The sequence below is a fragment of the Hyperoodon ampullatus genome (assembly GCF_949752795.1).
Source record: "Hyperoodon ampullatus genome assembly, chromosome: 12".
Taxonomy (NCBI): Eukaryota; Metazoa; Chordata; class Mammalia; order Artiodactyla; family Ziphiidae; genus Hyperoodon; species Hyperoodon ampullatus.
The window spans coordinates 42,416,329-42,488,417 of record NC_136925.1 but is presented as its reverse complement, the minus strand read 5'-3'; the positions used below and the strand labels follow the sequence as shown (position 1 = coordinate 42,488,417).

Below are 72,089 nucleotides of genomic sequence, written 5' to 3'. Positions count from 1 at the left end.
AAAGCTAATCACGTCTGGATGTTAAAAGTTCTGCTCCCCTGTGGTAAATGTAAGAAATCTCATTTTATCACAATGAGGAGAAATGAAATTAAATTCCACAATGTGCCTTGTCTTTTGCAGGTCATAGTGAAAGTCAATAATGGTATCAGAGACTTTTCCACCTTAGTGACACCCAAGCAGAGTCTCTGTGATGGCAGATGGCACAGAATTACAGGTGAGAAAAGCTTGAGTGTCCTGGGTTTCCTTAATAAAGTGAGCCTACACACCCACCTGTGGCATGATCGCTTGGCAGAACTTAGACTATAACTTATATGACAGAATAGGTAATAGATGACAGTCTAAAAGTGGCCAAGAAAAGAGAATCAAATGTAACTGTACTAAAATGTGTATATTGAATCCACATGTGATTTGAAAAAATTAATGCTGCCAGAATAGTCTTTGGGAATTGTTTAAATAATGCATACCTTATGGAGCATAAAAGTAGCAGAAAGAGGATCCTAACTATTATCCCTTTCAAAGGAAAATGTTAGTTATTTTTTGGTTAGACATTGGTGTTTTCAGTGATTAGAGGAAAGTGTATGGTTTATTCTGGAATAAATAAAAGCCATTACTGTAATGAATTATTACCTTTCATGTGAAAATTAATCACTTCAGTGTCACTTATGACCACTCTTTTCCCTGTATTTCAGTTATTAGAGATTCAAATGTGGTTCAGTTGGATGTAGACTCTGAAGTGAACCACGTGGTTGGACCCCTGAATCCAAAGCCAGTTGATCAAAGGGAGCCTGTGTTTGTTGGAGGTGTTCCAGGTAAGAGTTATTTAAAAATGACAAGTTTCCAAATCCAAAAAGACATTAAGTTCTCATAACTGTTATTATACTATTAAGAATTGAGCTATGTATTTTCATAATTCACCTAATAACTCAAAGGATTTTATATACAATATCCTTTCATAGGAAAAAGTGTACTGACAATTATGAAACCTTATCCAAGGATCAAAACAAAGTAACACATAAGAACTACACCACAGCATTCTAACCAGTAGATAACTTCTCTCCCTCTGCTGTATCTGCTTAATTTTTTTCTCTTCACTTTACATACCCTCCTCACATACACACAGTGAAACACACTCTATCTTATCTGTGACACAAAGAAAACTCATACACTATTGCTGCTCTAGGATCTGAGAAAGAACCTTGGAGGACTAAAAGTTTGCGGATAGTTGCTTCTCTTCCACACTAAGAGAGAATACACAGTTCTTCCCGACCAGGACTAGTTTGAAATGTGAAAACAGCTGCAGACCAGGAGTTCTGTTGTTCCTATGTAGTCACATTCCCTGAGAGGTTCCCAGCTGCAGTTCTGTAAACATCATCAGTGACATCACTGCTGTCATCTGCCAAGAATGGTGTATAATCCAGGATGGTGATAGGACACTTATGGACCCTCCACAATTACTTTAAACCTCTGAAGCAGGGACCATGGCCTTATGTTGAAAGTGATTGTTTCACACACTTCATTAACTTGGAAAAACTGAATGATAAAGGTAGCAAGAGGGAAAAATCAAGCTTTTACATCTGGAATTTGGTGGGGATTTTAAGGAAAAACTTAACATGGCTTTACCTTGCATCCTAACTAGACTATTTTAGACTGACCCATGTAAAGGCAAATAATGCTTTAATTAAGAGAGTGAGAAAGATTAAGCATCCAGTCTTGCGTACTCAAAAATAGTACCAACAAAGCACTCTTCCGCTTTGTAATATGAATTTTTCAAATACCAGTATAGACAATAACAGTAACTCACTGATGAAATATTTGAGACCCTCAAAAAGCAATGCTGCTTCTCCTTTGCTCCCACTGTCCACTCCCATCTCCATTCCTCAGTCCTCCCCTCCTGCTCCAGGCTTCGGTCCTGAAAGAAATACTGGCAGTGGGCTTCCCTGGTGGCGCAGTAGTTGAGAGTCTGCCTGCCGATGCAGGGGACATGGGATTGTGCCCCGGTCCGGGAAGATCCCACATGCTGCAGAGCGGCTGGGCCCGTGAGCCATGGCCACTGAGCCTGCGCGTCCGGAGCCTGTGCTCTGCAACGGGAGAGGCCACAGCAGTGAGGGGCCCGCGTACCGCAAAAAATAAAAAATAAAAAAAATATTTAAAGAAATACTGGCAGAGACCACATTGCACTTCATGCAGGTACAGTGTGGAAGATGTGTCCTATCAGTTCCTCCATTTCAGCACATTGCTTTCTTCCCGGAAATCACAGCGTAGTTTAAAATATTTCACAGGTTCCCAAGGGCCTACAGGATCAAAGTCAGCCTGGCATGCAAGGTCCTGATCATCTGCCCCCCCAACCCCCGCCTTGCCCCTGCCTCTGGGGCCTCCCCCTACCTTCTGGGACTTGCAGTCCTCTGGATGTTCAATGATGGTCTCTTTGCTCCAGGCCTTTGCACAAGTGCACAAGACATCAGTTTCTGGAAGATGTTCTTCTTTCTTGCCTTCCCTAGTACCTTTTCAAGGAACTTCTCCCACTCTTCCCCCAACTTTACTCCTATTGACCTTGAGGATCCAGCTCAGACTTTTTACACACATGCCCCCCTCCCACTAGAGTGTGCTATGCATATCACCTTTGTGGCACTTTTTGCAGAATATTGTTGAAGCTAAATTGTACACTCCTTGCTGCCAGAGAACACGACTTCAACACACAACAAATATGTATTGAGTGTCTATTAAGCACTGTGCTAGGCTCCAGGAGATGAACAAAACAAGCGTGGGCTCATGGAAGTTATGGTATTTGTTCTTTACTTTGCACCCAGAGTGCTTACTATATCAAACAAATATTTGGCTCTCATTCAAACAAATATTTGTCTCTCTGATTTGTGTTTGTTTTCAGAGTCTCATCCCAGCATTACACACTGCCGTCATCTCTCACTATAAGACTTGCTAAGCTCTACAGACTGGGTGGGAAAGATATACCTGAAGCCAAATTCTGCCTGCCTGAGACATGCAATGAATAGCAAATTTTAGCTAATGAGCCAACACACAGGAGCTAGCAGGGCATACCCACCAGCCCACTGCACCACTGCAGCCTTTAATTCCATCTATGAATCATGCCAGCAAGCCTAGAACAGAAGCAATTATAATTTAAGCGGAACATCATTAATCACATAATTTTGAGCTGTTCGAGATTAATTCCACTAAAATCACATCAGAAACTGGGGCATGAAAAAGAATAACTAAAGGAAATTAGGCATAAACAAAACCCCTATATGCACTGAAATCTCTTAGAATCCCAAGCAGTTCTCTTATACCAGGCAGAACCCTGGTAACACATTGTTTCTATCAATAAAAAGTTAATGCATTGAAATTCAATGAACTTTATACCAGAAAATTCAACTTCATTGTATGATCATTTAAAAATCAAAATTAGAAGTTAATTTTTTGAGTTAAGGACCATTCATTCCTGTACTGAAGATCCTGCATTATTCTGTATATAGTCAAGCTTTCAACCTGTGGAATGTTTGCTCTTAAAATCATGTGTTGATTTTATCAATCAATTACTTAAGGTTCTGGGGCACTTTATTGTCACTACTGCAATAAATTGTGTAGTGAATTATGCAGACCATAATTTCTACATGAACTATTTCCTCTAGAATTTGTCCCCCATGAACCAAAGAGTGGTAAGCTTGGGCAGAATCAAAATCCATGTTCTAAAACTAGTGTCCAAAATGAACAGAAGAAATAGATGTTTCTACTCCTTACATTCTTTCCTGTTCATCTTTATTCTGATGATGAAGTACACTGAACAGGCTTGAAGAATATATATAGTCATACTAATCTAGAGACAAAGGGAATTGATCTCTTAGGCCCCTTCCAAATCTAAGACTTGATAATTATCATTCTAAATATGAAATGTTATTTCCATGATTTATTTTCAATACAAAGCTTCTGCATATTCTTAATCTACATTGCTTGGAAAACTTATTACAGCTGCTTGATGGTATTTAATTTGCTGTCCTTTTTTTTTTTTTTTTTTTTTTGTGGTACACGGGCCTCTCACTGTTGTGGCCTCTCCCGTTGTGGAGAACAGGCTCCAGACGCACAGGCTCAGCGGCCATGGCTCACGGGCCCAGCCACTCCACAGCACATGGGATCTTCCCGGACCAGGGCACGAACCCGTGTCCCCTGCATCAGCAGGCAGACTCTCAACCACTGCGCCACCAGGGAAGAAGCCCTGCTGTCCTTTTTTATCTTCCCTCCTGAGTTACTGATTTCTAAGTGTTTCCCATCTTTTATCTGCTACTGCTCACATAGCTGTTTTGTACATAATAATAAGCTTTCACTAAATGGATTTTAATTTCATGATATTTCTAAGCTCTCTAAATTGCTTTAAATTATATTGCTTCTATCATCTCAACACACTTAATTGTGTCTGTACAATTAATAAGCATCAAGGCTTCTTCTAGATCTCTAATTAAGATAATGGGAGAAAATTCCCCTGGCATACCCCAGGGCACCTGTATCCACACAAAGACTAGGCTAGTTATCCTATTTATAGTTCTTAAGCCCTGAGCTCAGAAAAATTAAAATTTAGTTTATTTGAATTCATTATTTTCTCATTATATTTTATGAGCTTGGCAAAAATGTGGAGGATTAAGGATGAAGGGTAATGATACAAATTAAACAGAAACATTAACCAATTCCAAGAAGAGTTTGGAAGCTAAATTTTCTTTCCTCTGTCTCAGTAAAGCACACAAAATAAGTGAGGCCCAGGTGAAATTAACTCTGAAAAGCATATGTAGATCCCGAAAATTCACTGCTGAGGCTTTACTTGTAAGTGGTAAATTTCAATGGTAAATACACAGCTGAATTGTACTCTGAAATTTGGTCATGGAAAACATGGCAAAACTTTAAAATTACTACATGTTCATATTACTTCAAAAGCAGATAATGTTTCTGAGAAAATGTGTAAATTATTACTATATTCCGTCTTTGACATGTAAATCATCTTGATAATGTGAGCGGTTATGATGTATATTTTTGCCACAAAGTAATATTTGGGCTTGGAACGCCTCAACTGCAGTCTTTGTGTTCATTTCTTTCTTTTTCCAGAGTCTCTACTGACACCACGCTTGGCCCCTGGCAGACCCTTCACAGGCTGCATCCGTCACTTTGTGATTGACGGGCGCCCAGTGAGTTTCAGTAAAGCAGCCCTGGTCAGCGGTGCCGTGAGCATCAACTCCTGTCCAGCAGCCTGACACAGCAGAGCTACTCAAGTACAAAGTTCTTTAGAGCACTGAAAGAAACACAAAGCCAGCCAAGAGGAGTGGCAGTTCTTCCTCTTGGTAGAAGCTTTCATCTAGTTGAGCAGGACTTAAATGAATCATCAGGGACTGGATGTTTATTATTTCTTATTTGGATTCTTACACCTTGGATCCAAAATGTCTGCCATGGATAACAATCAAAGGAGCGTTAAACTTACCTGTATTGTATTACTTCCTGCTGGCGAAATTACTGTTCCTGTGTCTAATAAAATAGAAGGGATTCTAAATAAACACTGGCACACATTTTTAAAGCGTGGCTAGATTCTCAGATTCATCTTTCATTTAGGTAAGATAACATTCAGCCTATACCAAAATATCTTTGGTATACTTTCTTTATTTGAAAAGATTTACTAATTAACATAAAATCTAAAATTAGATTATAGATTTGCTTTTAGCACTTTTGTTTGGTCTATCAGTATAGCAAGAATATTTTAGTTTTATCAAGGTTTAATAAAGTAAATTTCTAACAAATTATCAGAAAATGGTAATATAATGTGTTTCCAGGAGAGAAAAAAAAGAAAGCCTCAATCGAATAAATGCCTACTTTTTTTCCTTTCTTCCTTAAAAGAAAAATAAAATTGTGCATGAGGGGAGGTTCTTGTAGGATATTGTTACTGTGTGTTCTGTAGGAATCATGAAGGACATTATAGCAAAGAGAATAAGACAAAGTCATACAATTCCACTTAAAAGTATAAAAGTCCTTTTATTAAAAGTTTTTTCCCCCACATACCTGCAAAACAACTAGTCTTATTTCTAAAATTTTATAATCATTTTTAGGTAATATATATTAATAAAGTCTAGAAAAGGAAAAAATAGGCTTGACTAGCTGGCAGAATATTAAAATATAGAGACTGAAATAAAAGAATTATACATGAAAAGATAATCAACAATGAAGACAAAATGAGAAAATAGACCCTCATATCAACAGGATTGAAGATACGTAAGAGGAGTGACTTTTGGGGTATGGGGAGGGAGTATAAAGTATTTTGAGGAATTACTAAGGGAATAAAATAATCTCTTACATATATATGTAATTATTTACATTCCCCTACTACCCTCATGTCTCAGGTACATTAATAATAATGATGAAGATCAACAAAAATAGCTAATAGCTATTCATAGAGGACTTACTAAGTGACAGCCTCCACAATAAGCTAAATTAAAGCAGATTTCACTTGATCATCACACTAATCCTATGAGGTAGCATTTGCAGATGAGAAGCCTGAGATTTAGAACGGTTAAATACCTCGCCTGCTGTCATTCAGCTAGACTGAGGAGCCAGAATTGGAAATAGGACTGCTGCCCGCCTCCAGGGGCAGTATGACTGTCCCCTTGCTTCCTGCCCCCAGGGGACTGTCTGCCTTCAGGCCAACTCTCAACTGGTCTCTAAAGCTGGAGTCACAGACTCAACCACCTATACAGCCAGAGAGGTATCATAAAGGAGTGAAGCTGGTGGGGTCTGACTGAGAAAATCAAAAGGGCCAGAATTTCCAAAAGAAGCTGGAAATGTGAAATTTGAGGGGCTTGAAATGGCCTGATTTTTCAGTTAGTAACTAATTAAAATTAAAACAACAGCAATCACAAGAGCAAAATACTGGGCTGACCAAACAACCTTCTGAGAGCTATGGCCTCTCTCAGCCTATGTGGCTTCTGAGCTAAAGACTCTGGATCCAATAGTCTAGGGCCTTAACCAGTACAAATTGGACCAATGCTTAAAACACACTAAGCCTTCACAGTCCTCCCTACAATAGACCCAAGATGGAGGCAGTAGCTCTGAAACAGCCTGCCATTTTCTTTTCCAAGAGATTTTCCTGAGACATCCTAGAGGGCCATTCTATGCCCTTCATTCTCAGCAGTGGCCCAGACCCTGGCTGGACCTCCAGTAGCTACAGCAAGTGTGTACGCAGACTCACGTATATGCAGACTAAAGCCACAAAAATTCTTCTACCTTCTCTGCAATTTACAGGGCCACTTCTTTGCAGTTATTATTTCACATTCTTATGCTCAGCAAGTAAGAATCTACTGACCCATATCTGCTGACCCTCTTAACCACACAATGACCTTCTGAAACCTTGAATTTACCATTTATAAGAGCTTGATTCAGTTCTTAGATGGGACCCCATCTTCTCTCAACTTCTGTCTAGGCAGAAAGAAGTATGATTTCCTTTCTTTTAGTTAATCATAGTATATTGGAACTTCATACATAGAAATATAGATTGGATGTTCAGAGTAATTTTGACTAGTTGTCATTCATGGCCCCTGCCAGTTCAGAGCACCTTGGAAATCAAGAGGCCTCCCATAGCCCCAGTTTGAAGAAGCAGCCCTATTTGGGCCTGTATCCCACTTCCTCCTCTCATGGCCACAGCTGATTGGGTGAGGGCACCATCCTATTGCATTCCAGTGAAGCAACATCCCACTATCTGGTGGTATGAAAAGATGAGTTCCAAAAACTGAAAATTTTCTCTTGAAATGGTGAATTGGGAAACACAGAATCAAGCCCATAGCAATAATAGCTGAAGCCAAAATGATCTTACCTAGAAGAATGGTTTTAAGTGTTTACCATACACATTTATAGACACATACTTCCCATTCTGTAAACATAGAATAATATATGTCCACCTACCCTCTGTCCAGTAAGAACCACCTCAGTTCTCAGTGCACAGTTTGTAAGGGGGCATCTCAGAAGACACTGGGCTATTTCTGTTCCCTGGGCTTCCACTTCCTTGTACATAGCATGGTAGTAGAGGGTGTTAAGTAGGGTCTTTGCTTACCTTAATTGGTGACTACAGCCTATAACTAGGACCATAAAGCAGTAAATACACATTTTAGGTTCACCAAACTTTGAGGTGTGAAGCCAATCCCTTCTCTTCAGGACTGGCTCAAGTCATTTCAGTATAACCAGCAATGTAAAACCACAATGCCCCCAACACACTACATACACATCACACACACACACACACACACACACACACAGTCTGTATAAAGGCAACAGAAGAGGCACTGTCCAGAATGTAAGTTCCACGAATTTTTGTCTGTCATCCAATGATGTGTTGTAAGAGCCTAGAACAATGCCTGGCATGTAGGTATATGCTCAATAAATATTCTTTGAGTAAATTTCAGGAAAGCCAAGTTTCCATAAAAGTTACCCCCTCATCTCACCTCCCAAGGCAATCACTTACAAAGTGCCTGGCAATCTTCAGAAAGGAAAAAGTGAAACTGACTTCTCCACTTGGGATCCCCTGAGCCCCAGGGATCTCTGATTTGCCTGAAGATATGGAGAGAAGACTAGGGGAAAAAATGGCATAGCTGATCAGAGAGACAAGAAGCATTCCCTCAAGTCTTTGGTAACCTTTCAAGTCCTGAAAAGTAGAGGAAAAGATTAGCTACCATGGATAAGGCCACTCAATTTATAAACTTCACAACACCAGAGGACACCATTTGCAGAGGATACTGCTAGGGGGCAGGATGGGGTGGGCAGAGCATAGATGAGTTTTAGGGGTGAAAGCCTGCTAATCTGCCAAATCATGTGACAGATGATTCCCCTTAGGTTAAGTTTTACAGGCCATGTACTTCATTCATCTTTTACATGCTATTTTCCTTCCATCCTTCCTTCCTTTTACAGGAGTAGTCTGCATAATTTTCAATGATGTTTTTCTCTTGCTCACATTTAACATATAAAATTTTGCCCAATCTATTTGCTTGCTCCAATACTATTGCACCCCCAAATCTCACAGCTTTAGCCAAAAACCTTTTTCTTGTTAACACTGTGGAGAGCCTGCTGTTCAGCTGGTCCCCACTTGCCTCTCCCGGGTTTGGCTAGGATTAGCAGTACTCCACATTTCAACTGAGATGCAGATTCAGATCTGATCCACATGTCTTCATCATTTTGGAAACAGCAGCCACCTGAGGTAGTTTTTCTTACGAAAAATAGCAAAGACCAAGAGGCAAAAGCATGCAAGCACACCTAAAACCTTTGATACCTGATATCATTCCACTGGCCAAAGCAAGCCGCCTGACCAATAGGACAAAGACGTATATACTCTGCCTACCCCGCTATTCCAGGAGGTACTGCACAGTCATGTGCAAAGGGAGAGAGTAATGAATTCAAAACAATACTCCAATCTACCATACTCTGCTATTCTGTGGGTAAATTCTCCTTGACTTCTTTCCTACTTATCTGAAATCTGCTCTTCCACTCACAGCTAGAGTTTGAAAGGTACATCATATTTTCTTTTTCATTGTGTTTTTATCAGAGGAGGTGTATCAGAGAGAATTCCACGAGAGCTGTGTGGAGCCTTCTGGGTGGCCTGCGTTCTGCTTGTTCTTCTGAAAGTTTGTTGAATATTTTAAATGAGGTTTCAGTCCATCTAATTAGGAGTGCATTCAACTTTAGGAAATGTTCAGATATATGACTTCAAGGTGGACTCCTGGAAAGTATAAACTCTAAAATGTTTTTTCTGCTTCTACTGAAGTCCTAAAGTGGCTGGTAGGTAAGGTTCTACCTTGACTCTCAAGCAGAATTTCCTCTCAGTCTGATTCTCCCCAGACTGAAGTTTTTAATGAGACTTGTTAGAACTTTCTTAATTTAATTCTGTTCCCATGTATGACCTCTAGGGAGTCATGACTAGGACCTAACCACTGCATGAAGGGTAGAGCTCTGCAGAGGCCAGAATACCAGATGAGCTGGCACCATAGCTCACAGATATAGATCTACTCACAAACTGGACCAAGCTTTGCAAATTTTAGAAGCCCCAGACTTTAGGACTTTAATGTTAAGACCTAAGTGAAGTGTTAGGGGAACCTGACTGCACCTCTAACACTGACTCCATGCTCACTAATAAGCAGTTAAGAGTAAAATCCAGCAAATGCAAAAAATTCTTGACTAAAAGTTACCTATTAATCATAAGATATGTGAGTAATAAGGTGAAAAATATCTAAATGGAAATGTGGGAAAGCCTCAGCCTCATAAACCACCCATTGCAACTTCAAACTTACCAGATATCAGAGATATAGTTACAACTATTATTTGTATTGGTAAGGGAATAAGGTGTTCCAAACAATCGAATATTACAATTCCTATTACCACACATTAGTTGCACATGTAATTTTAACTTTTTTTGGTGGGGGGAGGCTTCCTAGTATTTTGTAGTTCCTCAGAATTTTTGTGGAAAATATTAATTTGGGGCTTCCCTGGTGGCGCAGTGGTTAAGAGTCTGCCTGCCGATGCAGGGGACACGGGTTCGTGCCCCGGTCCGGGAAGATCCCACATGCCGCGGTGAGGCTGGGCCCGTGAGCCATGGCCGCTGAGCCTGCGCGTCCGGAGCCTGTGCTCCACAACGGGAGAGGCCACAACAGTGAGAGGCCCGCATACCGCAAAAAAAAAAAAAAAAAAAAATTAATTTTACAAAAGAAGTGCTTGAGTTTTTAATTGAAATCTGGTCTAAATTAATCAATAAGAGTTTACAGTATTTTTCAATGTTTGAAAATTTTAGGAGTTGGTCGTTTTCAGGAATACCTGATTTTTCCATCTCCTCCTCCTTTGTCCCACCTGAACACTGTACATAAATAAAATGCCTAGTTTTAATTTCATCTCTTCCATCAGACTTCTATTTACTTGTCCACGTTCTCATCCATTGAATCCTATTACACTTAGCGCCACAAAATCGTCACAATTTTTTGAGTATTTCGTGTGTATCGTCTTCAATCAGATTGTAAGCCTTCTGAAGCTGGATCTATGTCTTAATTTCTTTTGAATCCTGCAGAGGGCCTAGAAGTTAATGTTGGGAGCATACAGCTTCAACATACACTGGTTGGGCCTCTGAAGCGCCATTTTTGTCAATCTGTATAACCACCTAGTTTCGGTTGTACCCTGACACGTCTATTTGTCTGGGGTTTCTTTGTGCTCATCGACACTGTTTTCTATTAGAACAAAGGTCTTGTTGAATAGATTGACGCAGCGTCCGGAGGAATCGGAATGAACGGAATTTGACCCGCCGCCCCAGGTATTGAGACTGTAAACGAAGACTGAACCTCTGATACATCATGAACAGCTTTAAAGACACACGTTTTAAAATCCCACGCCAAAGCCTAGTTTCCCGCCAGTGGCCCCGGCCTCCGGAGCTGCAGTTGCTCAGATGTTTACAGGGCAGCGAAGATCTGCAGTCGGGAGGACCAGTCGCTATGGTAACGGTGAGACGCAAGCGCACTTGCGCGGCCTTCGGACGTAAAATCTTAGCCTGAAACTAGAGCAGAGAGGAGCTACGGCAGCGACTTGCGGCAGCAGCGTTACTTACGGCCGCCCCGCCGCTTCGGAGAGAACCGTTGGTGGGCAGGAAATACGCAGGTCGGCGCGGGCTCCTGGATGGAGCGGGACGGCCGCGCTGCAGCATGACCCAGTCGGTGGTCATACAGGGTAAGTCGCCCCGGGAGGGTGGGGACCCGGTCGCCGCCGAGGCGAGTGGCCCTGTTGCCGCCTAATGTCTATTCTCTTACCTTCCTGGGCGCAGTCGGCCAGTGCGGAAACCAGATTGGCTGCTGCTTCTGGGACCTGGCGCTGAGGGAGCACGCCGCGGTCAACCAGGTACCGTCCCCGCCGCGCGGGAGACCCCATGCCCGCCTGTCCCCGAGGCTCTTCCAAAAAAATAAGAATTAATACTCTGGGAGCTTTTATCTGGCCGATGTAAGTTGTATGGGATCTTCTCGGTAAAGGGCAAACTGGTTTTTAAACTTCTGTTGGCGTTAGACACAAGAGTCCGAACGAACACTCGCCGGAGACCTTAGTCTTAAGGTTCCTTAATTCTCAGGGTTGCATCTTTATCAGGGTTCTTGTGAGGAGCAATGAGATAGCATATGTGAAAGTACTTTGTAAAATAGGTACCATGTGTGGCATTATATTTCTTAATTTAACCAGTCAGCTTTTTAAATGATCACCAAGAATGCAGGGAAAGCTTTCATTTGATGCACCTGCTCTACAGTCCTGTGGGGACGCCTTTTCTCAGTACCTTCAGCTGCACTTAATCCATAGATCTCGCGGTATTTGCTCTTCTCTAGATTGGAAGAATCAGTAGAAGCATTTTATGATTGTTTGCTTTTTCTTATTGTAGCCGTATGCCGGCCTTTAAAGTATTGTGGGATTATTAAATTAAAAGGACTTCGTTTGGGAAAGAGGCAAAATGTAATCAAGCGCTAATAAATGTATTTTTTTTTTTAGAAAGCGATTTATGATGAGGCAATAAGCAGCTTCTTTAGAAATGTGGATACCAGGTAAGATGGGGTTAAAGTCTGTCACATAGCTTAATTATTTTCATGTCAGCAGTTTGGGAGAAAATTCTTCAGAGGACAGTAAAAGCAGTTGATAACTGTAAAGAAGTTGTTTGGCTTTTTTGTTTTTCTCATTATTGAAAGCATATTGTCATTCTCTTGTCATTAATATTCTCATGTCATTAGGCAGAGCAGGACAACAGGTTTCTTTTTAAAGCCATATGAAGGAATAAAAAAAAACTTTAGTGTGCTTAATTTTAACTTGACCTTGAAATAAAGTTTCACTAAAAGGAATGCTGAATATTTCCCTGAGAATGTCTTGTTAGTGCATTCAATAATGGCTAACGTTTGAAAGAAAAATATAGTGTTTACATTTCTGTGATATTATTTGTGGTCAGGAGTATTTGCTCTACAAATAGAATGTGCTAAAAAGGAGCAAAGCAGTTGTTGTCAGATTAGTTTTGTTTATTTAATAAAGGGTGTATGTAAGTATATATCTTTTACCTGAAAGAGTAATTTGACATTCAGGGTGTGTTTCTAAGCTTGTCATGTTAAATCATGAAGTTCATGCGTTTTCAAAATGCTTAATAAAACTAAACCTGCCGGGCTTGAACTGAAAAATACATACTTTATATCCAGTTTTAATCTAATAAAGATTTCAGTTCTAGTTTGAATTAGTTGGTTGGGTGTTTGAGACAGTTATCTCCCTGGGAAGGCTAATTAGGCCCGACTTCCTTAGTGAATTTCAGAGTCTGACCCTCAGGCTTGCAAACTCAGAAACTTCAATGACATCTTGAGAATGGGTCCAGTGCTCTCTAGTACAGGCAGATAAACCAAACTCAGATGGGAAATTACAAAGCAGAAAGTCAATGTAGTCACGGACAGTAGGAGCTATAACTCAAAAAGACTAGACACCCATTTTCTTTCAAAAGCACATTCTCTTCTGTAGGAAATCTATCAGGAAAGCTAAGTAATAAAAGGTTACGTAGTGACCATGGAATCAGACCAAGGTAAGTTAGGTGTATTACCTTAATGACTGGTGTTATTTATCTTTATTAATATGGAGATATCTGTCACATAGACTAGATTACCTCTTGTTTATAAACTAGAACATCTTCTCCCCTACATACTATTAAGAGACTCAAATTTGCCTTTGTAATACTTCCTTGTAGGTAGCATTCTAACTAAATCTGTACTTCCATTCCCTCTGTAATACTCCTTTCATTGAATATTACATAGTTGAGACTCAGCGTGGAAGCCATTCTCTCTTAATCAGGTGACTTTACGTAACTCTATTCTCATCTACTCGGTTCGTTTTATAATTTAACCTGAGAGCATACTTATTTCTCCAGTATCAAGTTTGAGGAGAAGAGCCTTGGCATCTTGCTCTTCTTTCCAACGTAGTATCAACACATGCAGCATCTATTCCACAAGTTAGTACAAAAATTCTTTTTCAAAAATAAGACCACACCTTTGTATATACTTCTTTATTTGAGGAAATATCATACCTTTTTAATAGCATGATAGGAATTTACCTATACCAGGGGTTGGCAAACCTTTCCTGTAAAGGACCAGATGGTAGATATTTCAGGTTTTGCAGACCATAAAGTCCATATCACATCTCCTTGAGTCCACCATTGTAGTGTGAATGCAGGTGTAGATAGTACATAAATAAATGAGTGTGGCTTTGTTCCAATAAAACTTGTTTTCACAAGTAGCTGGTCAGACTTGGCCTGAGGATTATAGATTATCAGCCCCCGACCTATAGCATCGTCTATGCTCAATTCAGCTTCCCTTCATATATTGTCTTGTAAACTATATTGACTTGTACACTTTGTAGTCATAGATTTAGTTACTTTGGTGACTTATCTTCAACCTGAAATTCTAGGAACAGCCTTAGATACTCAACTGTATATAACTGGTTTGTTAGTTGATGTGTGTCTGGCTACAACAGAAAGCCTCACTAATGGTGGCTTAAACAATAGATATATCCAGTTATGTCACATACAAAGAAATCTGTGTTTAGAGACATGCCCTAAAGACCAAGATACTGTCATATTGTTCCATGTGTTGGTTTTTTGTCCTCATGGTTTTTTTACTTCATAACCATAAAATGACAGCCTCCACTGCCAGGAATCCCATCCAGATTCGTGTTCAAGGTAGGAAAAAGGACCAACTGCATCTGGTCTTTTTTATCAGAAAGCTTCCCAGAATATCTCCTTTTTATTTCATTACCCAGAACTGGATTACATGACCAGCCCAAACTACAAAGAAAGCCAGGGAAATAAGTACCTCACTTTTTCAGCCTATTGGGAGGAGATTACGAATGGCTCCTTTGTTGCCTTTTGTGTCTGCCTCACTTGGCCTATAAGTAGCTTTACTATGTGAATGGAAGTTAACTTTATTACCTGATAGCACTATTAGCGTGGAAGATCTTATGACCTTTTCTCATCTTTTATCTTTCAGAGTGGTTGGTGATGGTGGCAGTATTTCCAAGGGGAAGATTTGTTCTTTAAAAGCACGAGTAAGTCTTATACACTTGGATTCTTATATTGCATGTTTTTAAAATAACTCTACTTCTGTAACTATCAAAAGAATAAAATTTTAGTTTAACTTCTCAAAATAAAAAGTATTTGCTAAGCCACATTTAATATAAATATAATTAAGCAGACATTTGTGTCTCCATGAAACTTTAGGGGGAAAATTTTGTGCTTAAAGTGAAAATACTGCATATTTGGCATTTTTTCTAAATGTTTTAGGGGAAATATATGTCTATATAAATGATAACAAAAGCTTTCTTAACTCTAAGCCTAAAATACATTCTAATGAAGGTTAATTTTCACATAAAAATGATGAAAGGTTTATTTGCACCAGAGTTACTATTCCCAGTACAAAGCATAGATTCAACCACATTCTAGTGAATATATAACATAACCATGTAAGACTTCCTGAACAAAAATACTTCTAGTCATAGCCCATATTTGGTCTTAATCTCATTGCAGTTAACACTTCTCTTCTTTGATTGTGTCTCTGCAACAAACTGCTTTTTCCAACTGTTGATCAGTAATGTTTGACTGTGACAGAAAATAAAGGCAGTTTTGGTGCTGTGGAAGTAATTGAGATGATAAGGATCAGACCTGTAGTAGTGGCTGAAAGAGTAGAGAGCAGTAGTGTTGTAGTACCTGGGAACCATCTCCTTGTATCTGTGATCTCCAATGTCCTTGGGAAACAGATTTAGGGCAGAGACTATGTGCTTGTAGTCTGTTAGGATAATTGATTAACATTTGGTATAGTTCATGCCTTGGAGAGTGCTAACATCCCAATCCAAATCTTACTCAGAGATAAAGAAACGTTGACATTTCCTAGACCACTCCCAATTTGAGCTCTTTCTCACCAGCCTACCAGTGAGCAAGTTGGGAAATGGAGGAAACACTGCTGGAAGAGAATAAATCAGCATGTTTCTATAGCCTTTGGCTTTTTTCCTAGAAGGTGTTCTTCCATTTCTTCTTAGTAGTCTTGGTATCATGTGGCTCTGATCACTGAAGAGTCTAGGCTTCAAAAGATAATTTGGTGGCTGGGTTCCTCCACTGTGTTAATAGGCAAACACTCAGAATTTTGTAAATCCTGTATTACAATTAAGGGGAAGCTCAAGGACCTAAAAGCTATCACCAGGTAGCTCTGGAAGAAAATAATGAACATCGAATCTTGGAAGTTGTGACTCCAGATCTTGGATGGCTAAGTGAGGAATCCAGAATAATCCCTTGTAATTGTAATTAATTTCCTATGGAAAAACAAATCAGAGGTCTTATGTGACTAAGGAAAGATTGAAAGAGTTACAGACTGTCAGGGTTTAATGCTAAGTGACTATGACAGTGATGATTCTCTCAAAACTGACTTCAGGAGGTGCTTGAATGTCAGTTTGTATTCTGTATTGCCCTTCCTTTGCCTGATTGCAAAGTAATTGAAAGCATGGCTTAATTATGTTTAATCTTCCACAAATCATCTCAATAAATCTGTTTTGGAACAAGGACAGTAGAAGCTAATTTTGTTCTTTTTTGTAATATTACACAACAGTGAAATCCCTCTTACATGGTTGATTTGGTGTTAAAGTCAGCATTTAAGATAAAAATTGCATATTATCAAAAATATCCTTGAAAATCCCTAAAATTGCCAAGAAATGACCCTGTATAGTCCTGTGTATGTATATTGATGCTGTATTTAAAGGTGCATATTTATAAAAACAGAATTTTACAGTCTTTCTAATATACCACTGTAATATGATGATATAACATGTGATATTACTCAGCCATAAAAAGAAACAAAATTGAGTTATTTGTAGTGAGGTGGATGGACCTAGAGTCTGTCATACAGAGTGAAGTAAGTCAGAAAGAGAAAAACAAATACCGTATGCTAACATATATATGGAATCTAAAAAAAAAAAAAAAAAAAGGTCATGAAGAACCTAGGGGCAGGACAGGAATAAAGATGCAGACCTACTAGAGAATGGACTTGAGGACACGGGGAGGGGAAGGGTAAGCTGGGACGAAGTGAGAGAGTGGCATGGACATATATACACTACCAAATGTAAAATAGATAGCTAGTGGGAAGCAGCCGCATAGCACAGGGAGATCAGCTCGGTGCTTTGTGACCATCTAGAGGGATGGGATGGGATAGGGAGGGTAGGAGGGAGATGCAAGAGGGAGGGGATATGGGGATATATGTATAGCTGATTCACTTTGTCATAAAGCAGAAACAAACACACCATTGTAAAGCAATTATACTCCAATAAAGATGTTTTTTAAAAAAAAGTGGTATACTATCATACAATTAGAAATATATTTCTAAAGTACTGTGTAATAATATTTTAATTGCCAGCTTACAGTAGCATACTTAATTACACAAATAATTGAATTCACAGAATTTAAATGGGCATAAATTGTGACTCCACTGTAGTCAGTACTCGGTAAGTGTCAAACTTGACTGTCTCCCATTGATAAGATAATAGAGCATAGAGTTCGGTGGTTAAGAGTGAAGATTCTGCAGCCAGGCTAGCCAGGTTTGAATCAGCTCTACCACTTCCTAGCTGGGTGATCACAGCCAAGTTATTTAACTTTTCTAGGCCTCAGTTTCCTCATGTGTAAATTGGGAGTAATTACAGTACCTATGCATAGGGTTGTGAGGATTAAATGGGGTGATACATGTACAGTGGCATGTAGTAAGTGCTTAATGTTACATGCTCACCAGCACTGAAAAAGCCCATAAATCAAGCACTTTCTCTGTGACACTGAATCAAAGGCTTAGGTTAAAGGGTACCCTAACATCATTTCAGATTACTTTTTTCAGCTTTGCTTTTTTATTTATTTAACTCTATTTTACTCTTTCATTCTTCTTCCTCAGTGTAGAAAATATAGAAAGTAAAGTACAAAACAGTGGGGACAGAGGGTATATAATTCTACTTGCCAAGCTATCTCTGCTTACATTTTGCTGTATTTCCATCCAGTCTTTTCTATTTTTCTTTCCATAGCTAATTTTATGTTTTATTTTCTTCTTAGTAATAGAGGTTATCTCCCATGTCAATAAAGTTTGTGATATTTAGTGAGTTTGTGAATTTAGATTGCAAGTTACTTAGGGGAAGGGACCCTGTTGTCATCTTTCACATCTATCCAGTGCCTTGGCTTTGCACGTAATAGTAGTTTACTGATTTGATTTGGACAGTTTTCAGCTGTGATTCATAAAGAGCAGCATGGTTATTCCTAGTGACCAAATACATTAATGAACCCTACATTTATTGAGAATTGTTTCTGGTTAAGGTTGCCTTCTAAACTTCTGAGACTCGTTCTCAAGAAATTTATAGTCACATAAGTACATAAATAAAAGAATTGTTAGAAAATCGGAGAGAATTATTCAGTTCCTTTTTTTCCTTATTCTTAGGGTAAGAATTTAGAATCCATCTTTTCATTGGATTCCACCTTTGGAGCAGAGTGAAATTACTTTTTAATTTTTATAACAGACTCACAAAGAGAGTCAAAGATTTGATCAAACTTAAACTATAAAAAGAACGATGCGGGGCTTCCCTGGTGGCGCAGTGGTTGAGAGTCCGCCTGCCGATGCAGGGGACACGGGTTCGTGCCCCGGTCTGGGAAGATCCCACATGCTGCGGAGCGGCTGGGCCCGTGAGCCATGGCCGCTGAGCCTGCGCGTCCGTAGCCTGTGCTTCACAACGGGAGAGGCCACAACAGTGAGAGGCCCGCATACAGCAAGGAAAAAAAAAAAAAAAAAAAAAGAACGATGCAACTTCTAGCTCAAAAATTCTTTTTATTTACAGAGTGACTGAAGAAAAATATGCTAATTACATTTTATTTGTCTTTCTCAGGCCGTCTTGATTGACATGGAGGAAGGGGTAGTAAATGAACTTCTTCAGGGACCCCTGAGAGATGTATTTGATAGTAAGCAGCTCATCACTGATATTTCTGGCTCAGGGAATAATTGGTGAGAATATTCTGGATGTAAAAATTAAATGCCATCTGAAAAAAATGAGGAATCTTTCCTTTATTCTGATAGGTCCTGCTGACATGAAAGCAAGATATAACTTGCCATACTTAACTCTAGGCCTTTCAGCCCATCATCTTTTCCTTGATAGATGATGGTGTTCACAATGCTTGGAAGCCATCTGTATCCTAGTTGTTTCTCTTTTTTTTTTTTTTTAAGAAAAAGATGAATCATGAAAAATTGATTTACTAAATTTCTCGTAATTTGATTCTTGCATAACTGCTAAGTAGTGACAAAAGTTGTAATTTTTTTTGATATGTAGTTCCACATTTATATATTCTATAGAACTCTTCACTTGTCCATAAAGATACAAATGAAAGATTGTTCACTGAAACATTGTTTTTAACATGAGATAATACTCAACAGGAGATTGTTTAAATCAATTATAGTATATCCATACAATGGAAAATCATGCAACTCTTATAAAATGTAACATATCTGTATGGAAACTTTCTAACATTTTAAAAATCAGAAGTATTGAGGCACGGAACAATGTGGCTAGCATACTAATTTGTATATGAAAACCCTTACCTTTTTCTTTTTAACATCTTTATTGGAGTATAATTGCTTTACATTGTTGTGTTAGTTTCTGCTGTATAACAGAGTTAATCAGTTATACATATATCCCCATATCTCCTCCCTCTTGCGTCTCCCTCCCACCCTCCCTATCCCACCCCTCCAGGCGGTCACAAAGCACCGAGCTGATCTCCCTGTGCTATGCGGCTGCTTCCCACTAGCTATCTATTTTATATTTGGTAGTGTGTGTGTGTCAGTGCCACTCTCTCACTTTGTCCCAGCTTACCCTTCCCCCTCCCCGTGTCCTCAAGTCCATCCTCTATGTCTGCGTCTTTATTCCTGTCCTGCCCCTAGGTTCCTCAGAACCTTTTTTTTTTTTTGATTCCATATATATGTGTTAGCATACGGTATTTGTTTTTCTCTTTCTGACTTACTTCACTCTGTATGACAGACTCTCGGTCCATCCACCTCACTACAAATAACTCAATTTTGTTTCTTTTTATGGTTGAGTAATATTCCATTGTATATGTGCCACATCTTCTTTATCCATTCATCTGTTGATGGACACTTAGGTTGCTTCCATGTCCTAGCTATTGTAAATAGTGCTGCAGTGAACATTGTGGTACATGACTCTTTTTGAATTATGGTTTTCTCAGGGTATATGCCCAGTAGTGGGATTGCTGGGTCATATGGTAGTTCTATTCTTAGTTTTTTAAGGAACCTCCATACTGTTCTCCATAGTGGCTGTATCAATTTAAAAGTTGTAAGTATTGTTATAAACTGTTCTCTTACCTATAGTATTCAACTCTGTTAAAGTTTTCCCATCAGTCAGATATAATAGAATTGATAGAAATGCAAGCCAGACCAGTGTCCCAGCATTCAAGGTCAGTCTGAGGCTATATTTGGCCCTTAAATATATAATGGTCTCTTCTCCTTAATGGGAAAAAAGCTCCAACAGTGATCATTTTAAAATTTACATTGACACTGGTTTTGCTGTTTTTGAAAAAGTAAGTAGGTTCTTGTTTGCCAATCTAATATTTGTTATTTAAATTATTTGTAGTTAGTCCCTCAGGTTTATAATGTGTAATATTGTGTAATTTTACTAAAGCATGGATTTGAGTCTTGTGTTCTGGGAGACTTATTTGGGGAGAACCAGTCACTAAATAAGTGAGTCCACCTAACCGTCCAACCAGCTTTCTCTAATTGTCGTATAACTTATTCTGTAACTTTTGAGTTACACCTGACTACATGTTGTGTGGAAATCGTTCTTACATTTCAGTTCATCATAATAATACTTGCAAATTTGGGCAACCAAAAAGGCTTGCAGAGCCTCATGAATATCAGTTTTCTACTGTGTGGCATTTCATCTAGTAATAACATGATATGACCAATATTTTTTTCATGTTTTAAACCAAAGTAGGTCAGTTTAAATTTTTTTATTTTTATGTCTTTCTAGTTGACCACATTCTGCTTTTTAATACATAAAAGACAGTGCAATCAGTTTACTTTCAATGAAGATGAGAAAAAACTAACTGAAAACTTGTTTTGTTGTAATTATACCTTAAGAGCAGATAAATTTTAAAAACCATAGTTTAATATCCATTGATAATGAACTATTTTATCAGGATATTTGAGGATTATAGGTATATATATTTGTTAAATTATCTTTCTTTATCCTTGAGATATCATAATATGATTTATTGATGTTAAACAGGAATAGAATTTACTTACTACAGTCAAAATACTTTTTCAAGCTTATCTATAGTCTTTTCACTTAGTTCAGAAATAATAAAATCTTGAAATAATAAATGCAAGGATTTTTTTTTAATCTATATTCTTTTTTCCAGGGCTGTGGGTCACAAAGTGTTTGGCAGTCTTTATCAGGAACAGATTTTAGAGAAACTCAGGAAGTCAGCAGAGCACTGTGATTGTTTGCAGTGTTTTTTTATAATACATTCCATGGGAGGAGGTAAAGTTATTTATTCATTTGTCTATAACAATGTGAAAATGCAAGTGAGAATTCATTTTGCCAACATAAGTCTTGTTTTCAGACCTTTGCTTAATAAATATAGAACTCTTAAGAATTAAGAGTATGTTTATGAATGTATGTACATAATAACTTTTTATCTTAAATTTTTGTCAAATTGTGTCACTATGACCATTTTTTAAAATTTAAACCCTTTTAAAGAGTCAGTAGGGGGCTTCCCTGGTGGCGCAGTGGTTCGTGCCCCGGTCCGGGAAGATCCCACATGCCGTGGAGCGGCTGGGCCCGTGGGCCATGGCCGCTGAGCCTGAGCATTCAGAGCCTGTGCTCCGCAATGGGAGAGGCCACAGCAGTGAGAGGCCCGCGTACCGCAAAAAAAAAAAAAAAGAGTCAGTAGAACTGAATCTGAAGAAATTTTTTCTTTTATCTTTAGTAGAAGGTAGATTTCAATATAAGCTTTTTGGGAATGCTGCCCTTCTCCTAAGAGCTTGCTTGTGCAGTTTCATATGCTGACTAGAACTAAGTATTTGTGGCATATCCATAGATACGTTTGCAAAAGAATATCAGTACCCTTGCTTTAACCACCTTCAATCCTTTCTTGTGTCCAATAAGAGAAATAAGTAAAAGAAATGCTCTTAGTCAACTCGTTTAAATCATTCCTTACATGGTAATTAATCACCTTGACCTAGAATAAATGATCTGCATTGCTTTCTTTCCCAGGGGAGCCTGTACCTTGCAAGTGAAGTATTTTGCTCCCCTGTTCCATGAAGTAGAAACAGATCATAATTTGATAATTTCAAAAGAGAATTAGCCTATTTTAAAAGAAAACTTTGCCATGCTTTTTTCCTCCAAGCTGAGATTAAGATTTTTATATTCAGGTTATGTACAGTTGACTTTCTTATACATATCTGTTATTCAGTATGATAGCATTTGAAAATTAAAGTTAAAATTGCTATGTAACCATGCCTTTAGAAGACCATCATAATCATTAAATTAAGAAACTAAGTTTCAGGGCTTCCCTGGTGGCGCAGTGGTTGAGAGTCCGCCTGCCAATGCAGGGGACGTGGGTTCGTGCCCCGGTCCGGGAAGATCCCACATGCCGCGGAGCGGCTAGGCCCGTGAGCCATGGCCGCTGAGCCTGCGCGTCCGGAACCTGTGCTCCGCAACTGGAGAGGCCCGCATACTGCTAAAAAAGAAAAAAAAAGAAAAAAAAAAAACCTAATTTTCTTTATACTGGTATAATTAACCTGCAGATTTTGAGTAAGTTTTCGAAAAAAACCAATTTGATTTATAGTTCATTATGGTGCTTTATTTTATATCCCTCTATTACTCAGAATCTCAGTAGACGGTACTTTATTCATAATTCACTGAAAATGGCAAAAATACTTTAAATAATATTGAAGGCTAAAAATGAAGTCTTTTCCCACATCTAATCCCTAATCTCTCTCCTCACAGATAATCAAGTTTGCCAGTGTCTGTCCTTCCAGATATTTCCTGTGCCCATTGTGTGTGTTTTTACATAAACAAGATCATGAAATATATACTATCCTGTAATGTTTTCACTTTAAATCTTTCCTGAACATCTTTCATCAGCTCTGTCCACTTGTGAGAATATGTAATAATTTTTAAAGTCAGTTCCTCATTGATGGATGTCAAGTTATTTATGGTTTTTAGCTACTACATAAAATCCCCAGTGAACATCTGGTACCTACATCTTTGTTCATTTGTGCCACAATAGCTGTAGGCAATATTCCTAGAAAGGAAAGTGGAACCAAAGAATATGTACATTTTAAGTTTTGGTTGATATTACTAAATAACCTTCCTACATTATTGCATCAATCTGTATGATTAGCAGCAATTTATAAGAGTTTATTTCCCCACACTGTCACCAACACTGAGTATTATGAGACAAAATCTGTCTAATACAATATGCTCAAAATTATATTGTTTTAATTTGCATTTTTTAATTAGAGAAAAGGTTGAGCATCTTTACATCCATTTGCCATTTGATTTATTTTGAGTTACAATTTATATCCTTTGCTCATTTTTCCATTGCATTATTCATATTTTTTTGTTGATTTGTGACCCTCTTAAAGAAATTTAGTCCTCCATCATGTTTGAAGATTTTTTCTTAGTTTGCCTTTTTATTTTGTTTGTTTTTATATATACATATATATAGAGAGAGGGGAGTTTTGTTTATTTTTAATGGAATCAAAACTATCTTCTATAATGGCTCTGGTTTTTTATAATGCTTAGAAAGTCCTCATTAAAGATTAACCCAAAAAATCTCCCTCGCTTTCATCTAATATTTTTAACATCATAGCCTTTTAATATTTATCCAAATGGGGTTAGAGCATTATGGCTTATAAACTTTTTCTCATCAAGACAGCAAGAAATACGTTTTACATTACAAACCAACACACACACAAACATACACAAACTAAAACAAAAGATTATTTACCCACACTATATGTGACATTACTAATATTTCTGCGTTTCATTTAAGAAAAGAAAATACTGGTCCTAACCTTATAAATTAGTTTCATAGCCCACTGATGGTTCACAAGCCATAGTTTGAAAAGCACCAGGGTAAAGGATTCCAGTTATCTCTCTTAGTTCTTAAAAATATCTGAATTTATATATATGTAACTCTGTGTGTCAGAAAATTACCTTAATGAAATTCTTAGAGTTTCTGCTTTTAGATAGATAGTAAAAAAGTTTCCTCTTTGAAACTTTTATAAATTCAAGTTGGTCATGCTTAACTTTAAATTTTAACTCGGCATTTAAGTTGCTTAATGTCATGATAGTGTTCATCATTAAGATTATATAGGTGCTACACTAAGGATGTCAAGATAGTTTGTTTTTTCTTAAGTTGCTTAACATCAAGTGTAGACTACTGTCTTAGTTGCATTTTTCACTCTTCATTCAGCTCTTTTGACATCATAGAGATATAACTTAAATGTAAAATAGTGTAAAATATAGAAAAGCCTCTCATCATCACAGTCAGACCCAGAGGTTGAATTCATGACTTTTAAGTCTCACTACCTATAGTCTTCATTTCTTTATCTGAAATTAATTAGTTAATGTATAATCACAGGAATAGTTGAAAATTGTATGTCTCTAATACATAGGTTTTTACCACAAAAACACAGAATTCCGTTATATTCTGAACCATTTATGCTGTTTTCTTTTTGAAATCTTAATCTTCAGGAACAGGATCTGGACTTGGCACATTTCTTTTAAAGGTGCTTGAGGATGAATTCCCAGAAGTATACAGATTCGTGACTTCAATTTATCCTTCTGGTGAAGATGATGTCATAACCTCGCCTTATAATAGCATCTTGGCAATGAAGGAACTTAATGAGCATGCAGACTGTGTGTTGCCCATTGACAACCAAGTAAGAAATGGCATTGTAATTTATGGACATTATGTATACATTCAGTCCTGTGTTATGCTTATGTGTGTATGTGAAACAGTCTCTTCACTTTTCAGCCTTCCCATCTAAGAGAAAAAATAAGTTTAAATTGCTTTTTTTTTTGTCTTTTTCTTCCTGGTAGAATGTCACCTATGTCCTCTCTTCTTAATAGCTTCTCTCCCAATATTTTTCCCTTAAAAGTCTTTATTTGACATCATTAGCAAAATTGACCTCATGGTGAATTCTGGAAAGTTGGGTACAGCTATAAAGCCAAAGAGCCTGGTTACTTCAAGTGCTGGAGCTTTTAAAAAGCGGCAGGAGAAACCATTTGATGCAATGAACAACATTGTGGCAAATTTGCTGCTCAACCTAACAAGGTAATCCTGTTGACAATGTACTTAAGGGCAGTTTAAAAATTTCACTTGCTTTTGATAACATTTTGCAGTAGCATTTTTTAGTTATTCTGAGTTGTAGAAGCTTTTTTAAAAACTCTATTTAAAATAAAAATTTTAGTTTGTCTAGTGTTTTCAGATCTTGGAGTGATAGACCAGAGTTTTATTTTCTCTGACTCCAGAACAGCATTTTATTTTCCCCAGGTACGTTCCATGGAATATTAACAGATGTTAAATGGTAAAGGGTTTTGAAGGAGATACACTTGAGAAACACTTGGTTAGGCAAAAACAAACTTGGGTTTTTTTTTGTTTTTGCTACGAAATGTCTTAACCTTTTAAACCAGCTAATCTATACCTCTTTATTAGCTGGTCCAAAATATTTCTTCGACTTTGATCTAAAAAATTGCTTTGGCATTATTATATTCCAAATTGTAGAGCATGTAAGCAAATCCTGGGGGAATTTAGTAAGGTTTATAGAATAATTAAATAACTATTGAACTGTATGTTTTTAATTCAGTCTAAAGTCTGTTTTAAGTAAGATTTTTATGTAGGTAATTAGCAACTGTAGTAGAGTGGTTACACTTCAGATAATCCTGAAATAAGAATTGCTGTAGATGTTATATTTTAATTATCTTTATACACGATGTTCATGATACTAAATTTCATTAATACAGAAAAAAAGAGCATATACTCTCTACTGAAGTACAGCATACGAAAGGATGTAGGAAAGTGCCTGCTGACTAAATCAAGCTACATTAAGTTAAATATTTTTCATGTTTTAATGTTAATTTTTTAGCTCTGCGAGGTTTGAAGGATCCCTTAATATGGACCTTAATGAAATCAGCATGAATTTAGTTCCTTTTCCTCAACTGCATTATCTTGTGTCAAGCCTAACACCTCTGTATACACTGGCAGATGTTAACATTCCTTCTCGAAGGTAAGATGTAGTAACTTTATTCCAATTACTTGAGGGCTCAAATTACTTTAAAAACAAACACATTTTTAAGAGAAAAGTTTATAATAACTAGTTATTTCTTCATACCATTTTCTTTGTGAGAATTACATAAAATACAGGTGATGACAGCCATTTTTCCATTAAATGAATGCTTCCTTGTTTAGAAGTCATTGTTTAAAAATGTCAATATTAAACTATTTGAAATTAAATCTAATAACTAAAATTTTAAGCTTATGAAAATTAATAAAGATATAATTTTTATTGAAAAAGATTTAAAGGCTTTGAAGTCTGATGTACTTAAATACGAATGCTAATTCTATCATTTACTAGCTACAGAACCTTGGGCAGGTGACGAACTTTTAGTTTTTCTCGTCTTTAAAAATGAGAGTCAGAGTACCTAACTCATAAGCTTGTTGGTATATTAAATAAGAGTATCGTTTAAAGCTCTTACCACAGTCTAGCACCATAGAGGGTTTACAGATATTACTCTATTATAGCTATTACGTATCACTTCCAGAGCACCTTGTTTTATAACTGTGTCATTTTTAAGCATAAAACTTACATCAATTTACTTAACAAAAATGTAGTTGAAACATACTCTTAGCATATACAGTGATGATGAGCTTGAAAAGGTCACACTGACATTCACAGTTGACTGAGGGAAAAGGTCTTGTCAAACTCTGCTAGAGGAAATTATGTAAATGATAAAGTAAAAACTAGATTACAGATCTTTTTTTTTTTTTTTTTTTTTTTTTTTTTTGCGGTACGCGGGCCTCTCACTGTTGTGGCCTCTCCCATTGCGGAGCACAGGCTCCGGACGCGCAGGCTCAGCAGCCATGGCTCCGCGCCATGTGGGATCCTCCCGGACCGGGGCACGAACCTATGTCCCCTGCATTGGCAGGCGGACTCTCAACCACTGCGCCACCAGGGAAGCCCTACAGATCTTTTTAATAGTTTAAATTTTGGCAACATAATTCTATACTGTGGGAATGTCACAGTAATACTGATTAACTTTTATTTGAGCAAGTAACAAATAACTGACTATGCCAACTAATAGGTGTGGTCTCTTTCTTTGTGGGATGCCGATGAGCTTAACAAGTTAAGCGACTTGCATAGTTTATTGAACATGGGAATCAATCATTAAATGTTTGCTTTTATTATCAGCCCAGCATATTAAAAATGAGTATATTTAGTAAAAGGTGCACCTTTAATGTGGACACATAGAATGTAAATTGGTGCTAAACTATTTATTGTACAGTAGTGATTATCCAGACATTTAAAGTTACTCCTTAAAAAAATAAAGACATGTAATTTCTAATTAAGTTCAGCATAATCCTGCTTGGTGTGTGTGTGTGTGTGTGCGCGTGTGTGTGTGCGCGCGTGCGTGCGTGCACATTTTTTTTCTTTTTGGTTGTGCCGGGTGTGTGTGTATACATTTTTTCTTTTTGGGTGTGCCGTGTGTGTGTGTGTGTGTGTGTGTATACACATTTTTTTTTCTTTTTGGTTGTGCCGGGTCTTAGTTGTGGCAGGTGGGCTCCTTAGTTGCAGCTTACCAGCTCCTTAGTTGTGGCATGTGAACTCTTAGTTGCAGCATGCATATGGCATTTAGTTCCCTGAGCAGGGATTGAACCCAGGCCCCCTGCATTGGAAGCATGGAGTCTTAAGCATGGTGCTGCCAGGGAAGTCCTGTGCTTGGTATATTTTGATAAAAATAATACAGTGTCAACATTTAAATTTTTTATTTATATATTTATAGCTTGTTGCAGGTTTGTTTTTAATTAAAATGTGTTAGTGGAAAATCTGTAAGGAACCTTAAGAATGTTAGACTCTTAAGGAACTTATCACAGTGTCCTTTCTAGCTTTGTGGAGGTTTTCCTTTTTTTTTTTTTCTTTTTGTTTCTACTGTACTATAGGTATTTCAAAGGCTGCCATATCCACATATGGACACGTTTATCCTTGAGCAAATAATAAATTGTTTTTAAATTTTACTATTAAAAGGCATAGTTTTAAGACTATAATTTCTTATTAGTAGTTTACAAACAACTGAGAATGGTTTTTGGATGTGCTTCATATTTTTTTTTTTTTTTTTTTTTTTTTACTTTTTTTTTTTTTTTTTTTTGCAATACGCGGGCCTCTCACTGTTGCGGCCTCTCCCGTTGCGGAGCACAGGCTCTGGACGCGCAGGCTCAGCGGCCATGGCTCACGGGCCCAGCCGCTCCGCAGCATGTGGGATCTTCCTGGACCGGGGCACGAACCCGTGTCTCCTGCATCGGCAGGCGGACTCTCAACCACTGCGCCACCAGGGAAGCCCTGGATGTGCTTCATATTAATAAACATCATCTAGTCCATTTTTATCAATGAAAATGATAAAGCACATATTAGAGTGTGTATATTAAATTCCTGTTTCTAATGTAAAGAGAAATATCCCAGTAACTATAAATAGCTCCTTGCTAGTTTTTATATTTTTTTGACAAAAGAATGAGTGTGCCTACTTGTATAGTGGTTCTTAACCTTTTCTGGGTTTCCTTGACTTCATAAAAATGCCCAAAAGCACATACACACCAAAATTTTTAGCACAGTAGAGGATTCATGAATCCCCCAAAGCTCACCATCCACTAAGAGAGTCCTCTATCCTTCTTACTGTAGAAGAATCAGGATAGAATGTAAGATCCATTCGAGTAGGAAATTTTTGTTGTTGTTCACTGCTGGGTCTCTTGCACCTAGAATAGTGTCTGGCACATAATAGGCATTTAGTAAATATCTACTGACTGAATAGGCAGCATAGTGTAATTTCTGTGGCTCTTCCTAGACATTCTGCAAATTCAGCACACAGAGTTCTGGCTAGAGTTATCTAAGGAACCTAATCATATTTGTATTGAGTTCAGTGGGATTTAAGAACCAGACTGGGGTCATATTAAAGGCCTAGGAGCTTGCATATTATTAGATATAAACTTCATCGGTCACTTTTATCTTCCTCTCTTTAGAGGAATGATAAAAGAATGAAGTTAAAAGACTTCATTCACTTAAAAGCCTCCCTTTTCAGGAATAGTAGTATAGAGTAGTGTCTTTTTTGGAGAGCCTAACATTGTCCTTTGATAGCTTCCTCATTATTCCTAACTAATTTATGATACATTTTATAGACAAAGTAATCTTAATGTAGTAGGTTTTTAATTAGTTTTGATAGTTCTGATACTACGAAGTAGATAAGCATACTGAACTAAGTAAAAATGACACAATTTTCAGAAATTATTACTACATAGAGCTCACTAATGATGTAGTCAATATTTTGTAGCTATCTGAAATCACCAATATATTGCAGAAGCTTTTTATTCCCCCTAAAAAAAATATATTGCATGATTTCCTCTCCTCATATTTATCCAGATTGCTTTGAGGAAATGATAGCCGAGATTCAGAATATATTTGTGTGTGAAGTTTATTTACCTGTAGATGACTGTCTTTTCATTTTATAGTTACACATAGAAGAAAGATGTAGTACAGTATTTTGTATAAACAGTGACTGTCTCATTGTTTTAGGTTGGATCAGATGTTTTCAGATGCCTTCAGTAAAGATCACCAGCTAATTCAAGCTGACCCCAAACATAGTCTCTACCTCGCCTGCGCCCTCATGGTTAGAGGAAATGTACAGATTTCTGATCTTCGCAGAAATATTGAAAGGTTCAATTTTATATTTTTCAAGATAATGTTATGTGTACTGTTTGTAACAGTGTAGCATGTAGTTAAGTAGCACTGTGAACTTAATTGAAGTGTGACTTTGAGCAAGCTACTTAGCCTCTCTGAGCCTATTTTCCTCAAATGTAGAATAAGAATAATAATAGTACAAAGTTGTTATTTATGTTAATTATGTTATGCACATTAAATGATGAGATGTTATTTTCTGAAAATGTTCAGGAAATTTAGCTATTGTTACTGTTTTTATTACCACCGCTACTACCACTACACTGCTTCTAAGTTTGTTTTACTATTTGACAGTCTTATTTTTTAGGGAAACTGCTCTATTGAATTACAAAGTAAGGAAAATTATAATACCTTCATTTCTTTTCATCCCCAGATTTCTAATGTTAAGGAATGTGTTTCTAGCTTCTTGAATCACCATTACGGCCAATTTAATGTCCCTTAGTTCACTGTCAGACTGTACCATAATACTGCTAGTATTAAAAAATAGGTAACTTTCATTATATACTAAGCACTTAGAATGGTACCATTAGTAGTGTCCTAGTTTAACTAATGTGGGCTGCCATAATATGGCAGATATTTTAGTACCTTAATTCTTACCTTTGAGTTTTTGCATCTCAGATTAAAACCTTCTCTACGGTTTGTCTCCTGGAATCAAGAAGGCTGGAAGACCAGCCTGTGTTCAGTACCTCCTGTGGGCCATTCCCATTCATTATTAGCTTTAGCAAACAACACATGCGTGAAGCCTACCTTCATAGAACTGAGAGAGAGATTCACGAGGCTCTACAGAAAAAGGGTAATCATCAGTACGCCTTTTTAACTATATGTGTTTATTTTGGCTATTTAAGATGTATGCTCAAGAATTAAAGTAACACAAATCAGGTGTGATCCTGCCTGCTATATCTGTATTGATTATAACTGGAGAAGAGAGGCTTACTCAGACTCTAAATGAGAAATCTCATGGGTTTATAGGATTTCGGTTCTCATTTCTCTTGTAAAGCTGAGTGTGAACTATCATTTTAATAAGAATATTTACATTATAGGATAGTTGTCTGTATTAAATTTCCTGAAAATGGTCAACATCATTCAGTTTTTTTATTTATAGGCTCATCTTCATCACTATCTACAAATTGAAGGGATGGAGGAAAGCTGTTTCACAGAAGCCATGTCATCTTTATCAGTGCTCATACAGGAATATAACCAACTGGATGCCACAAAAAGCATGCCTGCAGAAGATTTACCTAGACTAAGAGTAGCTGTGTGAAAAAGAAACCCCAAAGATACAATTTTTTTTCTTAATTTCACATTTTTTGTCCCCTTACCTTTCTATTTTAGAATTTTTGTGATTCAGAAAGCCTGATTTGTGTTTTTCATATTGGGAAGTTTTTGTCTTCAGAGTAGTTTCCATTTAATCACAATTTGTTGATGATCCCACTGTGTGAAATTAGCCAAGTCCTAGTGCCTTGACTTTAAACATCTGTCTTCCAAAAAGTCGTGTTTTCTAAAATTGAGAGAACAGAGTTCTTCAACATTTTACTTTATTTATAGTCTCATATTTAGGCATTTATACAGAGATAATCATGTCTTCAATAAAAGTCTTGTACAGATAGATTTTTTTATATTTATTTATAATTTATGTCTTCACATTCTGTTTAAATTCTCCTAACTCTTTAAAAGTAAATACGGGAGTAGAAGAACACAGGATGACTATTTCTGTGTAATATACCCACTAACTTCAGGAATAGATTTTATTACGACTTGAGGCTTTATTTCTTCTTTGGGTAACCACTTGTTTGCACTCAAAAGAATCACAATTTACAATTATTTTAACTTGTATTAAATTATTTTTAAATATAATGGTTTTTTTAATCAAACCAGTTAATTTTGTAACAATAAATGTCCCATGTTTCTAAACTATGCTATTTATCAGTTTTGCTTGTCCCTTTTTTTTTTTTTTTGGCCATGCTACGTTGCATGTGGGATCTTAGTTTCCCAACCAGGGATCAGACCTGCACACCTTGCATTGGAAGCGCAGAGTCTTAACCACTGAACTGCCAGGGAAGGCCCACTTGTCACTATTTATACAAGCAAACAGAACATTACTAAGCTTGATATTTTCTTTGAAACTTTGCAGTAAATGACTAATAGTCTAGTGAAAGTGTTCCAGTTACTATAAATCTCCAGTTTTAGTCTTCAACATTAATTTATCTTTAATCACAATTTATATTTAAAATTCATAGGTGATTTATCATTTAAGGAAGTAATTTTGAGCAACAATTTATTTTCAAGCCAGAAAAATCTGTTGTGTGCTTTCTTTAATGTTATTTTTTTAATTTCTTTCCTTTTCAGAGTAAGGATACTGCTCTTGGTCTTTATCTTGGAAATTAAGTTTTTTTACAGTGTTTGGTATAAAAATTTAGATTACGGTTGTCAACAGTGGCCAAAGAAGTTCCATTTTTTCCTTCCAAAAGAAAGTAAGCTGATATTCAGGATAGGGCAATGGAAATAATAAATATATTTACAGCTTAGTCTTATTCCTAGTTAAGATTTAATCTAGAAAATCTTGCTCACCCTATAATGATTATGTGATTGGAGCCTAGGCTGTATTGTCAAAGTACAGTTTTAAAACTTTTAATATGCTTTTTATATAGCTTCAACAGATCATTTCAGATTATTTTATAGAATAAAATGTTCTCTTGTAAATTGTATAACTTTTCATTATGGGATATGTAGATGGAACCAAATATCTTTGTATTACATAATTATACATTTTAAGAGCCCAATTTTATGGTTTTCATATTTTACATATATTTTTAGGAGAAACTTTTTTAAAACTTCTAATGCCTTAAATACAGTTATCTGAGAATAGCTAGGCATTCTTACCGTTTTAAACCAATAAGGCAGATTTGCCACTCTTTTAAAACCATTTTAAAGTTTGATGTAATGACATGATTAACCTTACTTTTTCCCCATGTGCTTGGTTTTATAGGATCTTGAGCTCAGAAAATATATCTCCTGGATCTCTGCAGTTTCTCTGACATACACAAGATGTAATCCACAGCATCTTCCATTTAAATGACCCTTCATTTGGGCAATCAAATTGAATGGTAATCATTTTAGACTTGTTAGGGACACAGCATCTTTTATCCAAGCATATCCCACAGAAAGTGGGTTTATAACTCTGAGTGCTTGAGCATCCGGAAAAGACAAATTTTTCAGCTTTGACGGGTTGGAAAGTAGGTTGGCATGTTTTTCCTTTGGGGATCTGAAAAGATACATAACGTTAAGAAGTCACTCTTTAAACTTGATTACAATAGTTCAGAAAAGCGATACTTTATGGACTATTACATAAATACACAGATATTATTTTCAGGGCACTAATAGTTGCCTTTTAGTGACATCCAGCCCTTTCTTTTCTACCTTTAAAATCCCCTCTCACCAGAGGACCTTGGAAGTCCTCCCTGTGCTTCCTCCATCATATTATAGGACCCACTCCTCAATGTTTTTCTGCTGTCTACCCTTGACTTAGTTCCACAATAAATGAAAATTTGTTTTGTTTAATATCAAGGGCCAAGACTTAAATTCTCTAACATGGCTCAGACAGTTTTAAATAGATGGATAGATGAATGAACATCTTAATCCCTTTGAAATTGTCAACTTTCTAATATGATAGGGAATAACTTAGGGATGATTGGTTTTGTAGCATTTCTAAAAATTACTCTTGAGACAATCACAGAAGCAGGACCAGCTCTAGTTATACCAAGCAATCTTAGAGTATGTATTATTATATCGTAGTCCTTTGGCAAGTAGTAGCTAAGCAAAGCATTTTGGAAATAGTGTGGTTCCCTCTCCAAGTTGGTGATACATAACTTAAGATCAGAACTTCTCTGATGTTCCTAATGTTTGTTTTTATAATTATGATGTAGCAACCAAAATCTTTTATCAATTGCTCTGATTCCACTACATAAAATTAATATAGGAAAAAGAAGATAGAATCTGAAAAGGATCTACACTGAAAAAACAATATACATGGTGGGGTGCCCCAACAAATCAGGCTGATCAAGACCCACACTAGTGGGCCTCCCTGGTGGCGCAGTGGTTGAGAGTCCGCCTGCCGATGCAGGGGATACGGGTTCGTGCCCCGGTCTGGGAGGATCCCATATGCCGCGGAGCGGCTGGGCCCGTGAGCCATGGCTGCTGAGCCTGCGCATCCGGAGCCTGTGCTCCGCAACGGGAGAGGCCACAACAGTGAGAGGCCCGCGTACCACAAAAAAAAAAAAAAAAAAAAAAAAGACCCACACTAGTAAGCTGTTAACCTGTTGATTCTAGATACCCTAACGTTACCTCTCTGCTTGGTGAAATTTTTCCCACAAAGTGCAGTTAATTAATATCTGCTTTCCTCCAAGATAGTTTGACTTTAAGAGTTATAATGAAGTGGTTTTATTAATAAAGACTTCCAAAACACACACATACTTTTCAGGAGTCTCAATATTGAATTATGATGAAGTTAAATCTACTTAAACTTTACCTTTACTGTCTTTGATATATTACTGTCACAAGGCTGAATGTAGCACAGTCTTTTCTCATTTCTCATTTCACAGTTGTTGTTTTCATTGGTTACCCTATTAGATATGCCCATCCCACATGTCCTGGAGCAAGGGGTCCACTTTGTTGCTTGCACAAGACATTTTCTTTTCCAAATAAGTGGGAGATTCCTATAAGCTAAAATAAAGGAGGAGGAGTGCATGTGTATAAATATATATGTATTCATATAGGTAGATAATTTTTAATCATTATTTTTAAGCTAATAGTTAATAGATCTGAACTTTATATAAAGTAACTCAGAATAAAATAAGCTTATGGTCTAATTAATCATTCTTTCTTTTTCCCACTCCCCAAATTACCTTTCAATCAAGTATTACAGCGTAGTATCTTAGGAGGAATAAAAATACTTTATCTTTGAAAAACTGAATAAAGTACCCATTTGCTTCTGCTTAGCCCATCCTCTGAGTACTAAACAAACTTATGCTTTGATGGATATCTGCCTTTTCCTGGTTCTTGCCTCATGCTTGATGTTATTTTCAACAGATATTGAAACAGACATTAGTAGGATTAGGGAATTCAAGATATTAATCAGAACAAGGCAGTCTTACTGTTAAATTTCGCGATGTTATAATCTAAAATACAAAAGTTACATTTGAGAATTCAGCTATCAATGAGACCAGTTATTTTCTTCTCCACTTTTTAAAATCTAGTCTTTTAGAAAATTCTCTACATTACACTGAACTAATCTAAATACTTATACTAAGTCATGAAAAATGTGCAATCTATTTTATTCATTCAGCTTAACTGTTACATTCTCTATGGTATCAGGCCTATGGTATTCCCTCTGTTGTCTAGACATTTCATATCACTTGGGAATGCATGGATGGATCTATGGGTGAGTGGGTTGGATAGACAGAGCCCCCTCCACTGCCTGCAGCTTAGGAGAAACAAGGGAGGGGAAGGGGTGAATAATGAAAATATAAAGAGTGCATAATAATTCTTCCATCTTCTTGTAAAACCATGGGGAGCTTCCCTCTTGTTCTGCTCATGAATGAATCAGGCACTTGGTGCGTTTTAAGCAAACTACTAATTCATTGTCTCAAAGCATTTCCTTCAGGTTAATATGCATCCTAAAGTGGGTGCTTTGGGAGTAAGGTGGAGATTTGAGTCTGCAATTAACACAGCAAAATTCAAGCTACATTACTTTAAAATATCAATTTAAAAAGGAACCCCCCCCCAAAAATGCCTTCTTGATAGGGAAGAGTCACTTTGAAGTATGTGCTATCTTTGAATAAAATGATACTTTGATACTGTTGTCAGTGTTATTACAGTAGGACCTTGCCATTGCACATAGAACTGAGGGAGAGGAAGCAGAAAAATGGAGATACCTGGAAGGTAGACAACAGTTTAAAGACCTTAGCACAGGAAGCAGGTTAAAAGCTTGGCATGCATCTGCAATAAATAAAGGTAGGTTAGATTATCATATTACCAAGAACCCCCCTTAGAGTTAAGCCAAGAGCTGCAGTTCAGGAATTTGCTTAACATTCATTAAAGGGCAAGAAAACTAGAAGAAATCTTCAAAGTACAAGTTCAGTGTTTGGTGAGCAGTGAGAAAAGCATAGAGGCATTATGTCATTGCATGCTTCCTGCTGACCAGGCAAAAGCTAGATTCCAACCGTAGACTGTCTGGAATTAATTAGGTATATAAGTTACTATCACAAATATATCTTAAAGTATGTGTGTGTCATTGTGCTCAACTTTGAAAGCAAACTCCTGTTTGGGCCCATTAAGTACAGTTTCAAAGTTAAGCAGAGGAGAGACGTTAAACTGAACATATACTTCCTTTGAAACATATCTAGGCCTATATTTTAATTACCAGAGAGCACTTGGGAGATTTTCTCATTTTTTGTAGCAAAGTACTGACCACTAAGAATGACCATCTGACGCCTCCTCCAACCAGGTTCCAAGTGAATCCACTGAAACTGCTCTGACTTCACAAATGAGACCAGCTTGACTGTGACCCAAAGGCCTGGGCTTGGGGACAACTGCTGTTCTACGGTGGTCTCACCAGGGAGGTTCACGCATGGGTTGTAAGAACTTAACACTGAGTCACTAAGATCCAATGCAGAAAATCAACTGTTCTGGAAATTTGTTAAAAAAAACAATTTGGCTTATATTTTCAAAAGTTTTAGAGCATTAGCAGTATCACGTGGTTAGCTGAAAACCACGGATGGTGAGTGCCGATTTGCCGTAACCTGTTAAAGTTTTTTGAATTGGCATAATTGGAATCCCAGAGGATGTTCCTTTAAGAATTCATTTTTAAAGATCTAAGACTCATTTCTCTGATTATAGTTGCCTTTATTAACTATCCACGTAAGTGAATTTAGGAGTCTTTAGCATACATAAGTATTCCACATTTCCATGGCACCTTTCATTTACTAAGCTCCAAATTTCAAGAAAAAGGCATTCTTAATTTCTGGATGAAAGCACAGATGTGAATAATAACCAGGCATCAATATTGCCCTTTTTAAGTCCTTCCTCACCTGTGCTTCATCTGCTGGCATTTTTGAAACTCCTGTCCCCAAAAATCCCTGGCACCTAAATAAGATGCTAGCTTAGAGCAGACCAAACTACAAGGTTTGTGATTATAAACCAGTTGGCATTAGCCAACTGTAGATGGCCAGGTGCTCCAGATGAGTAATAAAGATTCTCCTTACAAGTTTCTGACTACACACATACCTGGGTAACCTACTTAAAAATGCCTGTGTGCACATTTATTTAGAGAAGTTGGTAATTGTTAAGTTTCATTTTCAGTGAATGAAAGGGTAATTTTATATTAGTTTTATCTGTTTTTAGAAATGTTTACAAATCAATGTACCCTCAAATATTTTTGATCATAGCCTTCCATTTCTGCTTTTACCATATGGAAAAGTTGCCTTTGGAAATTTTTGGAACTGGATGGTTCATACTTCTTGCCTATAATAGAACAATAGAGATAAAAGTTTTTCCAGGCCAAGGTACATGTGGATAATATTTGGTCAGTTTTCCTGAGAAGAGGTAAAATGGAAATAAGTAGAGGTAGTAAGTTTAGAAGAGTTTTCCTGACCTAGTAGAGCTTTCAAAAACTGGAATACTGGGGGAGTCCCCTAGTGATCTAGTGGTTAGAATTCAGCGCTCTCTCTGCCGTCGCGTGGGTTCAATCCCTGGTCAGGGAACTGAAATCCCATGAGCTGCGTGGCCAAGAAAAAAGGAAAAAATCTAAAACATAAAGTTCCCTTTACAGATACTCAGAGCATACCTGCCTGAGGTAGAGACTGAGTATGATGGCACACTCAAACTAAATCTCACACTGATCACCAATCAGTAAGTACCTACTTAGTTCCTATGGTACATAAAAGGAACATGAAAGAAAACCAGGCAAAGTCATACATGAGAGAGAGTTCTACTTATGAGTACCTGGCATTGTTTTGTAGCTTGTTGACAGCTGCTGTTGTGATGACCCCAGGCCACATTTTGACTGATCAGCCTTCTTTCCACCTTTAGCCCTAGAGCAGTGCCTGTCAGCCGGCTTTGGTATGAACAGAGGTGTGCATCCAATGGCCCCACTCACACAGAGGCAGCTAAACAGGGGATTGGGCTGAAACACTTGGCCATTATGATAATGTACCCTGTTGAACTCACATCCCACAGCTACAAGGTCTGAAAAGAGAAAAGAGCAAAATCACCAAAGAAGCCATAACTGATAGTCTAGACTTCCAGTTATAAACCATAGAGGAAATTGCTATCTCCTTTATGAAATATAGTTCTCAATTTTTTAGGCCACATCTGAAACCTCCTTCACAGAACATCTGTAAAAAGTGAAAATGAGACATTTTCATTATATCGTAGATTATCAGTCCTGAGTAGTCACCTTCAAAATTAAAACCCTGTTCCCTGTTGAGTAAAGTTAATAAAAAATCACTACGAGTATAGCACTGGGATAATGACTGTAAACCTCAGAGCTGGGTTGGTGGCTGCTGAGACAGATATCCCCAGATGCCCAACAACAGGCTGGGATATATTCCTAGGGAGTTAGGATAAGTGAATGGGTGAAGAAATCATAATTTGTTTACAATACTGCATAGTAACTGATGACCTTTCACAGAACTGGAAGGTCAAAACCTTTTCAGAATACTAAGATGTGACCGACTTCACTGTGTTGACATTTGTAGTGATGGTGCAAAAGCAGCAGTGGCTAAAACTGCTGCTGACACTTTAGCGTGAATCAAACTGTACAGGTTAGTCACTATTTTTCCTTGCCATACACTTATACATAAATGTACTGTTTTTTGTGTTGTTTTTTTTTTTTTGCGGTACACGGGCCTCTCACTGTTGTGGCCTCTCCCGTTGCGGAGCACAGGCTCCGGACGTGCAGGCTCAGCGGCCATGGCTCACGGGCCCAGCCGCTCCGCGGCACATGGGATCCTCCCGGACCAGGGCACGAACCCGTGTCCCCTGTATTGGCAGGCGGACTCTCAACCACTTGCGCCACCAGGGAAGCCCAAATGTACTGTTTTTTAAAGTTCTTAGTTCTACCTAAGGATGTCCTTAATGACACAGTAAAAATTACTAATTTTATTAAATCTGAGTGATCAAATATACATGTCTTTTTAATATTCTGTGTGACAAAACAGGAAGTTACATAGAGCCTTTTTCTAGATATTGTACCAAAGTACAATAGTTATCTCGAGGAAAAGCACCTATGTTATTGTTTGGGTTGTGGGCCGAACTAACCAATTTTTTAGTGGTAATTTCCCCTGAAGAAATGATTGACAGATACCTCATGGTTATTCAGACTTGGGTATTTGGCAGACATTTTCTTGAAAATCAACGAAACAAGCCTGTCACTTCAAGGAAAACAACTGACAGTACTCGCTGCCAGTGACAGAATTTAAGCTTTTGAGCAAAAATTAGAATTTTGGAAAACTTGTGTCCACCACTGAGATCTTTATAGCTACCCAATATGTACACTTTTCTGATAATTTTGGTACTAACTAATGTGATTTTTTAAAAATATCTATATAACCCATTGTTCCAAACTGGTATTTTCCAAATAACCAATGCATGGTATTACAAAATTATACATGAGGAAAAGCCCCATTCCAAGTGGGTCTTTGAATAGAGGAATGTATTTTAATGTCACAGAGTTTGAAAAGTTCATTGATTTGGTTTCTGATTCCACACGATTAGCAGTGATGCAGCTAATTTTTAAGAAACTCCACTTCTCAAGTTTTAATATAATATGAAAAAAAGAATATTTACAATTATCTGAAAAGTCTGTTAAAATATTCCTTCCTTTTCCAACAACGTATCTGTGTGAGGCTGGAATCCCTTCATATATTCCAAACTAAAACAACATATAGCAATATGTTGAATGCAGAAGCAGATGTAAGAATCTATCTTCTGTTAAGCTAGACATTAGAGAGATTTGCAAAAATGTAAAACAATTCCACTTCCACTCTTCTCTAAATTTCTTTGTTTTTAAAGCAATTTTTTTCACAAATATTAATTTGTAATGGGTTTGTTATTTTAAATGTATTAGTAAATATTTTTAAATTTCTAATCCATTAAATACCAAGAGGTAACTCACATAAACAAAACCTCTTTGGGTCCTCATTAATTTCTAAGACTAAAGGGATCCTCAGACCAAAAAAAAGTTTAAAAACCATTGTTCTATACGATGAATCAGCACATTCTCTGTAACGTTATATCTTAAGCTTTTATAGACCATTCGGTCTCTGTTGCAACTACTAGACCCTGCTATTGTAAAGCAGCCACAGACTATATGAAACTGAACTGGTGTGGCTGTTCTCTGATAAAACATTATTTACAGAAACAGACTGTGGGGCGGATTTGGTCCCTGAGCCATAGTTTGTGACCCCAGTTATAGATCATCCCCACCCCCATCCTCATGGCTGTGCTCTGTTACAATACTCATCACATTGTACATAAAATTACTTGTGGAAAGATCTGTCTGACACAATAAACTTTGACTCCATGAGGGCAGGAACTGTATCTCTTTTTTCCCTGTTGTGTCCCCACCTGCTGGTCACAGTGTCTAGCTCAGTAGTGGATGCTCACTAAGGGTTTGTTAGGTTAATGAAATACCTTGCCTGGCACTGTTTGGGAGAAAGGGGTATCCTGAATGCCAGAGTCTGATAGATCATGTTTTTCCTTTTGAATCTCCGTAAGTAATAGCTTACATTTTTGAGAATTTACTACATACCAGATATTGTGTTAGGTGTTTTGGGTTTTGTGTCTTCATTTCATTTGATCCTCCTAACAACTCTATAAAATAGGAAGGGCTTCCCTGGTGGCGCAGTGGTTGAGAGTCCGCCTGCCGATGCAGGGGACACGGGTTCGTGCCCCGGACCGGGAAGATCCCACATGCCGCAGAGCGGCTGGGCCCGTGAGCCATGGCTGCTGAGCCTGCGCGTCCGGAGCCTGTGCTCTGCAATGGGAGAGGCCACAACAGTGAGAGGCCCACGTACCGCAAAAAAAAAAAAAAAAAAAAAAAAACCAAAAAAAAAATAAAATAGGAAATACATATGATATAACTGAGGCACAGAGAGGTTAAGCAACTTGATCAAGGTCACTCAGCAGACAGAACTCAGAATTTGAACCCAGAGCCTACATTCTTAACCAATATACAATAGTCAAGTGCTGACAGGGGCATCAGGCTATCAACTTGAACTGTTCCACACATTCAGTCCAACTCCAGAGATGTGCTCTCATTCCATACTTATAACCAAACTTCTGCTAGTAGTTTTCCTTCCCACTTAGACTTTTCTACAGAGTAACTTAACCACCCAGCTGACATGAGTATTTCTCTTCCCTTAGAAATTTGTTTTTAATCCTCAATAAATTGGTATCCTGAATTATTGTCAAGGCATAGGCTTAGATGGTCTCAAGCAGTCTCCAGAGCTAAGGCCCATAAAGCTGAGGATCCTGTTGTGATGTGGGGTGCCCCTACCTTCTTTTTTACAAATGTGCCTCAGTAAAAAGTACAGTAACTTGGGCTTCCCTGGTGGTGCAATGGTTAAGAATCCATCTGCCAATGCAGGTGACATGGGTTCAAGCCCTGGTCCGGGAAGATCCCACATGTTGTGGAGCAACTAAGCCCGTGCGCCACAGCTACTGAGCCTGCCCTCTAGAGCCTGCGAGCTCTAAGCCATGCTCCGCAACAAGAGAAGCCACCGCAGTGAGAAGCCCGTGCACCGCAACGAAAAGTAGCCCCCGCTCTCTGCAACTAGAGAAAGCCCGTGTGCAGCAATGAAGACCCAATGCAGCCAAAAAAAAAAAAAAAAAAAAAATTTAAAAAGTACAGTAACTTGATGGTTAGTTGGGAAGGCTGAGATATAAAGCTGTATGTCTGAATACTAGATATACATCCTTACATTTTAAAAAAGATTATTTTTTAGTCACAGAAAACGTTGAATTCAGATTGCTTCTGACAATGTTAACGAAAGCTGTCATTTGTGACACTTTAATGAGTCAGACTGTTTACATCATTTCTCCTATTTTTATCATTAAAAGCAATTACCTGAGAAGAACTGCAAGATCATTTCAATGCAATAAAAGTAACAGGTTTCTGAATGTGTGTGTAACATCTGCTCCTTTCACATGGTGTCCAATATGAGAAGGCTAGTCTCACTGGTGCATGGAAACTAAACCCACCTCATATTTAGTCACATTAAGCTGATTATTCCAAAGTAACAATTGCAGACAAAAATCCTGTCTAGACTCCACATTCACCAGCCAGTGCAGAAGGAAACACTTACATGCACACACTCCAGTCTCGTACCTAGGCCCGTCTGCTGAGTAGTCACAGTACAGCCCTTTGTGGGGGTCGCAGAGGTCAGCTTCGTTGCAGGTGTCCCCTGGTTGCCTGGCACAGATTTTACAGCATCCACAGCCATCCCTCACCAGGCTCACTCCAGGAGGGCAGCTGGGCTTCTGGTGAGCGCACTGACAGGGCCAGTGACAAAACTGTTGACGATGGTGCACTTCTGCTACCTCACCAGGCCTTCCTTCGGGCGCCGTGTCTAACAGCCCAGTGCCCTGGGCCCTGCAGTAGAACTTCATTTGACAACAATGGTGATGTTAGAAATGGTTCCTCAAACTAGTTTCAGAGGTTTCCTGGAAATAGATTTCCCCCAGAGTATGAGAATATAGTGTGGTGAATTGTAATAATAATAGTATCTATCAGTATTTGACATGGTCACTCGCTCCTTAAACTTTTCTGCACTCAGCTTCCAACGTATGACTCTAATTCCCGCGTTCTCACTGATGGCTCCTTCTCAGTCTCCTCTGCTAGTTTCTTCTCATCGTCTTCATCTCTAAACACTGAAACCCCCTGTGGGTAAAGACCTCTGAAGTAACTTCCCTCACTGTATCTCATATCTCCACCCAGGCCTCTCTTCTGAACTCAAACTGCCTACTTAACAGATCTCCACTCAGATATTTGACAGGCATAGCAAATGTCACATGACCAAAAACAAACTCCCAATTCTCCCCTCCAATCTACTCTTCCTTACAAGGGAAGGAGAGAGGCAGGTGTGTCAGAGGAGATGTGATGCCAGAAGCAGAGGTAACACGATGCTGCTGCTGAAGGGGGGCGTCACAAGCCAGGCAGCTGGAAAAGGCAAAGGACAGATTCTCCCCTAGACTCCCCGGAAGGAACACAGCCCTGCCTTGATTTTAGCTCTGTTTCCAGACTACAGATGCCAGAACTGTAAGATAATAAATCTGTGCTGTTTGAAGACTGTAGCAATTTATTCAGTAGCAATAGGAAACAATACACCCCATTTCACAAGGGAGGACTACGGGGCTCTGATTGCTTCACCTACTCCAGGTCACATATCAAGTAAGTGGAAGAAGAGGGACTTACAGCAGGCAGGCAGCTTCCAGAGCCTGAGCTCTCAATCCTTACCTTCCTCCGTTCCCGAGGCCAGGTCTTGCCACCAACCAGCTTTGATATTGAACAGATCACTGAATCACTACGTCCGTTTTTCCTCTCTAGGCCAGACTCTCTCCCTGAGCTCACAACTAACTCATTCATCTCTACGGGGTATATCCCACTTTGATGTCCCACAAGCACCTCACTTTCTCCCTCCCCACTAGAAACTGCTCTCGGCTAGTCCCCATTTTTTTTTTTTTTTTTTTTTTTTTTTTTGCGGTATGCGGGCCTCTCACTGTTGTGGCCTCTCCCATTGCGGAGCACAGGCTCCGGACGCGCAGGCTCAACGGCCATGGCTCACGGGCCCAGCCGCTCCGCGGCATGTGGGATCTTCCCGGACCGGAGCACGAACCCGTGTCCCCTGCATCGGCAGGCGGACTCTCAACCACTGCGCCACCAGGGAAGCCCTGCTAGTCCCCATTTTAGTGAATGGTGGCATCATCCCCTGAGTTCCCCAAGCCAGGAAGCTGAGATCAACCTCACCTGTTCCATCTCCTTCATCCCTCACACCCAAAGGTCAGCGACCTGCAGGGAAGTCCAAGCTCCTGAGCACAACGTTCAGGGCCCTCCTCGCCTCTTGCGTTCCTTAGATTCTAGCAAGTGAAAGTGCCTGCGGTTCCCTGCATATCTGAGGCTGTTCCTTCTACCTGTGACATTCTTCACCTGCCCCCACTCCTTCCCCGAGTTACCACCTTCTCCAGAAGACTTTCTATAACCTCTCCATGCTCCCTTTTACCTGTCAGTGTACTGAAGTTAGTGTATAAGTGCCTGTCTTCTCCACTCACCCTAAAGCTACCCAACCACAGGGACTTGAGGTTCACTTGCTGGTGTACAACTGGCACTTAGCACAGTGCCTGGCAAGTAATTTCTGTAATTAACTCTCAATTTTTATCTGATGGAACTGAAGGCAGTTAGACTGATTCAGACATCCTAAACCTCTTTCCAACTCAAAAACCCTACATTTAACGGACACCAAGTGGGGAAAGCGGTGGGGGGGGGATGAATTGGGGGATTGGGATTGACATATATACACTAATATGTATGAAATCGATAGCTAATAAAAAAGAAGTTTGGACAATGAAAAAGAAAGTCAGAATCAGAAAAAAAAAACAAAAACAACCCTACATTTAAAAGTATCTGTTTGAAATTCCACCATTAAATCTTCAGCCTTTTTTCTTACCACTGATGAGACATGTATTCCCCAGAGTAACACTTTTAGCTACTATTTGAGTTGAATATACCATGTGAGAATAGACTTTGAGGATACAGTGCTGGGCTTCCGGAGGACGAGGAGGAACAATGGAAATCCCGAATGTAGAGGGGCCGAAGATCAAGGCTACAGATAGCGAGCGCCTGCTTCGCATTCTTGCCCAGGTTCAGACGTGGTTACCAGGGACCCCTTGCCGGGTTCGGTGGCCTCTCAGCTGGGCTCATGTTCATGAACTTTCCATCCTCCCCTCTCCAAGGTGTTGGACTCTCAATTTTTGGCTTTCATGACACCAGCCCCACCCCCCTGCCCAGTTCGACCCCTATCTCTGGACATACTTTCTCAATCTCCTTTGCAGGCTCCTGTTACCCTGCATTTGACTTAGATCTAAGCTCACTGGTGTTTCGTGACCTTAATGCATTGCTGTTCTCACCCTGCACACTGTCTCTTGACCATCTCATCAACCCCCTTGCCTTCATTTTCGACCCTATGCAGCTTCAAATCTAAATTTCCATCCAGGACTGCTCCGCTGAGAGCAGACCCATATAGCTGGCTGCCTACTGGACGTCTCCACTAGAACGTCCTACAGGAAAAACTCACGTCCCAAACTCAACATTGCCCCACCCACCCGAGACAGCTTTTCCATACCCTGGAGATAGGAAGCTAGGAGTCATCCAGGTCACCTTCCTCTCCTTCACCTCCCATGGTCATTTAACAACTAATCCTGCTTATCATCCTTATAGCCCTAAAACTAGTCACTCTTCCCTCATTTGCACTGCTACCAAGTACTACTGCAGTAAGTTCCTAACCGGTCTCCCTCTCTCAAGAATGACTTCAACAAATCTACCACATCACAGCTTTAAAGAGCTCTTAAAAAACATATCTGTCGGTTCCCAGCATCTCCACACAAAAAAACAAAACCAAACAAAAAACACTGTATCTAGTTCTGTAAAAAAATGCCATTGGTAATTTGATAGGGATTGCACTGAGTCTGGAGATTGCTCTGGGTAGTATAGTCATTTTCACAATGTTGATTCTTCCAATCCAAGAACATGGTATATCTCTCCATCTGTTTGTATCATCTTTAATTTTTTCATCAGTGTCTCATAGTTTTCTGCATATAGGTCTTTTGTCTCCTTAGGTAGGTTTATTCCCAGGTATTTTATTCTTTTTGTTGCAATGGTAAATGGGAGTGTTTCCTTAGTTTTTCTTTCAGATTTTTCATCATTAGTGTATAGGAATACAAGAGATTTCTGTGCATTAATTTTGTATCCTACAACTTTACCAGATTCATTGATTAGCTCTAGTAGTTTTCTGGTGGCATCTTTAGGATTCTCTATGTATAGTATCATGTCATCTGCAAACAGTGACAGTTTTATGTCTTCTTTTCCAATTTGTATTCTTTTTATTTCTTTTTCTTCTCTGATTGCCGTGGCTAGGACTTCCAAAACTATGTTGAATAATAGTGGTGAGAGTGGACATCCTTGTCTTGTTCCTGATCTTAGAGGAAAGGCTTTCAGTTTTTCACCATTGAGAATGATGTTTGCTGTGGGTTTGTTGTAAATGGCCTTTATTATGTTGAGGTAGGTTCCCTCTATGCCCACTTTCTGGAGAGTTTTTATCATAAATCGGTGTTGAATTTTGTCAAAAGCTTTTTCTGCATCTATTCAGGTGATCATATGGTTTCTATTCTTCAGTTTGTTACTATGGTGTATCACATTGATTGATTTGTGTATATTGAAGAATCCTTGCATCCCTGGTATAAATCCCACTTGATCATGGTGTATGATCCTTTTAATGTGTTGTTGGATTCTGTTTGTTAGTATTTTGTTGAGGATTTTTGCATCTATATTCATCAGTGATATTGGTCTGTAATTTTCTTTTTTTCTAGTATCTTTGTCTGGTTTTGGTATCAGGGTGATGGTGGCCTCATAGAATGAGTTCGGGAGTGTTCCTTCCTCTGCAATTTTTTGGAAGAGTTTGAGAAGGATGGGTGTTACCTCTTCTTTAAATGTTTGATAGAATTCACAAATAAAATTTGTATGGACACACAAAAGACCCCAAATAGCCAAAGCAATCTTGAGGGAAAAAAACAGAGCTGGAAGAATCAGACTCCCTGACTTCAGACTATACTACAAAGCTTCAGTAATCAAGACAATATGATACTGGCACAAAAACAGAAAGATAGATCAATGGAACAGGATAGAAAGCCCAGAGATAAACCCACACACATATGGTCACCTTATCTTTGATAAAGGAGGCAGGAATGTACAGTGGAGAAAGGACAGTCTCTTCAATAAGTGGTGCTGGGAAAACTAGACAGGTACATGTAAAAGTATGAGACTAGACCACTCCCTAACACCATACACAAAAATAAGCTCAAAATTGATCAAAGACCTAAATGTAAGGCCAGACACTATCAAACTCTTAGAGGAAAACAGGCAGAACATTCTATGACATAAATCACAGCAAGATCCTTTTTGACCCACCTCCTAGAGTAATGGAAATAAAAACAAAAATAAACAAATGGGACCTAACAAAACTTCAAACCTTTTGCACAGGAAAGGAAACCATAAACAAGACCAAAAGACAACCCTTAGAATGGGAGAAAATATTTGCAAATGAAGCAACTGACAAAGGATTAATCTCCAAAATTTACAAGCAGCTCATGCAGCTCAATATTAAAAAAACAAACAACCCAATAAAAAAATGCACAGACCTAAATAGACATTTCTCCAAAGAAGACATACAGACGGCCAAGAAGCACATGAAAAGCTGCTGAACATCACTAATTATTAGAGAAATGCAAATCAAAACTACAATGAGATATCATCTCACACCAGTTAGAATGGGCATCATCAGAAAATCTACAAACAACAAATGCTGGAGTGGGTGTGGAGAAAAGGGAACCCTCTTGCACTGTTGGTGGGAATGTAAATTGATACAGCCACTATGGAGAACAGTATGGAGGTTCCTTAAAAAACTAAAAATAGAATTACCATATGACCCAGCAATCCCACTACTGGGCATATACCCAGAGAAAACCATAATTCAAAAAGACACATGCACCCCAGTGTTCACTGCAACACTATTCACAATAGCCAGGTCATGGAAGCAACCTAAATGTCCATCAGCAGCTGAATGGATAAAGAAGGTGTGGTACATATATACAATGGAATATTACTCAGCCATAAAAAGGAATGAAATTGGGTCATTTGTAGAGATGTGGATGGATCTAGAGACTGTCATACAGAGTGAAGTAAGTCGGAAAGAGAAAAACAAATATCGTGTATTAACGCATATATGTGGAACCTAGAAAAATGGTACAGATGAACCTGTTTGCAGGGCAGAAATAGAGACACAGATGTAGAGAACAAACATATGGACACCAAGAGGGGCAAGTGGCGGGGGTTGGAGGTGGTGGTGTGATGGATTGGGAGATTGGGATTGACATGTATACACTAATATGTATAAAATGGATAACTAATAAGAACCTGCTGTATAAAAAAATAAATTAAATTAAAAATTTTTTAATTAAAAAAAAACACTGTATCTGATTTTACACCTCATCTCCTTGAAGCCCATCCAGTGGCTCCCCACTGTCAACAGTATATGGTCCAAACTTCTGAGCATGGTATCTTAACCTTCTGTGTGCTGGTCCCCGCCTTCCTCTCTAGCGGTAGCACTCAAGGCACTCTCCTCCTATGCCATGCACCTGACAAGAGGCACCAGGTCAGTTTCTCCTCCTCTGAGGTCAGGCTTTTCCTCACGTTGCTCCCTCTAATGAAGTGCCCGCTCCCCAAACTTCCCACCTGGGGACACCTGTTTATCTTTCCAGTCTGGAAGCATTTCTATATGATCTCCAAGGTCACAAGGTAACAGTTGAAAACTAAGGATAAAGAGAAAATCCTGGAATCAGCCTGAGAAAGGGGGAGTATTACACACAGGAGAATAACAATAAGTATGAGATCTGACTTCTCATCAAAAGAAGGAAACAAAGATGTTCTTCAATAGGTGAGTGGATAAACTGTGATGCATCCAGACAATGGAACATTATTCAGTGCTAAAAGGAAATGAGCTATCAAGCCTTGAAAAGACAGGCATATCACTAAGTGAAAGAAGCCAATCTGAAAAGTCTACATACTGTGTGATTCCAACTATATGACATTCTGGAAAGGGCAAAACTATGGAGATAGTAAAAAGATCAGTGGTTGCCAGGGGTTGGGGGAAGGGATAAATAGGCGGAGCACAGAGGATTTTTAGGGCATCGAAAATACTCTGTACAGTATTGTCATAGTGGGTACATGTCATTATACATATGTCCAAACTCAGAATATACAACACCAAGAGTGAACCGTAATGTAAGTGATGGACTCTGGATGGTTATGATGTGCCAATGTGGTTCATCAGTTGTAACAAGTGTACCACTTTTGTGGGGGACACTGATAATCCAGGTGGAGGGGAGACAGTGCACAGGAAATCTCTGTACCTTCCTCTCAAACTTGCTATGACCCTAAAACTACGCCAAAAAAACTATGTCTTTTAAAAAGGAGGAGGAGAAGGAGAACAAGGCCTCCAGACACAATGTTGAAAGAAAACAAACTGTCAACCTGAGGTTCTTTCTCCGGTGGAATTATCTTTTAAAAATGAAGGTAAAATTTAAAACATTTCCAGATACACAAAAGCTGAGAGAAATTGTTGCTAGCATACCTGTCTCACAAGACATACTAAAGGAAGCTCTTCAGTCTGAAGGGAAAATTACAATAGATAGTACTTTAGAAATACAGGAAGAAATCAAGGGTCCCAGAAATGGCAAATTTGTGGGTAAATGTAAAAAACTGTATATAATTTTTCTTCAGACATTTTGATTGTTTTCAAAATCAAAAGCTCAAGACAACAAAAGAATCATCAGAATAATACAACAGAAACAATGAGGGGTCTTGACCACAGAGCTGAGCTTTAGTATAAAGCTCTGGGATTTAGATAACTTTCATTTATTTGATCTTTGAGCCTTAATCCTCCTCTGTAAAACAGGGCTAATAATATCCACTTTGCAAGGTTATTTTGAGGATTAAGATAATGACTAAAGTGCATAGCACAGTGCATGGCACATAGTAGATTTTCTATAAATAGTAGGTATTATCAGACCCTTAACTTTGCCATTAGGCATAATATTTTCTTGTTGCTCTCTGTATAACCCCTTTTTGTGTTTGTTTTTGTTTTTTACTTTGGGCACATCTCTATTGGAATATTTGCTGTTTAGGGAGGTGTGTCAACAAAAATGACAGGGTTTTTCTCAAGAGCAGTGGAATAGGCAATAGGCAGCCCCATCTCACCCCTACTGGGGAAAAGCACCTCTCCACATAATGGTACCACTGACATTCTTGTTATGACCCTTTTAAAATCTTCAATCTCTCCACATATAACAATTTTCAACCCCCTGTTTTCTAAAATACATCTACTACTTACTGCCTCAATCAAATTAACTCACAGACACATCCCTGTTTTCTAAATAACCACGTTTCAAAAGCTCTGTCTTCTGGGCCAGCAAAAACCTCCACCATGTAAATAAATCCATAAATAAGTCACCCTGTTTTAATGGTCTTAATAAAAAATACTAAAGCAAAGAATTGCTCATATTAAATTAAACTTCCCTTTGGTCTGCTGTGTGAAATACTTAAAAATCCCGTGGACTGATTCCTTTTCATGAAAAGTGAAAAACTCATGGGTTAAGAAAAAAGAAATAGAATGTTTTAAAAATATAAATGTTTGCTCCGAAAAGCTCCTTTCCTACAAGGACAGGCTTAGCTGAAGAAAGCCATCAGGATCACTTTTTCCAGCGGCTCTGTGAATTCTGCCCGGGCTGGCGCCCGCAGAGGACCACAGCCACCCCGCCCGCAGGGCTGCCGCTCCCCAAGTGCGTGTGCCAGCAGACTCCAGTAAAAAATACACCGTATGAAAATCTGGGAGCTGTTCAAACATATCGGAAGCAGGATTAAGTGCCCTTCCCCGAAAGGGAGAAATGTTTTTCCCTCTTTCCCGAAGCTAATGAACCCAAACAGGACTCGATTTGGAGAGGAAAATGGCTCCCTATTCGTCTGCAAGTATTTCCACAAGGAATGCATCCCTCCTCTTCCCCCATCTTCTCTTCCTTTTTATCTCTGACCTGAGGAAAGAGGAGTCGCCGCATCCCCTGGGGGAAGAAGTGGTGGGAGAGCCAGGACGTACCTGTGACAGAGCAGCCAGGAGCAGCGCGCAGAGGAGCGGCCCTCGCATGGCCCCGGCCCGGCCGCGCGCAGCCAGAGATGCGAGGCCGGCGCACAAAGCTCCCCTGTCTCTCCAGGAGAAAGGACCCACGCCTCCACCTCTCCCGGCTCCTGACTTCGTGCTCCTGCTCTCAGCCTCTGCTTTCGCTTTCCCGGATCCCTTTTACTGCCCTGTTTACTTTCAGGCGACTCTCCTCATATTTACCTTCGCGGTGGCCTGGAGCGCACTCCTCCCGGGACTGAGCAGAGCAGATCGGGGTGACTTCTGTTTGAGGAGCTGTCCCACCTGCTCTAGAGATCAGAGCCCGCCTTGGGCAAAATGGTGAAGTTAGACGCAGTTACCCGCCTTGCCCTCAGCCTCTCGTCTGGGTTTGCCTCTCCAAGCCCTCTCTGTGCTGCTTGCTTTCCCGGGTCCTCAAGCACAGGGTACCAGCCTGGCCTCTGCCCACAGCACCCCATCACAGCCTGCTGCGTCTGGGCTTCTCCCTCCACATGGTAACAGGTCCCAACAGGCCTCCCCTCACTCCCCAGCTTCTACTCACAGTGCCCTGTATTTATCTCTGTTACACCACGTTCCTCATAGCAGGTGGATTAGGTTTGGGAAAAAAATGTAGATTGAACCCAGGTGGACGCCTGCAGTACAGGGCCTGAGAGAAGCCCCTTTCTGTGGCTGCAGCCCCATGATAGATGAGGGTAAGGTTAACCCCAATCTTTGGGGGCTAAGATTAGACAATTACACTAGTGGCAATCATTCATTTAACAAATTAAGATTTTTTTTAAAATTTATTACAGATTTTTATCCCCCTCTCCTTCTAATGCTCACCTCCCTGGCATGTGCGGTCACCAGCCCATGTCCTCCTGTGTCCCGTTGTGTGTGACCTTTGCTTACCCAGCTTCTCAACCTTGGTCTTTGTCCGTGTGCCTTGACATGCATCTGTGATGGGGCTTTGTCTTCTTCTGGATCCAGTGTCTGGTCCATCTTCCTGCCCCCATCCTAGGGCCGATTTCTATTCCCTTTGACCTGTTACCTATCTTCCCTTTACCTGTTGCCTCTCCTGGGCTCACTGCTCACCTTTGTTTCTATGTATAAGGACACGGTGACTGATGCTCATTCAGTCCCAAGCCCAAGACCTGGGGAAAAACTGGGCTCCCTGCCAACAACGGGGAATCTGTGGTCCTGGGAGAGCCAGGGACTCCATAAAATGTGCAAACATACTCTACACAGTTTACTAAGTAGTCAGTTACACCATAATTACATACACACCAAACAACAAGGAATACCCAGCATAGTTATGGCATCAACTCCTCATCCTTCCTCCCTAAGAAACAGGATAAAACCTGTGTAATAGGGGAAAACCTCTGCGTTCTATTACAACTCAATCACTAAAGGGATGTTGCCTATAAGCTAAAATTAACATAATGGCCCATCTCTGGGAACCCTGCTTCCCAGGTAATGAGAGTTAAGCTAAAATACCTTTGTTTAGCTCACAGGAAACATTCTGACCAGGCCCACCTGTGAATGGCTGCAGGAAGGAAGAAACTAACACACCCCCTCCAGAACTGGATCAGAACCAAGACTTCACCCCCACCCCTTTTAGTATAAAGGAAGCCTGAATTCTAACTCGGGGAAGATGGTTCTTTGGGACACGAGACCACCATCTTCTCTGTCTGCTGGCTTTCCGAATAAAGTCGCCACTCCTTGCCCCAACACCTCGTCTCTCGATTGATTTGCCCGTCCTGCCATGAGCAGTACAAACGTGGACTCAGTAACACCTGTGAACGGCCTAGTGAAGGAAGATGGGTCTGTGTTGGTCCAATCTTATCTATTATTTTTGTCTCTCTGGTTTAACATCATCTGATCTTTGGGTTCCCAGCCTCAGTGATTCATGCACCACACTGGCCATGAGAAAGGATCATTTCTCATTTCCTCACTGGTCCATCAAAAGCAGAAAAATCTAAGCCCAGGATTAACATATTCATCAACTACATCCGTCCTGTTCCAAATGTGATACTGCACATATCTGTTCAGTGTTTGAACTTAAGGAGATCATGTTCCTCCCATGTGCCCTCTGTGAAATGCTAGCAGCAGCAGCCATTCTTCTGGAAATGTCTTCCCTCCCTCGGCAGTCTCTCTGCCACAGGGCAGGGGAAGGTGTCATACTCCCCATCCTTGCCTCTTGGTAGGAAAGGAACATCTTAGTTGAGAATGAACTTGCGAATCCTCCTCCAGTGTGCAGAATGGATGGGCTCTGGGTTACTCATTGTGGCTTGTGTTTAGACATCTCCAGCCATGGGCATGCTCCTCTTTAACTATTTCAAGCCCACTACAGATGGACTGAGTGACCTTTCTAGAGGTTGGGGCTGCCATCTTCTACTTTAGACATCAAGAGCCATCACAGTGTGTGTCTTGCTGTGAGCACTTTCCTCCATTATCTCATTTAACAAAATGCTAATCTGCCTGGGAGTTCATTTCACAAGTGTTCAGCTTGAGATGTACATTCAAGTAGACATGTCATTGAGCATAACTAATATTGGCAAGATGTTTCATGATTTACAAGGAAGTTCACATGTATTATCTTTTTTAATTTCACAGCTCAGTGAGGTAGGCAAAAGCAGTATTACCATCCTCATTTAGCAGATTAAAAAGTTGAGGTTAAGTGATTGCACTTGGTCCATAAAACTCACTTAATCCCAGCCCTCTAGAGCTATGTAATCTACTGGGAGAGAAGATGCTAAACAAATAAACATGCAAAGTATCCATGATTAAAAATTGAATAAAGGCTAAAGGCTAATAATAAAGAACAAGAAATTACAAGAGAGAATGATAGGTAGCAGCTAATTTAAATCAGGGGGCAGGGAGGACATCTGTAAGGCAGTGACACAAAGAGTTGAGAGAGGGGTACTTCCCTGGTGGTGCAGTGGTTAAGAATCCGCCTGCCAATGCAGGGGACACAGGTTCGATCCCTGGTCCGGGAAGATCCCACATACCGCGGAGCAACTAAGCTCGTGAGCCACAACTCCTGAGCCCATGTGCCACAACTACTGAAGCCCGCGCGCCTAGAGCCCGTGCTCCACAAGAGAAGCCACCGCAATGAGAAGCCCACGCACCGCAACAAAGAGTAGCCCTCACTCGCCGCAACTAGAGAAAGCCCGTGTGCAGCAACGAAGACCCAACACAGCCAAAAATAAATAAATAAAATAAGTAAATTTACTAAAAATAGAAAAGAGTTGAGAGAGGAAGCCAGCTGAAGAGTCGGGAAGACTCCCAGTCCAGTGGTCTCTCCACTGGCAAAACACACATCTCTGGTGGTGACAAGCTCCATCTGTGAGGAACATGTCCCACTGCCCTTCCTGTAAGATTCCTGAGCTTGTTCTCACAGGAACAGCATCACAACTAGAATAGTCCCTTCTCCTGGGTCATCCGGGCAGGCAGAGATGAGCCTCCACACCTCCGTCAGTGCACTGAGCATGGGAGGAGTCTCCCTTTCCTCACCCCGTCGTCCTTTTCCTCGCTTATTGGTTGTGGAGAGGGAGCTATTGTTAGTCCGAGAAAAGAACCGACATTGTTGGTGTAGTCGGGCACTGAACGCGGGTGTCAGTGAAGGTAGAGCTTTAACAATAACCGCCGCTAACAGTTACCAAGTGCTCAGGGCGCCTCATGGTTGTGTCGAGCGCTGTACACGTGTGGACTCAGCTGCCCCTGACAGCATCACTGCCGGGGAGGTACGGTTATCACCACCTTTGTGGAAGCTGAGGCAAGACCACGTGGATAGCAAGAGGTAGAACCAAGAATCCAAGCATTTAATCCCCTGCTCTGCTGCCCCTTTGCCTGGCCTGTAATTTACATAGTAACCTGCAGCAGGATGATTTATGGAGATAATTAATTTGCACTGCATTTTCAACGTTTCTTCCCCTCCTGCTCACCTCTCTAGTTTCAAGAAGTTAGTGAGGCCATTTATATTTCCCTCTCTCCGTCCTCCAAGCAGAAGGAAGCTACTGCAATGCTTTCTCTCGTCTTTTAGGGAACTGGATCTCACTGAAGACCTAGGTGATGCTGGGAGAGAAGAGAGGAGTGAGTCTGAGGCAGCCAAGAGGAGGAGGAAGCTCGGGAGGCCGGTGGGGAGGGGTGGGCGGTAAGGACTGGACACTCGGGCCATCTCCACACAAGTTCGCCGAGGACCTCCGTGCACGTACAGAGCCTTCAGTGCCCATGCAGACGTGGACCGTCGGGGTGTGGGCAGGAAGCTCAGCAGGGGAAGACCAGAGGCCTGGCCTCTTCTCCAGGCACCAGCTAGGCCTCCTGGATTGTTCATCAACCTCCGCTGGCGGCGGTGGTGGAACGGGGAGAAGCCCTCCAATGACGGCTTCGAATAATAAATTTATCTCCAGATGGAGATGGGGGAGGGTGCTTCAGAGCCAGGTTTAATTTAAATTTTAACTTTAATTAAAATTAAGTTAATCAAATTAAAATTTGAATTTGAAGAAAATGAAGAAACGGATATTTCCTACACGCCTGGATTTGTGGCTTCTTATTCATCCTTGCTACGAATACCATAAGTGTCACAAAATCACCATTCTCCTAGAGTGCATATTCTCCCCTGAAAATTCACAGGCCTCAGAACCAAAACCAATGCCGAGAACCTCTATACCATCTCCTCTGGCTCTCCGTCCGCTCTGCCTGGGCCAGCTACTAGATCTCTAATCGGGGATTCTTCCAACCGACTTGCTACTGCCGGCCCCAACGGTGCTGAAGGGCATTCAAATGGCAGGTGTTCAATAAAAACTTCGTGGTTATTTAAAAGCACTCCTTTTAAAATTGTCCTAAAACTACCAAATCTATGCATGTCTCTATTCTTGCATAATTTATCCACTGCATCCTTTTGTGCCCTTTTTAAACTAATTGTTGCACTTCTCACGTACCTTTTTCCTACATGTGTATCTTCTGTTAAATGTACACCCCCACCCTTTTTTTTTTTTTTTTTGCAAAGCTCTAGCCTCAAGATCCTGACATGAATTTCATGACACATGTCTGGGAGAGCAAGTTTGCTCCCTCTTTTTCCCCCACTAACCTACAAGCCTAGTTCACCAGCACCTGCGCACTCTCTGAGGGGCTGCACCATGCGTGCTAAGGTGCTGCCAATGCCCCTGCCTCGGAAGGCAGGTTGGAAGGGTTGCCAGGCTCTGCTTGGCCTCCTGTCCAGCTTTTAGTGAACCGGGTCCAAGAATGAGCAGCCCCTGATGACCGCAGAACGCCAGACCTGCCATCTGCGTGGGCCTCATAGCAGAGTCTCCTTGAAAAGAAGCAGGTGCCCTCATTGCAGGGCATCAGAAAGTCAGGCTGCGGCCCAAGAAAAACAAGGCCCTCAAGGTTACCTCAGAGGATCTAACTCACTTTGTCACTTGGCCCTGTTTTCGGTTTGCAGGGGGAGCCCTGTGTGGGAAAGAGGGCTGAGTTAATCAGATGCAGCAGCTGAGGGGCCTCCTGAGAGGCAGGAAGGGAGAGAAGAGGAGGACGAGGTATTTCCCGTGTTTCTAAATGTGGGTGGAGCTCATCTTTCAGGGAAGGAAAATGTGCATAATGTGGTGTCATTCCTGAGCCTAAAAATGATTGCACGTGGGAATCATAATCCAATTAGATGCGCAGGCCCGTTGGCTGACTTGGAGCCAGCAGAGCCCAGTTCACGCTGCAAGTTCTGCTACTTACCAGCTCACTGACCTTGGACAATATCCTCCACGTCTCCCCACCTCTAGGCTTCTTCACCTTCCAGCCCATCCTCGACACTGCTGCAGATTTATCTTCCTTCAACACAAATTTGCCCAAGCCACTCTCCTACTCAGTACCTTTCTTTTACTGCCCCTTGCACCTGGGATAAAATCCACCTCCTGGCCAGCATGGTAGATAGCCCTCTGTGACGCAGCAGCCTTCCCGCGGGCCTCTCCCCCGCTCACCCCTGCACTTACACAGCACAGAAATGCTGTGCGTGTGCTGTGCTGTGTGTCCCCCAGACTCTTGCCTTTGCTTATGAAGTTCTACCAGGAGAAACCTGCCCACTGTTCACCGGTTTGGTGAACCATTCGCATTAGTGACTCTCTGCTGAGAAGCCTTCCTAACCAGCACCTCTGAACAAAGGTCCTCAAGCCCTTCGTGCACTGCTAATGGCCATGTAAAACCTGTACTGCAATCATGTGTTTCCATGGAGGGTCGCCAGATTTGGTTAATAAAAAGAATGGTAATAATAATGATAGGATGCCCAATTATTTTTTTTAGTATATATGGGACACATTTTATATTAAAAATCTATTCGTTGTTAACATGAACCTCAGATTTAGCTGGACTTACGTTTATATGGATTGTCCCTACTGGATCGAGTTACACGAGGTTGGAGACTGACGAGACCTATCAATACAGCCTTGGTACACACAAAATGACTGGCAGGTGCTTGATAATCTTTATCTACCTCACATGATTGGCACCTGGAGTTTCTAGACTTGAGTTATTTGTTTTACAGGCAAATGAATAAACACGGCATTCATTTTTTTCTTTGCCTTTTAACATTAGATCGCCTTTTGAAGGCTAAGCGTTGCCCCACGCACAATTCAGACTGCAGTTTCTGATGTTCAGTTCTGATGTTCAGAACTGCAGTTCGGCAGTTTTCCAGACCCAACCTGCAATGAACACTGATAGACGATAGATGGCGCAATGGACTAACGTACTGGCCTTCCGCCCCGCTGCAGGAGGCGGGTAAGAAAGAAGGCGCAGCGCTGCCGCAGAGCCCTGCGTTATTGATTGCAAAGCTGCCGCAGAGGTGGGAGGATCCCGCCGCCATCTCGCCAGGTCTCCCGCAGTCTCCGGGATGTCCCTTCAAGATGCTTTCCACTCCCTGCCAAGTCCCTTGATGTGGGAGGAGAGAGCTGTCTGTCGCACACATTATTTTTCTCATTCATGGGAAGATTGGACCTTTCCATAGGATTATTTTATTTCACATTGTCACTGTGAACAGTGGCACCAAAGAATACCAGCTGTCCTTTTTGAAGGCCACCGCCTTTTAAATCGACATCTATGCTTAAATATTACCGAGTGTAATTAAAAGGCAATAAAATCGTGTGGGGATGGGATGAGGGTGTTCATCACTCAATTATAAAACATTCTTTTATAAATAGATGAAACAGTTGAAAATAAATAGATGAAAATACTTTGGATGTAAAATAATTTCGTTATATTAATGTGTGAGCGCGGCTACGTTTTCAGCCCCATTGTAACCGCACACCTACCTGCACATTCTAACTGAAAGGAGGTGCTCTGAAAGTAAACCGTGGGTGGGGTCGCCGTGCAAATCACGTTGGCATCCCTCACTGCTAACAGTAGAGGGCGATAATCCATTCGGACAAAAAGGAGAATCATGCGCACAAATGATACATTTACGCAGCCAACATTTCATTGTAACGGGGAACTTAAAAGGTATATTCACTCACCAATCCTTTTATTAACCCAATGCCTCTTCTTAGAATATGGGTTTGCTGGTTAGAGTGCTGTATTATTTCCTTTCTTTGCAAACCACACACACATAATGCATCCTCTGTATTGTCTCACTGGGTTTCCTTAGTGAGATGAGAATTTAAAGACAGTACAAAGCATCTTGACTCAAGAATCCTTCTAGATGCTGTACTGATAACCATCAAATATAATTCAGCAATGCTTTTTAAATAGACTTTCCTTCATTGGATCTTTCCAAAGCATTAAGCTGAATTTTTACTGGTAACACATCTTTCTTTGTGTACTGGTGTATCACTAGTTTTAATAATATCTGGTCAAACTGTGTAATTACTGGAAAACAATCAATTGGAATTAACAGGTTAGGAAAGAAGCAAACAACACACTGTGGGCCCACTAAACAGTAGCCTGTGCAGTACCAGCCCCCGGCCCTCAATGAGCTGTGGACATCAGTCAACCTCTTAGCTCAGGCTGCTGTAAAGAACACCATAGATTGGGTGACTTACAAGCAACAGAAATTTATTTCTCATAGTTTGGGAGACTGAAAGTCTGAGATCAGGGCCATGGTCAGGTTCTGGTGCGGGCCCACTTCCTGGTTTAAAGACAGCAGTCTTCGCACTGTACACTGACATGGGGAAAAGACGGGGAGAGAGCTCTCTGGGCTCCCTAACACCACCACGTTGAAGGTTGGATTTCAACATATGAATTTTGGGGGAGCACAAACATTCAGTCCATTACAGTCAGTATGCTTCACAAAGAAAATGGAGAGTTAGTTAATCTGGCCCATCAGTTTCATGGAGGTCATTTTAAAAAGCTTCTGCTTGAATTCAGAAAAGTAGTCATTGTTTTTCAAAAAAAAAACAATAAAAAATACATACTAATCTACCACTTAGCCAAATCCACATGCAACGTAATTGAAGCAATTGTGAAATCACATGGTATCCTAACTTAAGACCTGGCAGAACAAAACTGAGCTCCTCTAACCCCCAGTGGGGCTGCCAGTTGACGAGGCTCATCCACAAAGTCCTCCCCACAGTGAGTCCGTGTCAAATTTTCAGTGTGGAAAGCAACTCTTCAGTCCTGGCTGCTGGAATGCCATCTGTGTCCCCTGCCAGTCACACAGACACTGTCCTTACCAGCCCCTCGGATTTTATGTCCAAACTTAGTATATCCAACTGCAGCAAGCAAGAATTTTAGTCCTGAGACTCAGGTGCACAAGAAATATATATTTTTAGAATCCCTTAAATCAAGGTAAATGTGACTCCAAGTCCCCCTTCCACTGAGTTGATGAGCTGTTGAATCATTATCATTACTGGGCACCTGCTCTGTCCTGATTTGTATCAGGGTTCCAGGTTCCTGCAGCCCACAGGCCACATTGTCCCAGCCCCTGTGGTTCCTTGGGGTCTAAAGACCCGGCTCTTTCTGTGCCTCGCTTGGGGCATGAGAATCATTGGTGAGCTGCAAGGTCCCACCTCTGGGGCCCAGCCTCTCTAGCTAGGGACACTCTGGGGACATCCTGCCCTCTTTTCAGCACACAGACAAGGAATGACAAGCAGCCCCACCCTCACAAGACCCCTGACCAGTCGTAGGGGGAACTTGCTCCCACATCACCCAGCTGCCTCCTCCCACTCTAGGGTATTAGAATTTACCTTAAACAGGAGCAGCTGTGACCCCCCTTGGCACCAAGGGGTGGTAAAAACAATTTGTGGATTGGCACTGAATGGAAATGAGTTCTGTTTTAATGTGAACAAAACAATTTTAAAGATTCAAAGCAGCTTTCATCAAGAATAGCCTGTCTTTTCTGGACAGTTATAAAAAGAGGAGGGATGGAAACTTCCCTACCATGGAGAACACGGAGCCTCTGCTGTTGGGCTCTGGAAGCATCTCCACATGCAGACAATTCATCTTGTTAATGAGCATCTCCAGCTCCTACATTCCTTCCATCCCATCTCTAATTAAGCAAGTGCATTAAATTTTCAGTATCAGCAATAAATGTCCCTCCAGCACAAGAAATTTCTATTATAGTTGTATACCTTTTCTACTATAGAAAAGAAATAACTCACATTTACGTGATTCCAGTGTTGGCTTTGAGTAAACGAATATGGGAGCAAGTCAGAAAGGAATCCGAAGGAAGTATAGTGATGGGAAAGAAGGCTGGAACTCACAGCCCCTGGGAGCCGAAGGGTCGGTCCCGGTCAGCGAACCACTTCCATTAGGGAGCTCATTATTTCAGAAGATAGCCCATGACATTATGACAACCCTCTGCAGCAACACTGGCGAGTAGAATGTTCTGCAACGATAGAAAGATTCTATAATACAGAGTTTGCTGTTATAGTGTGCTTGGGAGCTTAAAATATGGTTAGTGCAACCAAGAAACTGAATTTTAAATTTACTTTAGTTAATTTAATTTAAATTTAAAGAGTTGTATGTGCTAGGGGCTCCCATGTTGGACAGCACATGTCTGCGGTCTTTTTCTCTTTTAATCTATGATTTGTACCTCATCTACTTTCGTAAAAGTTCTAAAACGGATTACCAAAAACATCAAGTGTAGCGTGAAATGGCAAAATTGAAAAAAATTTAGTAATAAAAGAAGAAAGTAATTCTGTAAAAGAGAGCAGAAAAATAGTGTTCCCAGACACATGGAATGAGTTAGTCATTGCCTTTGAAAAGTAAATTTATTTGTAAATTGCTGGAAAGTAAGGCAAAAATGGAGAGTCACACAGGAGGCAAGGTTGAAATGTGTAGTTAACAAGTGTTTGGCTGCCAGCAACCCTTATTTTTTGGGGAACGGTTGCCCTGCCTCTGAAGCCCCCAGCCCTCACCCATTGCATCTACTTAGTTATGGCAGAGCCACTGGGGGTGACGCTACCTCTGGCACCTACTGGCCAATCACAGTTGTCCTCTTGAGAGACTGGACTTGGGACACAGGAGAGTGTGATCTCTCCCTAGGCCAATGGACACAGGTGTGAAACTCGGGGTCTGTGGAGCTGAGGGACAGAAGACGGTGGTCTGGCACCAAGACAGGAGAACACAGTGTGGTGAGGGTCATGGGCACAGGTTCCGGGTTCAACTGCTGTCTTACTTACTAGCTGTGTGACATTGGCCACATGCCCTAACTTCTCCAGGCTTCCTCTTCTGTAAAACAGGAGTGATTTTAATTCAGATTTCACAGAGTTGTTGTACAAATAAATGCAAGGACATAATAAGTGCTTCACAAATATTATTATTAATTATAATAATATTAGGGTCAGAATCCCGACAGCACTCAAGTCACTGGACTGTGTCATTGCCAAAGTCTTAGCAATTACCAGCCCTTGGGCTCCATGAGACACACTCCTCCCCATACTCTTAAAATAATATTCTGGGGCTTCCCTGGTGGCGCAGTGGTTGAGAGTCCGCCTGCCGATGCAGGGGACACTGGTTCATGCCCGGTCCAGGAAGATCCCACATGCCGCGGAGCGGCTGGGCCCATGAGCCATGGCCACTGAGCCTGCGCGTCCGGAGCCTGTGCTCCGCAACGGGAGAGGCCACAACAGTGAGAGGCCCGCGTACCGCAAAAAATAAATAAATAAAATAATAATAATATTCTGTTTTGCTTCAGTGAATTCGGATTGGGTTTGTAGTAATTGTATAAAGCGGAGTGTTAACTTGTGTGCCATCTTTTGGAATGCTACCTTGTCTTCTTCCCTGTGCAGATGGCCAGGCTGACCTAACCTTCCTCAGACTCTTACCACAGGCAGGGGCATGGATAGGAAAGCTCAGATAGACACAACTTTAAAGTTATGATTTTTAGTGGACATGGGCCATATTTTTGGCTGCCCAGCACCCACACCATTTTATTTGGGAATAAACCTTCTAGAATACGCGTCTTGGAGGGAGATAGGGTCCCACTTCCTACTACAGGAGCTGGAAGTTGCCAAATGATGCTTTTCTCCACCCCTTGGCAGATACAGTGTGGACACATGACCTGGGCTAGGCTAATTGATGCTTGTGATGGGGACTCTGGAAGGAGTGACACAGATGTGACTTGTAGTTGTCATGGTGACGGTGATGTTGACATCCAGAGCCCTGCTCTGGAGGGGGTGGCACTGATGCCAATGTGCTGACCCGACTGCTCCTGAGACCTGACCCTCACAGGCTCCCCCTGCCCAGCTTCCCATTTTCCAAGCCTAGTTCTGCAAATTTCCTGTGCATTCTGTGAGCTACCCAATAAGTTGCCAATGAACTCCTCCTCTGCATAAGCTGGCCAGGAGGGGGTCTTTGGCTTGTAACCAAGAACCTTGCTTTTCCCTTTTACCACTTTGAGAAATTAAGTGACCAAAAATAAACACAGCTTTCTCCCTGGGCCCTTGCTGCATCACCTTCAACGAATATTCCTGCTCCAGCCCCCAAAATGGGCACGTTTCTATCAACTCATGCACAATCCTGTGGTGCTTGGACTGCCACTTGGCCACACTCGGCCTGATTCTTGTACCACGGCACAGCATGTGATGCAAGAGGTCAGAACGACCGAGCAGGTACCAGACATGCTGCATTGCTTCCAAAGTTACCATTATCAGGTTTGAGGCTGACGTCGTATTCTGGAGAGAGGAAAGTAAGCTGTCTTCAGAATGACTGAATTTATACACAAGTCAAATGTTCATCTTTTATTTTGAATGGATGTGCCAGAACACCTCTAAGAACGACCTTATCCTTTAGGTTAATACATTAGTTTTCTCTCTTGATGAAGTAGTGTTTATAGTTTCACCTTCTAACATAGAGTTCTTCCCAGAAACTTGTTGTTCAATAGCCTATCCACATGTGTTCGTCTCTGAGTTCTGTGCAGACAGGAGCATATGTACCCAGAGCCTAGTGCTATTCTCAATGAACACTAGATAAGAAATGTTTGTTGAACAAATGAATAAGGGAGCTAATTCATGAGTGAAGGCGCAAGTAGCATGCAGGAGAAGCATGAGGCGCCAGCCATTTGTGTTGGCCCTGGAAGGACAGACCTTCTGTGAGCTTGGTAATGGAGAAGGAAAAACCACAGCTGATGATCCAGAACATCTACTCATTACAGAAATATGAGGCTGTTTGGGTCTGTTTGGTTTTCATCATGAGGAGAATTGACAATTAAATCCTTCTGTGAAGGTAACAAGCGCACCCAGTGGGAGACTTGGGCTCAAGCTGTAGGACAGTCATGGATGGGGCAGGGTGCGATCACGTGTGGTGTGAAGCTGGCACGACCCTCCACAGTGAGCTCGCCTCTATCATGGGAGGGGTGCCACTGAGCTCCCCCTCTTCACTCGTCCAGCTCAGCTCCCCAGGAGCCCCTGGAACAGCAGACTCTTCTGTCCTGGCTCAGATTCATTTGGATGACTTGGCTGATCTCTTAGGACCTACATTTCTGATTTTCCCCCATTCTTTAATCCAAAACAAAGAAGGAGAAGAGCCATTTCGGACACCATCTGTCATCTCTATAAATCAAACTACATTTCTGGGTTTTTCTGCTTTGACCACATCAGGGGAATGCAGCTGGACAGATTTCCACCAATTCGGGATTGCCTAACTCAAAATATTAACTGGTCTTTGGAAAATTTAATTTGGGGACTCTGAAGAGAGGCAGTTGGCCTCCAGGGTAGCAGACCTGAGGTATAGGAGGCCGATGACTACTGACAGGGAGAGATGTGCCTTCAATACTCAGATGAAGGAAGACCACACAGGCAGGCTCTCTGGATGGCAGGTGCTACATGGAGTGGAGCTGCTGTTCTAGCTCAGCACCTCTGGGACAAATACAAATCTCCCGGGGATCATGATTCAGGATGTGGGTGGGGCCTCAAATTCTGCCTTTCTGACCAGCCCTCAGGTGGAGTCAGTGCTGGCGGTCCTCAGACCCCATCTGGAGCAGGAGGCTCAGGCTCCAAAGGGAGTAGCATGGCCATTACTTATACAGCAGCGGTTGACAATTTCCAGAGCAACTTCTGTTATGGCAGATACACTCAATAAAGGAAACCTAGCATGCAGAAGAAGACATTCTTTTTTTTTTTTTTTGCGGTACGCAGGCCTCTCACTGTTGTGGCCTCTCCCGTTGCGGAGCACAGGCTCCGGACGCGCAGGCTCAGCAGTCATGGCTCATGGGCCTAGCCACTCCGCGGCATGTTGGATCTTCCCACACTGGGGCACGAACCCGCGTCCCCTGCATTGGCAGGCGGACTCTCAACCACTGTGCCACCAGGGAAGCCCAGACATTCATTTAAACATTTCCATTCCTGTTCCCCTAAAGCAGTGGCTCTTAACTTGAGCTGCAATTAGAATCACTTGGGGAGCTTTAAGTATCCCAGGGCCTAGGACTCACCTCAGACCAGTGGCATCAGCATCTTGTAGGGTAAGACCCAGGCGTCCAGATGTTTTCAAGCTCCTCAGATGATTCCAATTGGCAGCTGGAGCTGAGACTAGCTGCCCAAAGAGAGCCTTTGCCCAGGAGTCATTGGTGTGAACTGCCAGCCCTGCCTCTTGCTGCTGCTTCTACTGCTTGGAATGGTGCCTCCTGTGCTTGGAATAGTGCTATCACCCACCTGCCTGTGGAGGCTGTTCCCCACCCCAAATTTGGGAATAGAAGTCATGGCCCGTTTGCCATGGAGAGTCCATCTTTCTGGCCTCCAGGCCTACCTGTGCTGTCAGTGCTGACACTCACTCTGCTGTCTGCTGGGGTATGGCTCCCAGAGTCTGTTTTACACAAATACCATGGGGATGCTCATAGATGCTATTTAAAATGGAAAATACATGTACTTTTAAAAATTACAGTAGTTTGGGTTAAATAAAGTCAACCAGATTTGTTTACTCTAGGACTTCTCAGATCCTTTACTATTTAATTGGCCAATGTGCTCATCCCTTATAGGAAAACACTAGAGGCACAATTTTCCCAATTAATTTGACCACGAAAACTTTTTTAAAGAACAAATTCAGGAAACAGGTTTTGGAACATACTGCTCCAGGGTATGATTTAAATTTAAAATTTTCCTGGATACATTTTCTAATATTTTCAATATTGTTATCATACATGTATTTTAGTCAACTGACTAGTGTTTTACAGGTAACCACGTAATGCTCTGGGCTATATCGAGTACTAGGAAATATGAATTTGGTATCTGCTTCACATGAAACAATTAGAGAATAACTGTGCTTAACTGAGTTGTATTGTTAAACTACAATAAAATGTAATTCAATTTAAAAAATAAAGGAATAATAAAAGAGTGCAGCTTAAGGCAAGGAGGCCTTCGTGGAAGAAGTGGTACCTTCCTTGAAGACCCTGAATGAGTCGGATTTAGACAGATATGAAAGAGAGCAGAAGGAAAGGCATTTACAGTGGAGGGAACAGCATAAGACAAAACTTAAGAGCAGGAATGAGTGGGGTGGGACGTGACATAGGGAGTAGGGTATGGGTGTGAAGGACGGCAAGTGGACAGGCCTGCATATGCTACTGATGGGAATACTGAGGGTATGCAAATAAAAACATTTGCTCGTAAGGTGATATCCAGTTTTCCCAATGAGACAATTTTTTAAAAAAATTACTCGCCAACCTGAATGTATAAACTTGCAAGGATATAGATGAACTAGCCAGTGTCTTCCTTCAATGTTTGTTAATGTGGTACCCTCCTGACGCAGGGCGAGTCCTCTAGAAGCAGATGCTGAGAGGGAGTTTGGGGTGCACAAGGTTTAATAGAGATCAACACCTGTGAAAGGACGAGGGAGGAGGCAGGATTGGGCAGAGGAAGACGTGTAACTGAGCTACAGGCCTGACAGCGCGTCTGCCAGCACTGCAGGGAGCTCAGGAGCCAAGGGTGCTGACCAGAGACATCCTAAGTGATGCCCCAGGGCCAGGCCCTTGTGTCTCTACCTCGTTTGGTCACAGGACAGGGGCTGCCCCCAAGAGTGAGAACTTGGGCTGAGGAGCTGTCTGCAGCTCAATGGTGCTGATGGTGAGACAGCAAGTTCTTCCTCAAAGACCATCTGGGCAGAACGTCTTTGTGTCTCAGAGACATACATACAAACACTGCTTTTCTCCATTCTCACTTCTTATAACCCAGTTCTTGAAACACTTCTTATGTATCTTCATATGCATCATCATCATCACTTACAGCTATGTTTTGAGTTATGCATCACAACTTTCCAGAGCACACCACCTTTACAAGTCATCTAAGATGCTGGACATACAGAGTGACTTAAATCTGTGTGCGAAGTTGTCACTAAACATTTTATCTAAGGTGCAATTTACCAGTTCCATCCCATTAGGTCAGGTTTTTTTTTTTAGCCTTCTTCTTGGGGTTACATACTCATGATCTCCACAAAGTAACCTCGTCCTGTATTTTTCTAAGTAATCTTTAAAAAATAAATCACTTTAAAAATCTTAAAAGTGAGGTCGTACTCCTAGAAGTAATTACTAAACCATGTTAAGTTTCTTTGCTTCCTTTAAAAAAAATGATTCTAACAGGTAGCCTCAATAAACATCCCAAGCTTTCACTGATGTTAGTCTAATCCTATGTCCTCTCAGTAGTGATTTTTGTTCCAAATAAAGTAGTTCAGAAAACACCTAAATTTTGGTGCTCTTTACAAAAGTCATCAAACTTTGTAAAGACTTAAATATAAAGTGACTTTGCTTTTTCTGAAGGATGCTATTGGGGAAGAAATCATAACTAGTATTTTGGGCATAAATGGTAAGTTTGTCCAGATGACGTGAGAGCAGGTCACTGAGACTTTGAAGACCAAGGAGAGAAGTTAGATGTGTCAACTGAAAAAATGCACAACCTAAAAGTTGAGCATTATGTTTTACTCGGTGGTCTTTCTGAGGACCTCAAGCCAGGAAGACAGCTTGTCAGATTGCTCTGAGGGAAGAGGTAAGGGAGGAGCCCGGAAATATAGGGGATTTTGCCTCAAAGACTAGGTAGTCAGAACATCAAAAGATTAATTAATAAAAAGAAAACCAGATATCTCAAGTTAATGATTTAGCGCTTTTCTATGTATGGGAAGATGCAACATGAGGACCTACTGTATAGCACAGGGAACTCTACTTAGTACTCTGTAATGGCCTATGTGGGAAAAGAATCTAAAAAAGAGTGGATATATGTATACGTACAACTGATTCACTTTGATGTACACCTGAAACTAACACAACATAGTAAAGCAAATATACTCCAATAAAAATTAAAAAATAAAAAAGATGCAAAAGTCTGGGCTCATTGAAATCATTCCTTTGCTATGCACCATAGCTATCTAGGGCCAGCATCCTGTGCTTTCTCATCCTGAGTCCCCTCAGGGCTCACAGTTGGGGGTGGCTGCAGTGGCTAAGGATTGAAACGTCCCTCATTTACTGATATGGCAGGTAACAGTTTTCATTCACAGATGGGATAGCATCTGGTTATGGAGCATGGAAGTGGCCTGATTCACATCATCTCAGGAAACTCTGTACAGCTAAAGAAGTTTTCAAGATGTGTTTGGGGAAATATTTTGGAAACAAGAAAATCATCTCATAACTGTTATAATCAGAAGCTAAATAGCGTGGACTGTAGGCATGGCACCGGAAGTGGAGGGAGAAACAGGGAGAAGTGAGTGGAAAAGCATTTCTAAAGAAGAATTAGTAACCTTGGAGGCAGCTGGATATTGGGCCAGTAGGAAAGTGACGGCTCAAACATGGCCTTAAGAACTTGAAAAGAATCCTTTATATACAGTCCGCCCTCTGCATCTATGGGTTAAGCGTAGATGAATTCAACCAATCATGGATCAAAATGTACAGATGCCAGACTCTCCCGCAGATACAGAAGGCCAACAGTACTACACCATCTTATATAAGGGACTTGAACATCTGTGGATTTTGTTATCCACAAGAGGTACTGGAACCAACCCCTCACGGATGCTGAGGGAAAACTATACATAATTGGTGTATCCCTGAGGAATGGTTTTATAACCATTGTATAACTACAGACTCTGGTTGATAGACTTCTGGAAAAAGTTTTAAGCCACAGCAGGACACAGCGCCTACCTTCATGTTCCATGTTCACCTGTTCCAACAATTGCTTTTTGTCAAAAAACTGAAACAAGATTTTTTTTCTCTATTGTCAGCACTGACCGCTCACTATGATGGAATCACGATTAGCCGAAGCTGCATTCCAACCTCCGACTTTGCAGGGACCACAGACTTATCAGATGCCTCCCACTTTAGTACTGCCCTGGGCCAAGTTATCGCCTTTGATCCTGCTACCACTGTGATGAAAGTTTTTACTTGGGAAACACAAGGACTGCCCTTTTTTATTACGTTGATCTTTGCACTGGTAATCATGAGTATTGGTTATCACGGTAAACATGGTAGATGGTCTATAGAAATGTAGGTATTGATTGGCTGGTTAGTTGGTTGGTTGTGTAAAAATCAATAAACAGAAACCTCAATTAAAATAGAGCCAAGAGGCCAGAAGGGGGAACTCTCACCCCCTACCACCATAGCAGAGCTCAAAAGGAAGAAGAAAGACCTCCTCTTCTTGCCTGGCAAAAGCTCAGCCAATGAGAGACTGTCACACTCAACCAATGAAAAACCACTATACTTTGAACTGTCAGTTCCTCTAATGGGCTCTTTGTTTACTGTAAACCCCACTGTCCTCCCCCGCCCCTTCCTTTTCCCTTCTTTCAAAGAGCTCTCCTCTCTTTGCTGTGCGGGAACTAACGTGTGGCTCATCATGGTTGCAGACCCCAATTGCAATTCTTTGTTGACCCCCAATAAACTCATTTTTGTTGGAGAAATAACAGTCAGTCTATCTGTTTTAGGTCAACAGTTGGTTGAGCCTCCACATAGAAATCTAGACTGCCTCCGAGCTGCTCCCAAGCGTCTACCCAGTGCTCCTCTAACTTCAGTGTGCACACAGATCACCTGAGGATCTTATTAACTGCAGATTCTGATCCAGTAGGACTGAGGCAGGGCCTGAGAGTCTTCAGTTCTAACAAGCTCCCATGGTGACCAACCACGTTTATGTAGGAAGGCGGCCGTGAGCCACTGTGGACTGACCTCTCCTGGGAACATGTACACACATATCGTAGATCAGTGAGGCATCCACTGTGGATTCAGAAAAGCCAGGAAGCTCAAGGCAACAGGGCTTCAGGGCAAGTAAGAATATCTGTAAACCTCACCAGACAAGTCCTAATGGCTAGGGTGTGGATACTATGCTGACAGCAAGATGCTAGGACTTGGAGAAGCCTGCAGAGCTTTTGTCAGTCAGCTGCTTCTCAGAGGAGGCTGCGGAGGAGGGGCACACGTTTCGGCAAGAATGAGGACTATTTTATCTATTTTATTCTGGAGAACTCCCTAATTATGCAGTTAGAGAATCATGTGTGGCACATTCCGGGGCCTACACAGCTCTCACAAGGATTCCACTGTTAATTTTAAGAAGAGAAACAGCAATGCAACTTTCTCAACTCCCACGCCATTCACACATTGAATTTGTGTGCCAACTCAAAGCATACCCACTGGAAATGAAAACACAGTTAAAGCCAGCCCTTAAACTGAAGCTTGTCAAGCTACAGAGCTACACAGGGGGAGGACTTGGTTTTCTTTCTCCCATTTCAAAACAGATTTTTCTCTCTGCCGTTTCTTAAATTTACATCAGACTTATATTTGTTAAATCGAAAATGCCAGGGCCCAAGTAGCCTAACACAGGGCCCTTCACATAGTAGGCACCTGATCCACGTTTGTTTATTGCCTGACTGGTCTTTTGTACACTTCACAATTGACCTAAGGAAATAACCTCCAATAAGAGCCCCTTGTGAACAAACCCACATACTCACACTCTGGATGCTGCCCAAGCAACTCAGTCAATGATGGCCCCTCCCCCTGGAAATAGGAGTGGGCAGCACGGACGGAGCTCTTAGGTTACAAGAGACTGTACAGCAGTGAGACAGCAAATCTGGACCTGATCGCTGGCCGCTCCAGCCAGCTTTGTCCCGGTGGAGCAGCAAACCCTACAGAGCAAGGGCTTTCAAAGTCTCTTGACTGTGACTCTTAGTAAGAAAAATATTTTACATCACATCCCAGCGTGCACACACAGGCACACACACAACTGAAACCAGAGCTTTATGAAATCATTGTCACCCCTGCTATTATATAACGTGCCCTGTTTTTGAGTGATGTTCTCTCCAATGCATCATTCAGACAGTTCCTCACATATTTTCATACATGTTTCTTTAACAACAGCAACAAAACTACATGGCAGCTTTTTCCTGATCTCACAATTTTTTTTTTTTTTTTTTTTTTTTTTTGCGGTACGCGGACCTCTCACTGCTGTGGCCTCTCCCGTTGCGGAGCACAGGCTCCGGACGCGCAGGCTCAGCGGCCATGGCTCACGGGCCCAGCCGCTCCGCGGCATGTGGGATCTTCCCGGACCGGGGCACGAACCCGCATCCCCTGCATCGGCAGGCGGACTCTCAACCACTGCGCCACCAGGGAAGCCCTGATCTCACAATTTTTAAAGTACTATTTTAATAATTCCTTTTTCCTTCATCATTCCCACTCAGTGCATCGCTCCTACGGTTCTTCTCCCTCTCAGTGGATTTTATTCTCCTCTTTTAAAACCTAGGGAAGCAATTAGCACAGTGATGAGTAGCATAGAGTCTGGAGCCAGGCTCACCTCCACTACTGCGTGGCCTGGCCTGGGGCAAGTTACTGAACCTCTCTGTGCCTCATCTGTAAAATGATGATAATAACAAGGCCACCTCATAAAGCTGTTTCAAGGATTTAATGTGTTGATACAGAAAAAACACTTAGATTATTGCAGAGCACAGATTAAGGCACCTGCTACCACAACGGCTATTACTGCTCAAATCCTTTCCTCTGGGAAGAGACACCCACTGTGAACAGCCTATGCTTGACCTTCTCAGCACTTATGCACTGAACCTAGACAGTGTCCTTCCACATCTGTGGGCACAGTCACGCTACACTTACCCTGCATTTTTCCAACCTTTGGAGTTAACGTTTTAAGCATGAAAAAAATTTTTTTAACATTTCTAAAATGTATTACTTAACTTAAATGGTTTCAGAAGATACTAAATCTACTTGAGGCTTTACTTGATTACAAGTGGCCATCATTAAAAACATCAATTATCACACAAGGCTGGATCACTGAGATACCTTCTGAGCCCATGACAAGTTTCCTTTAGCCAGATGTTCCCATCTTCCATTTGCTCCAAAATGCTGCTCTGAGGCTGGCAGCCCAGAGAAGCATGTTTGTTAAAAGAATGAATAAAATCGTAAGAATAAATAGGTTATGTTTGAAGACCTCCTTAATGAGTAAAGGGCATGTGCTTTGGTGCAAGTGTTCAGGGACATTTATTCTGGCTGATCTGGGGACACTAGTTTGCAACTATGTTCTAGATAATTGCCACTACCCAAAAAGGGCATCTCGATTAGTGAGGTGTTGTTAGACACTGTTCTGGTGGTATTTCATGAGTGAGAGTAGCTTCTTCCCAACCTGATTCTAAGCAGAGT

The 72,089-nt window shown here is 40.7% G+C and overlaps 3 protein-coding genes across 3 annotated transcripts in view; 2 read left to right on the top strand and 1 right to left on the bottom strand.

Annotated features, from left to right (window-relative positions):
* Positions 1–5,571, top strand: part of LAMA4 (laminin subunit alpha 4) — a 140,788-nt gene extending 135,217 nt beyond the window's left edge. Inside the window, exons 36-38 of the mRNA XM_079716722.1 lie at positions 121–214; positions 690–809; positions 5,104–5,571. Of these exons, the coding sequence (XP_079572848.1) occupies positions 121–214; positions 690–809; positions 5,104–5,249 (360 nt within the window). The 3' untranslated portion in view covers positions 5,250–5,571. The remainder of the gene's footprint in view (positions 1–120; positions 215–689; positions 810–5,103) is intronic.
* Positions 5,572–11,687: 6,116 nt separating this feature from the next.
* TUBE1 (tubulin epsilon 1) lies at positions 11,688–31,344 on the top strand (the record flags this gene model as incomplete). Its single annotated transcript, XM_079716518.1, has 12 exons — positions 11,688–11,727; positions 11,822–11,895; positions 12,526–12,578; positions 15,042–15,099; positions 18,949–19,064; positions 21,488–21,609; positions 24,835–25,022; positions 25,242–25,417; positions 26,229–26,369; positions 29,922–30,062; positions 30,702–30,876; positions 31,186–31,344. Exons 1-12 carry the CDS (start codon positions 11,703–11,705, stop codon positions 31,342–31,344), a joined length of 1,428 nt encoding a protein of 475 aa, XP_079572644.1. The 5' UTR covers positions 11,688–11,702.
* A 1,719-nt stretch (positions 31,345–33,063) lies between these two features.
* Positions 33,064–51,106, bottom strand: CCN6 (cellular communication network factor 6; the record flags this gene model as incomplete). The annotated part of the gene is made up of 5 exons (XM_079716534.1): positions 33,064–33,345; positions 34,609–34,802; positions 38,082–38,324; positions 42,446–42,743; positions 51,059–51,106. The coding sequence occupies 5 exons, from the start codon at positions 51,104–51,106 to the stop codon at positions 33,064–33,066; spliced, it is 1,065 nt and encodes a 354-aa protein (XP_079572660.1).
* Positions 51,107–72,089: the final 20,983 nt, after the last annotated feature.